Here is a 72,089-nt window from a genome sequence, read left to right as displayed (position 1 = left end):
ACATTCGCCCCTCACATTCAAAACATTTCTAAAACTTGTCGCTTTTTCCTCCGCAATATAACAAAGATACGCCCTTTCCTCTGTTGCTCGACTGCTAAAACTCTGACTCAGGCCCTCATTCTCTCCCATCTTGATTACTGTAACCTCCTGCCTCTCACCTGTCTCCTCTACAATCTATCCTAAATGCTGCTGCCAGAATCACTCTACTCTTTCCTAGATCTGTCTCAGCATCTCCCCTCATGAAATCCCTCTCCTGGCTTCCGATCAAATCCCGCATCTCACACTCCATTCTTCTCTTCACTTTTAAAGCTTTACACTCTTCTGCCCCTCCTTACATCTCAGCCCTAATTTCTCGCTATGCACCATCCCGACTCTTGCGTTCTGCTCAAGGATGTCTTCTTTCTACCCCCTTGGTATCTAAAGCCCTCTCCCGCCTTAAACCTTTTTCACCGACTGCCCCACACCTCTGGAATGCCCTTCCCCTCAGTACCCGACTAGCACCCACTCTATCCACCTTTAAGACCCACCTTAAGACACACTTGCTTAAAGAAGCATATGAATAGCACTGTGGATATTCTGAACACGATACATAAAGCTTGGCCCCCTGCAGACGCACTTACCAGAACTCCCTCCTACTGTCTCTGTACGTTCTCCCTACCTACCAATTAGACTGTAAGCTCCTCGGGGCAGGGACTCCTCTTCCTTAATGTTATGTTTATGTCTAAAGCACTTATTCCCATGATCTGTTAGTTATATTATCTGTTATTTATTTGATTACCACGTGTATTACTACTGTGAAGCGCTATGTACATTAATGGCGCTATATAAATAAAGACATACAATACAAATACCCCTCTATGCTGATGACACACAAATTTACTTTTCTACCCAACCTTACACCAGCTGTACAGACCAAAGTCTCTGAATGTCTCTCTGCTATATCATCCTGGATGGCCCTCCACCGACTTAAACACAGCAAAAGCAGAGCTCCTCATATTTCCTCCCAAATCTGGCCCTACTACATTACTGTTGTAAGTACTATCCTACACCCAGTAGCACAAGCACGCTGCCTAGGGGGTCACACTACTCCTCTCTCACATTTTCCCCACATTCAAAGATACGCCCTTTCCTCTGTTGCTCTACTGCTAAAACTATGACACAGCCCCCAATTCTCTCCTGCCTCTTACCTGTCTCCCCTACAATCTATCCTTAACGCTGCTGCCAAAATCACTCTACTCTTTCCTAAATCTGTCTCCGCATCTCCCCTGCTGAAATCCCTCTCCTGGATTCCGATCAAATCCCAGATCACACACTCGATTCGCCTGCTCACTTTTAAAGCTTTACACTCTTCTGCACCTCCATACATCTCAGCCTTAATGTCTCGCTATACACCATCCCGACTCCTGCGTTCTGCTCAAGGATGTCTTCTCTCTACCCCTTTTGTGTCTAAAGCCCTTTCCCGCCTTAAGCCTCTCTCACAGACTGCCCCATACCTCTAAAATGCCCTTCCCCTCAATACCCGACTGGCACCCTCTATTCACTTTTAAGACCCACCTTAAAAACACACCTCTTGAACGAAGCATACTACTAGCTCTGTGGCTGATACTAGACACCTCATACGTCGACCGTGGCCCCTTGCAGGTGCATTTACCAGAACACCTTCCGTCTCTGTACGTTCTTCCTACTTATCAATAAGACTGTGAGCTTTTCAGGGCAGGGACTCCTTTTTCTAAAATGTGACTTCTATGTCTGAAGCACTTCTTCCCACTGTGTTATTTGTATTATTTATATGATTGTCACGTGTATTACTGCTGTGAAGGGCTATGTATATTAAATGGCACCACACACACAAAGCCAGGAAGACCAAGCATTTTTAAGTGGTCACCAAAAATAAGTTTACATTTTCCAGGATCGGCAACAACTTTTCTTAAGGCATACTTTTATGCTTCGCAGACTTCTATAAGAACATTATATGTATGTCCTGTGATAAAAGGTCCATATGGGACCTGAAACTTTGTCTTTCCATTGTTCTCGATCACATTAAATGGAGACCTGCATTATGAACTTGTGAGTAGAGCTTTACTTTTCATCTCTGTCTTAGATTGGACCTGCACTTTGAAGAAACCGTTTGTCCAGTGATGTGAAATTACATTTGTGAAAGTGGAAATGATCTATAGGTTCTTTGCTAGTGCTCAAAAATCTATTAACTAACTGCACATGCACACCTTTCTCACAGCATCGCCTGCTTGTCCATTACTTACCCTCAGACGCATGCTTTTCATATTCCAGTACTGAACTTCTCCCTCACCACTGTATTTTAATGATAAAATTGCACATTCCTATTCCCGGTCTTGCTACTCCAATACATATTTGCTCTACAGTATCTCTCCTGATACAATTAAAAGCTCAATATACACAGCAGCCGGTCAATGAACGTCTACTCCAGTGTTTTTAAATCATATCCTCTGAGAAAACCAACTAATCATTCATTCACACAAGTTACAAGATATGCATTTGGCAATTGATTATTCCTAAAATCTTATCTGGCTGGGATTCCCAGAGGTGAAAAAAATGCTCTATTCTGATAACACCCAACACTGCCCCATAGCCTACAAACTCAGCATGTGTTCTGGGGCTGGTTGGGTTTGTGGGCGCTCTTTATCACAACTTGTTACTAGACATTATAAATATCAGCTTCTTTTGCAGCTTCACTCCGAGGCATGTAGAGCATAGATGCAGCCAAGTGAAACGTGTCACCATTCAGCTTTGTGTTCACTTGAAAGATTAATTCCATGATTGAAACCCACTTTACGTAAAGTCAGCAATTTTTGAAAATCTCCATAAACATGTCAATGTAACCTCCAGGTGCCATGCATAATATTTCCGGCCCTGTAAAATGCCAAGAGGGAAACCTTTGGGGAAGAAAAGGGAACAGAGGAGATGTATGTCAGGTATGGTGACACGGTATAGAACATGTTGCAGAGACGTGTTTAGATACTCAGGATTAATACACTATCTACCAGACTGCACAGGCGCATAAATATGCAGAGATGAGGAGGAACCCCTGTGATCTTTAAGGGCTGCCCTTTTGTTTACTGGATGGAGGGACAAAACAAAAAGTAAACATTGTCTAGCTCTCACTTGGTGTCCACCAAACTTCACAATGCGGCTGCACTTACTTTATTATGCCATTCTGACCCAGACTTCCAACCAACTGTACCTTGTGAAACATTACCTCCATTATCCACTCCAATACTACCATTCTGCTGCTGGCTCGTGACAGGGTCTATCTCACGCATGCTTCTCTCACTCCTAAGTAGCCCCTTGGGAGAGATAAGAGCCAGACCCCAGGGTTCTTATATTACTTTTGTTTTTTTTATTCCCCAGGAGCAACCGGCAGATCTCATGGCAGAAAAGTTAAGAGAGGGATCCACCCTCAACAAACAACCAGAGAGACAGGAGATTCTTTACATGGCGAACAGGATGAGGAAAGCAACCATAAGGCAGAAAAGTCCCATGGCCTCAGAGAGGGCAAATCCCAGGATGGCATAGGAGAAGAGCTGCTGTTTCAGAGATGGGTTCCTGCAGGGAAAAAGAATCATAACACCACATTAAAGTGCGACCGAGCAGGTACAAAGCGCAGGGCAGTTGTTGGGAAAACACTGAATGAAGCGTCTTACTTCCTCAGATCATTGTTCTTGTGGAATTCTGTCCTATGTTCATGTGATGGATCAACTGTCTGTTTTTGTGGACTAAACAAAATAATTATACCTTTCACAACAGATGTCATCTACACTGCTCTGATGGGATTTTTTTTTATCATTGATACTTGTGGATATTATTCGTCAATTACATTTGTAAATGTAATAAATTAAAAAAATTTTTTTTTTTAAATTTAAGTACACATTTGATGAAAAAAATAAATAAATACTAGAATTGTTATATTCATTTATAGAATAGTAGGGCCTTATTCTTTACATTAGAACATAGCAGTGGCCCTTGGACAGACTGTTCCTTCTAATGTCATTGCAGTTGCTCAAGCAAAATTGCAGGCACTCAATGTTCATGAGATAAAGATATATAATCAGAAGTATACGTTAAGGCTTTAAATATATCCACCATTAAATGCTCCTGTAAATTTCTTTTGACCGGGCCCATTTGGAAAACCAGTTGAAAAGCGCTGCTGTAATCAGGTGTATATTTTTTTTTACAGAGCTTTCTCTGAAACGCAGCAGCAGAATGCACACAGAATAAACGGTGACACGACATGTTAAGACACCGATCACTCCAGTGAACAAGGCTCTCACTGGTTTCTCTGCCGAGTGCTGCCTAAAAGCATACGCATTGGATGCATCAGAGCGCAGTTCAATGGCTAGAAGGAAGGAGGCGCCAATGCAGCAAAAGAGCACCAGTGTGTAGAGAAGCTATCGGGGTAGGGCAAGCGAGATGGCTGCAGGGGTGGGAACAGGCGATCGTGCTGCCGAGGTCTGAGTGTCACCTGGCATATCCAATGATGAGGCTGCCAAAAACCGTCCCAATACCAGCACCAGATCCGGCCACTCCTACTGTGGCAGCACCAGCTCCGATGAACTTGGCAGCAGTGTCAATGTCCCTGCAGACAGCGCTGCTCTGAAACCCTCGCGCTGAAACAGGCATCAGCTGGGGAGATGCACATGGATCATTACTACAGTTACAATTCATGCGGTCTTGATTAAAAACACACACACACACACACTTTTTTTGCTTTTGATTATCTTTCTCTTGAAAGCTTTAACAGATTAAAAAAAAAACAATTTCCCTCAGCTTCATTCTCAAGAACCAATGCTGTTTCTCATGGTCAACATTGTTTCACAAAGTAGGAATACTGAGCAAGCAGCTGATAGAAATGAGGATGTGATTAGAACAGCTACATGGATGGGATGATCCTTACGCATGCCTGGAGTTGGTAAGTAAATATATCTATTTGGTTTAGTCTGACTTGCATAGCACTGACATTTTAAAGTTTATCTTACTAATCAACTTTATTTTATGAAGGTCACAAACACACTCTTGTTTTGCAACGTGTTGAAGGCCCCTCGTAAGCAAAGCAGAGAGATTTTTTTTGCAGATTCAATTACAAACAAGAGTTAATGATATTATTTCATTACATTATAATAAAGTATTTACAATGAATAATAGGCACAAAAGGAAGGGGGAGCGCTGGTTTTACAAAAACTAGTGAACACCAGAAATAAAATCAACAGAAAGTCCTATCTGAATCACTCAATGTTGGGAAGCAGTGTAAGATACAGCTTAAATCAATACTCACACGGCCATGTGTGAGCACACAAAGTATTTGGTTTCTTTCTTGGGGTCGTCCTTGACCCAATCTTCTCCTCCGTCAGCCAATTGACACACTCTAAACGTTAGTCTTTGTGCACAGACTCCCTCGCGGTCGCACCCTCCCGACAGGAACAGCAGACAGCGATGGAATATATGTTAAAAAGCACAGAAAGTATGTTGTATAGGCCGCACTACCTAATGTATAAAATATATTAGTGATATAAGTACGTGGTGGGTGCTGGGGAACAATGAAGAGACCCCTAATCTCTCCTAAAGACATATAGAACACAAAAAGTGTTCCCCGCACTCCGAATGAATACAAAATAATCAATGATACTTGAAATGCTGATATGTATTAATGAGCAAAAGTGAAGAACATGAATTGACAGTGTGCAAAAAAACTCTAGTCAATTCATGTTCTTAATACATATCAGAATTTCAAGTATCATTGATTCTTTAGTATTCATTCAGAATGCGGAGAACACTGTGTTCTATATGTTAAAAGCATGTATTAAACAGAATAATAAGCGAACTCGCATATAGGTCCTCACGCCACGGCTGCAGGACTCTTCCGACGCAACGCAGTGACTCTTTGCTCCTGCGTCCGGAACAATCGCTGGAACGCAGATGGCACTCAACGCTTGCGGAAGGAGAGATTAGGGGTTTCTTCATTGTTCCCCAGCACCCACCACGTACTTATATCACTAATATATTTAAAACATTAGGTAGTGCGGCCTACACAACATACTTTGTGCGCTTTTAACATACAGTATATTCCATCGCTGTCTGCTGTTCCTGTCGGGAGGGTGCAACCGCGAGGGAGTCTGTGCACAAAGACTAACGTTTAGAGTGTGTCAATTGGCTGGAGGAGAACATTGGGTCAAGGACGACACCAAGAAAGAAACCAATACTTTAGGTGTGCTCACACATGGCCGTGTGAGTGCTGATTTTAGCTGTATCTTACACTGCAGCCCAACATTGAGTGATTCAGATAGGACTTTGTTGATTATTTCTGGTGTTCACTAGCTTTTGTAAAACCAGCGCTCCCCTTCTTTTTGTGTAGATTGTCTCTAAGGTTCAAGGTTAGATCCCATTGGGTGAGCAGCAGGACTTTGACACCCCACGAGTTGTCTCAAGTGTGAAGCAACCTGAGGGGTCATCGGGAAGGTAGTATTGTGCATTTCTCACGTTTCAACCTCTTTATAGTGGTATCTCTCGTGAGTTAGCGCCCTAGTTTTTTTTCTTCCAATCAATAATAGAAACTGGTGTAGCCTAGTTGTTCTTGTGTCAGACTATTACATAAGGCTGTGGATTTAAATCCTGCCTCAGATACAAACACTGTGCTTTGGCAGATCACAATTTCCCTGTTCTTCAGTTTACTCAATGTTCCAAGGGCTGCTACACAAAAAGGTCTTGGGAACTGAAGAGATATAGATAGGAGATAATGAATGGTATCTTTGTTTGGGGTTCAGTCAATTTTTCCCTATAAAAGTACTATATATATATATATATAGAGTATATATATATTAATATACACACAACATATATACACATATATATACATATATAAAGCAACTGTAAATATTCCTGTATATTCATTTGCATGTCTTAGACAGGTCTGCAACCCTGTCTTTCACCATTATCACCCAGCAAACAGCACTTCCACTGCAGCAAGGGATTCTGGGAAATGACATGCAAATGAGCACACAGTGCCACCTTTTATCTCATGCTCACATTACATGAGCAACCCTTAGCCAATGCATGCTGCTTTAAACACAGCTTTTAAGCAAGGACTTGGGAGATGCAAAGTCAGTTAACCCACTCACAGACATGTTTCAACCTTGATGGGTATCATCAGTGTGAGGTTGGCTTGCTGACATTTGCTCAAATGAGATAAGAGTAGGTAATCACCACGACTATTAAGGTTATGGTGGGTAAAAAAAAGAGACTAAAACCCTCCACAGTAAAGCATAAAGCAACTGTAAATATTCCTGTATATTCATTTGCATGTCTTAGACAGGTCTGCAACTATATATACATACAATTATTAATAGGGTACTTTTGTAGGGAAAAATTGACTGAACCCCAAACAAAGAAACATTCATTTAAATCTAAACTATATTAAGTAACTCAGCTGTACATAAACCGATATGGTAGAACAATTCACTAGCATATCGTATCCTAGGTAGAACAGAAGAGCACAGCCAAAAGGAGCAAGGAGAGGATCCAGTAAATGCAAAAAATAGTTTAAATGGAGTGTACAAAGCATGGAGGGTACCTCCAATGCGTTTCGAACAACAAGTTCCATGACAAAGCACTTGTTGTTCTGCTTTGTACACTCCATTTAAACTATTTTTTTACATTTACTGGATCCCCTCCTTGCTCCTTTTGGCTGTGCTCTACTCTTCTACCTGTATTATTTATCAGCAGCAGTACATCTATCTAGACTAAGGAGGTAACCGTGAGTACCATATCTTTATGCTAAGTGGACATCCCCAATGAAACCGAGAGTGGGTGGTTATTCCACTTACCCCCGGTTTTCAGGGATTGTCAAATGAATTATTTTATGGATATACTCGTTCTCAATGCTGAATATTGATTCACCTTGCCTGTGGTTCTGGAGTCAATTATTACCAGCCATGTACGTGAGCACTCTTATCACATATCGTATCCTAGTCATAATCCTAATGTCAATCACATGGATATAATTGACAAGGCCTTAAACAAAAAAAAAAACAAACAAAAAAAAAAAAAAAAAAGAGAAGATACTCATATTCTGTGCTCCCCAACAAACATAGCCCTAGATATAACTCCCTGGTGGAAAGGGAATTGGACTAAGGGGGTTACCCATTACAAGCCCATACCGCACACAAAAATCAATGGGAATGTCTGATCGTGCCCCAAGCGGCAATATCAGTTTAATGAAAAACCCACAATGTATCTGGTTGTAGGAAATCATGTTACATGGCTCACAATACCTGCTCTGTCCTGAGTCCAGTGTAGCTCACTAGCGGGGCAGAGAGTGGCCGACAGAGAAGACAGGCCGCACTCCTCACCTGCGTAGACAAGAAAAGAAGTTTCCAAAAAAAAAAAAAAAGAGAGAACACTTTTGTTACCATAGGGACCAATGTCAAAATGCTTAGCAATATGGCTGGCCTCCTCAGACAGCAAAGGTTAAGTTGTCCACATCATGGATGTTGCCCCCTATTTACTTGTTCCTCTTAGGGAACATATCAACTAATAGAGTTACAGTAACTGAGCTACAGATGTAGCAAGACTTCCTGTCACTGGAGGCACAGCTGAAAAAGCCATGGCTCTGGAGATAGTGCTGCGGCAGGTCCATGGTTTCCAGATCATGGTCCCACAGTTTCCCCATCGGAAACACTAAACCTGGCTACAGCTGTATGTTGCTTTGTTATGCTAGTCCCCATAGAATGGCTGATTACAATACCCAATACAAATTGCTCAGCTTCTTCATAAAAAAACACTGACACTTTTTGATGGGATCTCTTCAAGCATCTGACCATTACATTTGCAGGTGAGCTGCAGTTAGCGTCATTAGATCAGATTGAGTGAGTACTTACCAGGGAGGGATTAGACATAACCTTGGCGCAGGTGTACATTTTGTGGAGTGAGTGGGCACAGCGGTATCACACAAAGCACCTGCAAAACAAGAATTGGGCATATAATACTCCCCTTAATTTCCCTTTACCTCTGTGGATGTTTTGGTGTCCAGTCATATAACACCTGCAATGGATTCATCCAACATGGGTCCACATCCCAGGTCTATGTTCTAGGAGGTTGATCTGAATAAATGGGTAAATCCCCTGCAGCACTAAATACATGGGCAAATCCCCTGCAGCACTGAATACATGGGTAAATCCCCTGCAGCACTGAATACATGGGCAAATCCCCTGCAGCACTGAATACATGGGTAAATCCCCTGCAGCACTGAATAAATGGGTAAATCCCCTGCAGCACTAAAAGGGTGACGGGCAAATCAATGTGATACTAAAAGGATGGATAGCAGATGAATGAACCATTGCAGGAAGGTGATACCCGAGGGCCACTGGACATTAAGATAGAGCTATCAGCTGGGGGAGGCCGGGACCTGCACAAGGTCACACGGCAGTGCAGAGGCAGAGCTTTCGGGCCGCGCGACCTGACCGCTGCAGACAGAATGGTGCAACGCAGGAGACCGAGGACTGCGCCCGGAGGCAGCGGGTCCGGGTTCCGTACGGGTCGCCTTCGGGGACAGCCCCTGCCAGAGCTGGGCCTCACCTTGGCGGGCAGAGACAGAGGGAACGAGGTGACACGGCGCATGCGCTTTAAAGGCACTGTGGATGGAGCCACGGCTTGACAGCATGCACTGCGCCATCGTGCGCCTGCGTGACAAGCCAGCGAGAGCGGCTCAAAGGCTGGAGTGACACAGCCCAGAGGAGGGAAGGACAGCGCCGCCTACTGAGAGGGAGGGGCAGTGCGTGAAGTTGCAGTGACTACTACCTGCTGCAGGAGGCAGCACAGCACTGACACTTTCACACCCATTACTACATAATGGAAGAATCCCAGACATGTCACCAGCACACACCAAAATCACAGCGATTCGCCCCCAAAATCACATTTTAATGGAAAAATGCTGACTGAGACCACTGATATTATAAATCAATGAGACTGCCCCAAATTAGTGAGATTCACTGAAAATCAGTGAGAGCTGACAGGCTCTGTCAGTGGAAACCACCCTCAGTGGCCATGGTTCAATTAAAACAATAGTCGCACTCTGACTGATGCCACTAAATCCTAAACCTGTGAAACTATAGGGGAAAGCTGTTTCTGTTTTATATACATGCTAAATTGAAAAGAAAACAATTCCGGGAAATTTAGCACGACACGCTGCAGGGAGGATGTACCACCTTGTGCAGAGCCGCACGCTGCAGGAAGGATGTACCACCTTGTGCAGAGCAGCACGCTGCAGGGAGGATGTACCACCTTGTGCAGAGCCGCACGCTGCAGGAAGGATGTACCACCTTGTGCAGAGCAGCACGCTGCAGGGAGGATGTACCACCTTGTGCAGAGCCGCACGCTGCAGGAAGGATGTACCACCTTGTGCAGAGCCGCACGCTGCAGGAAGGATGTACCACCTTGTGCAGAGCCGCACGCTGCAGGAAGGATGTACCACCTTGTGCAGAGCCGCCCGCTGCAGGAAGGATGTACCACCTTGTGCAGAGCAGCACGCTGCAGGAAGGAAGTACCACCTTGTGCAGAGCAGCACGCTGCAGAAGGAAGTACCACCTTGTGCAGAGCCGCACGCTGCAGGATGGATGTACCACCTTGTGCAGAGCAGCACGCTGCAGGGAGGATGTACCACCTTGTGCAGAGCCGCACGCTGCAGGAAGGATGTACCACCTTGTGCAGAGCAGCACGCTGCAGGGAGGATGTACCACCTTGTGCAGAGCCGCACGCTGCAGGGAGGATGTACCACCTTGCGCAGAGCAGCACGCTGCAGGAAGGAAGTACCACCTTGTGCAGAGCCGCACGCTGCAGGAAGGATGTACCACCTTATGCAGAGCAGCAAGCTGCAGGAAGGATGTACCACCTTGTGCAGAGCCACACGCTGCAGGAAGGAAGTACCCCCTTGTGCAGAGCAGCACGCTGCAGGGAGGATGTGCCACCTTGTGCAGAGCAGCACGCTGCAGGGAGGATGTACCACCTTGTGCAGAGCCGCACACTGCAGGAAGGATGTACCACCTTGTGCAGAGCCGCACGCTGCAGGAAGGATGTACCACCTTGTGCAGAGCCGCACGCTGCAGGGAGGATGTACTACCTTGTGCAGAGCAGCATGCTGCAGGAAGGATGTACCACCTCGTGCAGAGCCGCACGCTGCAGGAAGGATGTACCACCTTGTGCAGAGCCGCACGCTGCAGGGAGGATGTACTACCTTGTGCAGAGCAGCACGCTGCAGGAAGGATGTACCACCTTGTGCAGAGCCGCACGCTGCAGGAAGGATGTACCACCTTGTGCAGAGCAGCACGCTGCAGGGAGGATATACCATATTGTGCAGAGCCGCACGCTGCAGGAAGGATGTATTGTATTGTATGTCTTTATTTATATAGCGCCATTAATGTACATAGCGCTTCACAGTAGTAATACATGTGGTAATCCAATAAATAACAGATAATATAAATAACAGATCATGGGAATAAGTGCTTTAGACAAACATAACATTAAGGAAGAGGAGTCCCTGCCCCGAGGAGCTTACAGTCTAATTGGTAGGTAGGGAGAACGTACAGAGACAGGAGGAGGGAGTTCTGGTAAGTGCGTCTGCAGGGGGCCAAGCTTTATGTATCATGTGTTCAGAATGTTCACAGTGCTATTCATATGCTTCTTTAAGCAAGTGTGTCTTAAGGTGGGTCTTAAAGGTGGATAGAGAGGGTGCTAGTCGGGTACTGAGGGGAAGGGCATTCCAGAGGTGAGGGGCAGTCAATGAAAAAGGTTTAAGGCGGGAGAGGGCTTTAGATACAAAGGGGGTAGAAAGTAGACATCCTTGAGAAGAACGCAAGAGTCTGGATGGTGCATAACGAGAAATTAGGGCTGAGATGTAAGGAGGGGCAGAAGAGTGTAAAGCTTTAAACGTGAGGAGAAGAATGGAGTGTGAGATGCGGGATTTGATCAGAAGCCAGGAGAGGGATTTCATGAGAGGAGATGCTGAGATAGATCTAGGAAAGAGTAGAGTGATTCTGGCAGCAGCGTTAAGGATAGATTGTAGGGGAGACAGGTGAGAGGCAGGAAGGCCGGACAGCAGGAGGTTACAGTAATCAAGACGGGAGAGAATGAGGGCCTGAGTCAGAGTTTTAGCAGTCGAGCAACAGAGGAAAGGGCGAATCTTTGTTATACTGCGGAGGAAAAAGCTACAGGTTTTAGAAATGTTTTGAATGTGAGGGGCGAATGTGAGAGAGGAGTCGAGTGTGACACCTAGGCAGCGTGCTTGGGCTACTGGGTGAATGATCGTAGTTCCAACAGTAATGTGGAAGGAGGTAGTAGGGCCAGGTTTGGGAGGAAGTATGAGGAGCTCTGTTTTAGCCATGTTGAGTTTAAGGCGGCGGAGGGCCATCCAGGATGATATAGCAGAGAGACATTCAGAAACTTTGGTTTGTACAGCAGGTGTAAGGTCGGGTGTTGAGAAATATATTTGTGTGTCGTCAGCATAGAGGTGATATTTAAACCCAAAAGATGTTATTAGGTCATCTAGAGAGAGTGTATACAGAGAAGAGAGAAGAGGTCCCAGGACAGAGCCCTGGGGTACCCCCACAGAGAGATCAATAGAGGAGGAGGAGGTGTTAGCAGAAGAGACACTGAAAGTACGATGGGAGAGGTAGGATGAGATCCAGGATAGAGCTTTGTTCCGAATGCCAAGAGTATGGAGAATGTGAAGGAGAAGAGGGTGGTCCACGGTGTCAAATGCTGCAGAGAGGTCGAGTAATATGAGCAGAGTGTAATGACCTCTGTCTTTGGCAGCATGGAGGTCGTCAGTTATTTTAGCGAGGGCTGTTTCCGTGGAGTGAACAGTGCGGAAGCCAGATTGTAGAGGGTCTAGGAGAGAATAGGTGTTGAGAAAATGGAGCAAGCGAGCGAATACAAGACGTTCAAGGAGTTTAGAGGCAAAAGGCAGGAGGGAGACAGGCCGATAGTTAGAAAGACAGGTAGGGTCAAGCTTGCTGTTTTTGAGTAATGGTATGACTGTTGCATGTTTGAAGGAGGATGGAAAGGTTCCAGAGCAGAGGAGGAGTTAAAAATGTGCGTGAGCGTAGGGATTATAGTAGGAGCAAGAGGTTTTAGGAGATGGGAGGGAATGGGGTCATGAGGGCAAGTGGTAGAGGGAGAAGAGGCGATCAACAGCGACACATCCTCCTCTGAGACAGTGGAAAAAGAGTCAAGGAAGGCAGGAGGAGAGTTAGGAAGAGGTGTAGGATGGGAGGAAGAAACAGAGGGGATGTTCTGACGTATGGATTCCACCTTTTCCTTAAAATAGTCAGCAAAGTCCTGAGCGGAGATGGAGGAAGAAGAGGCAGCTGAGGGCGGTTTGAGTAGAGTATCAAAGACAGAGAACAGTTGGCGTGGGTTAGACTTGTGCATATTGATTGATTAGTGAAGAAAAGTAGGCTTGTTTAGCTTGCGAGAGGGCAGAATTGAAACAGGATAGCATAAATTTGTAGTGAAGGAAGTCTGCGAGAGTATGAGATTTCCTCCAGAGGCGTTCAGAGGAACGAGTGGAGGCACGCAGCATGCGCGTGTGGGAATTTAACCAGGGTCTAGGGTTAAAAGGGCGAGTGCGGCAGAGAGAAAGCGGGGCATGTAGATCAAGAGAGGAGGACAAGGCAGAGTTGTAGCTCCTGACCAGGTTGTCAGGGTCTGTAGCAGAGCTTAGAGAGGAGAGGGAGGAGTGTAACGTGGACTCAAAGTCAGGTAAGTGAATAGAGCGCAGGTTTCTGCAGAACCGGGGGGTAGATGGAGGTGGAGAAGGGGAGAAGCGAGATAGAGAGAATGAGATAAGGTGATGGTCAGAGAGAGGAAAAGGGGAAATGGAGAAATCGGAGAGAGAGAAGTTCTTAGTGAAAACCAGGTCTAAGTAGTGGCCATCCTTGTGGGTGCTGGCTGCAGTCCACTGTTGAAGGCCAAAAGAAGAGGTTAGAGAAAGAAAGCGGGAAGCACAAGGGAGAGAGGGGTCATCAATGTGGCAATTGAAGTCCCCAAGGAGAAGAACAGGGGAGTCTGAGGAGAGAATGAAAGAGAGCCAGGATTCAAAGTGAGAGAGAAAGTCAGAAGGGGAATGAGTAGAGGTAGGTGGGCGATAGATGACCGCCACATGGACAGGGAGAGGAGAGAAGATCTGGACAGTGTGAACCTCAAAGGAGGGAAAGGCAAGAGAGGGGGGAATAGGAAGAGTTCGGTAACGGCAGAGAGAGGAGAGCAGGAGCCCCACACCTCCACCCCTGCCATCAGGGCGCGGAGTGTGGGAGAAGGAAATGCCACCATAAGAGAGGGCAGCTTCCAGAGCAGAGTCAGACTGAGTGAGCCAGGTCTCAGTTATAGCAAAGAGAAGCAGGGAGTGAGAGAGAAAGAAGTCATGCACAGAGAGGAACTTGTTAGAGAGGGAGCGAGCATTCCAAAGGGCACAGGAGAAAGGGAGAGAGGAGGGAGGGTGGCAGGGGATGGGTATGAGGTTGGAGGGGTTAACACCAGAAGGAGTAGAAGTTGTATGTGGGAGGCGAGGACGAGAGCAAGTAGAAATAAGGCAGGGACCAGGATTGGGAGAGATATCCCCAGAAGCAAGGAGAAGCATGGATAGAAAGAGAATGTGTGCGGATGATTTATAGGGGTGTGTTTTAGTGCAGGGTGTATAGCTGTGTGGTGACAGAGGACGCAGGTAAGAAAGGAGTTCATGTGAACTGAGAAGTGGGGAAGAAAGGAGAGATGGAGATATATGAATAGAGTTAGAGACATAAGGAGACTGGTGGAAGGAAGTGCATAATTTGAAAATAAGTGAGGTTGCAGCAAATATAAAAAATAAAGGCGGCATCACAGCAGTAGTTAAGTGTTGAGATGTGCAGTCTTAGATAGATGATATCCTCTTTTCCAACGTAGATCAAAAGCAGGAATCAGAAGCAGTAGGTGATGTCCACTTTTCCACTTCTTTTTGAACTTCCTTTTTAAACTTCATATTCTACTTGAAACATTTCTACTTAAAAGCATATCTGCTTAGAAGCATGGCCTTGTGCAGAGCCGCACGCTGCAGGAAGGATGTACCACCTTGTGCAGAGCAGCACGCTGCAGGAAGGATGTACCACCTTGTGCAGAGCCACACGCTGCAGGAAGGAAGTGTCACCTTGTGCAGAGCCGCACGGTGCAGGAAGGATGTACCACCTTGTGCAGAGCAGCACACTGCAGGAAGGAAGTACCACCTTGTGCAGAGCAGCACGCTGCAGGAAGGAAGTACCACCTTGTGCAGAGCAGCACGCTGCAGGAAGGATGTACCACCTTGTGCAGAGCAGCACGCTGCAGGGAGGATGTACCACCTTGTGCAGAGCCGCACGCTGCAGGAAGGATGTACTACCTTGTGCAGAGCAGCACGCTGCAGGAAGGATGTACCACCTTGTGCAGAGCAGCAAGCTGCAGGAAGGATGTACCACCTTGTGCAGAGCAGCACGCTGCAGAAAGGATGTACCCCCTTGTGCAGAGCAGCACGCTGCAGGAAGGATGTACCACCTTGTGCAGAGCAGCACGCTGCAGGATGGAAGTACCACCTTGTGCAGAGCAGCACGCTGCAGGAAGGATGTACCACCTTGTGCAGAGCCACACGCTGCAGGAAGGAAGTGTCACCTTGTGCAGAGCCGCACGGTGCAGGAAGGATGTACCACCTTGTGCAGAGCAGCACACTGCAGGAAGGAAGTACCACCTTGTGCAGAGCAGCACGCTGCAGGAAGGAAGTACCACCTTGTGCAGAGCAGCACGCTGCAGGAAGGATGTACCACCTTGTGCAGAGCAGCACGCTGCAGGGAGGATGTACCACCTTGTGCAGAGCCGCACGCTGCAGGAAGGATGTACTACCTTGTGCAGAGCAGCACGCTGCAGGAAGGATGTACCACCTTGTGCAGAGCAGCAAGCTGCAGGAAGGATGTACCACCTTGTGCAGAGCAGCACGCTGCAGGAAGGATGTACCCCCTTGTGCAGAGCAGCACGCTGCAGGAAGGATGTACCACCTTGTGCAGAGCAGCACGCTGCAGGATGGAAGTACCACCTTGTGCAGAGCAGCACGCTGCAGGAAGGATGTACCACCTTGTGCAGAGCCGCACGCTGCAGGAAATATTTAATGCCTTGAATAGTACGGCGCAGGAAGGATTTAGCATCGTGGGTAGTACTGTGCACAGCATGGTGCACCGCACGTTGATTTAGCCCCTATAAAGTTGTATGACATGCTATTTATTTTATTACACTCCAAATGGAGTAGGGAGTAATGGGGCCCTGTCCCTATAACAGGAAGAGTGGGAGGTATGGACCTTGTTAACCTTGCTTACCTCTCAAATTCATGCATGGCACCACCGTTGTTGAGAACATAGTGGTACCGGCCATGTGTGACAGCGTTTTGGACTGGTGCAGGGCCTGGCTGGAAGCTCCTGGGTGTGCTCTTTGTCCTCTGGCTACTGCAGCAAAAAGAGCGGGAACCGCACACTGCACCAGTGAGAGAAAAGTGAGGGAAGACAACATGCCGCCTTGAAGAGAGGAGCGTGAGACAGAGGGTGAAGCCGAAAGGAGAAGAGAACAACTGCAGCACAAGCATCTGCGCACTCCCATCTGGCGTCTGTGACATGTCTGCCTCCTCCCCTGATCTGAGCCCCCCTTAACATATGGTACCCTTGGGGAAGACTTAGGTGGTGAGGCCCATAGTGGCCCCTGGGTCCCTCAAGGGAGGCAGTTTGCATTGTTAAGGAGGAGGGCGGGGGGAGAGCGTCCCCCTGAGGAAGCGAGGGGGAGAAAGTAAGCCGGGCTGGCATGATTTGCAAGCCACCTGGCATAACAGTGCTCAGGGTTTGGGACGATTTATTTTCCCTGATAAGAGAGGTGTTTTCAGCTTTGGAGGGCTGCTAAGAGGGGCTCATGGGGGCAGCCTGTTGACGGCACCCGCTCCTGCGGTGGGGGCTGGTGTGGTTCCTCCTGGCATAGCAGTAGCCTGGATGGGATCCTCTCGTTCGCTGGCGGGGGTTAGTTCTTGCCCGGGAGGGCTGAGTGTGGGCTTTGAAAGTGCGCCTGTGGTTGCAGGGAAATTCTAGCAGTAGCGCTGCAGGGGTCCTCAGCGGGCCTGGGAGAGGCTGGTACAGTTTCGGACGTATGCTTTCTGGACGCTCACACTTGTGTTACCAGCCCGTTGGGCTTGCACTTGCCGTCTGACATGAAGGGCAAGATCTGGGGAGCAAGGATTTAGCAGTGTGCGGCGCAGGAAGGATTTATCACCATAATGCGGCGGTTTCCATTTTAGCCAGCGTGATTGGCGAGGTCACCCTATCTTTGTTCAGGCGATAGTTCGCAAACAGGAACTACGACGGGATTGCTTGGTGACTCTATGACGAGCAGTTTCGGCAAAAGATGGCCGTACGTAAGCAATTGTTGTGGGATATGAAAGACATGGAATTGTGGCTGGAGCAGATGACAACACAAAAGTTAGTCCCCTTTGAAGACGTCTTTCCACTGGCGGTCGGCTGGTAGCAAGGAAAGTTTTTGCTGGGCCTTTAACAACGGCCAATGTAATTTTAGTGGACGCAGCTTCATGCATGAGTTCCCGTCATGTGGCAGCTCCATTCGGCGGCAAGATTCTTTCGTAAGGGCAAGTTAGGCAAGCCATTGCAGGCTTCGGAGTCTGGAAATATGTAGTCAGGGTGCATGGGGAGGTTACTATGGAGAGGAGCGATAAAGACATTTCTTGAGGCAGGATTTCAAGTCTATTTCCGTCCCCGCCTTTGCCTAATCTTAAGGTGTCGCATTGGGCAACATTGCGCCTTGTTCCAAAAAGAGAATGGGGCCTTGCAGCTTATTAAACACTAGTCCTGTCCGGAAACATCGTCCGGTAATGACAGTACCGGTAGGGAACTGGTTCAGTGAGCCATGCCGTCTCAGATCTGGCAGCCGCGTTGGTTAGGCTTTTCGGCCGGGAAACGGTACTGTGCTTTGTGATTTGGTGGGTCAAGAGGGCTTGGTTTATTTTTTTTCTAGTTACTGTCCTGGAGGAGGTGGAAAGGTTCTTTTGGTTAATTGTGTTGACAAACGGGGCCCTGTGAGTAGTGATACCTAGTTGTGACATTTATTGGCGAGTGCGTAGGGCTCACTGGGCGGACAGGTACCTGGGGCTCATCCTCTCAGCTGATGAGGAAGCAGCTGACCGGCCAGGGCTGCGCGGCACCTGGCTGGGTCGTTGCGGGACACGGTTGCACACCATTGGCCTTACTGGTGGAGCGCTCAGGCAGGAGTATACCTATATGTTGGTATTTTAATAAAAGCATTTGCTGTTATAACCTCCAGACCTTACTGTGTATGTGGTTTATTTTAGGATTGATTGTTCATGGGGAGTGGGAAAGGGGTGGGGGGCTTTGATGGCTCTATGGTGACCTCTTCTAAACGAATTTAAAATTTTCATTAAAGTTAGCAGAAGTGTTGGTGACTGCAACCAAATACCTCAGGGATGTCAACCTCCAAGGACCAGTATCAGTCAGATTTGGGGGTTCTGGACTGCAAAACTGAAATTTTTATGGAAAAATCACGATTTTTATCAGACACTACTGAAGTCTGTAAGACCAAACATGCACAAATCAGCAAGGCTGACTCAAAAACAGGAAATCAGTGCGAGCGGACAGGTCCGGCACCTTCACCTCTGCTACTCCCAAGTGGGGATCAGTAAGCTGTATATGAGGCTATAGGGGGGGGGGGGGGGGGGCTTTCTATGCCAGAGGGGCTTGCAAAGCAACCCTATTGATTATTGATGCAGGTAAACTGCCAGTCTATCTTTTACTCTTTGCCCTCCCTTTCTCTTCCACTTTCTGCATCTCCCACTGTGTGTATATACATTCTGTTCCTCTGAGCCCCCCAGGCAGGGCCGTCTTAACGTATGGGCACGCTGGGCAGTTGCCCGGGGGCCCCACAGCATAGGGGGGCCCCACGCGCCCGGCCCATGCGTGCCCACCAATGCTCTCGGGGCGGGGGGCCCGGCACCCTGGCTCGCTCTTTAGGTTGCCAGGTGTCCGGTATTTGGTTCCCCTGTGAGAGATAATACCGGACATGGAATAGAGCAGGGCTGCTGCTGCTAGGGGGCTGGGCAGCTTCTGATTGGTTGCTGCTGTGTAATTCAGCCAATCGGGAGGTGGCAGGAGCCTGGGGGTGGGGCCAAAGAGCGGAGGAAAAGCATGCAGCAGAGAGGTGAGGCTGTGTATGTGTCTCAGTGTCCTGCCTCTGTGTGTGTGTGTGTGTGTGTGTGTGTGTGTGTGTGTGTGTGTGTGTGTGTGTGTGTGTGTGTGTGTGTGTGTGTGTGTGTGTGTGTGTGTGTGTGTGTGTGTGTGTCTCAGTGTCCTGCCTGTGTGTGTGTGTCTGTCTATCTGTGTCCTGTCTGTATATGTGTGTGTGTGTGTGTCTCAGTGTGTCTGTCTTTGTGTGTGTGTGTGTGTGTGTGTGTGTGTGTGTGTGTCTGTTTGAGTGAGTGAATGTCTCAGTGTGTGTGTGTGTGTGTGTGTGTGTGTGTGTGTGTGTGTGTGCGCGCACGCGTGTGTGTGTGTGTGGTGACAGGCAGTACATAGAGTACTGCCAACTTTGTTTAATTGCTCACTCACCCTTACTTTTCTTTTACTATACTAACAGTCTTCCCATATTCAAGATCTATTAAAAATAACCACCATTGTAAATTCTCAGAAAGGCTCCATAACTCAGCTCTCATCACAGCAGCATTGCAATCTCTGCAGCACCCTTCTTACTTACTGATCATCCCCAAGACGCCAGACCAGGTTACTTATTCAGTGGCATGATGTAATATGCAATTTAAAGCTGGATTTTGAAGTCTAAATTTGAAAGCTACTGTACTGATAATGACAGGGAGGGGGCGGGGGGGGGTGAGAGGATGAAGGGAGGGGGGATGGGGTTTGAGAGAGGATGAAGGGAGGGGGTGAGAGGACAAAGGGGGATGGGAGGGTGAAAGGACAAGGGGGGAGAGAGGATGAGGAGGGGGTGCAACAATCTTGGAATCTGTGGGAGGAGCAGTAAGATCAGTATTGCTCGCCATGTACAGTATGACTGCAGGTCAGTTATTTATAAATTATCTGACTATTACGTCATTTGTTCTAAATTTCACTCCAAGCATGCACCGATTTGCACTATTTCATATTCTATTTCCTAAAACAATCTTTGGAAAAGGGTGCTCCCTCCCAAGACTCCTCCCCAGATTTTTTACGAAATAGAATATAAATTGGTGCAAATTGGGTAATACTTGGAGTGAAATTTAGAACAAATGACATAAACAGTCAGGTCATTTATAAATACCATTCTTCCCCAACAACGATTCTCGAGTGCGTCGCACCTTTCACCATTGTGCCCAGTATTTTTGGACAAGCCACCTAGCAACCCTACTCGCTCTCCCCCCGCCCGGCACCCCGGCTCCGCCCGCCCTCCGCCCGGCACCCTGGCTCGCGTCACAACCACTCGCAGCCTAGCAGTGCAGCACTTCCGGTGCCTGCTGCTGCTAGTGAATGCGTGGGAGGCTGGGAGCGACAGTGTAGGCCGGGCCCCATGCACTGCTCTGCCCGGGGGCCCCTAATGTTGTTAAGATGGCTCTGCCCCCAGGTAAGTTGTCTTGCCCCCCAGGTTGGGGAACGCTGTGACATGCAGGGACCTGATTAGTGTCATATACAGAAGGCACCTATGAATCAGTGTGTCTCTCCTTCTCACCACAGGGGGCATAGTTACACAGACAGAGGGAACTTGTACTCCACTGTCTGTTTCTGTCCTTGTAACCACAGGGGGGCATAGTGACACAGACAGAAGGGATCCCTGGACCAGACAGCAAGTCCCATATAAAGATATGGGTGAAGCAGGAGTTGGATACTATAAGCAGCACTAATAAACAGCAGCACATCTGAAGTCAGAGAGAAAAGTTACATATGTTCAGATCTTAGAGAGAGAGTAGAGAATTATAGATCCTTAGATCCATAGGGTATATACAAGGGGTTACTGCCCAAATAAGTTAACTGGCAGATCCAGAGGTTGTTATCCTAACAGGACTAAAATCAGCGTAGCCACAGCAAAGACTTAGCATTGTACCAAAACCTTTCCCATTGCTGACACACTGACAGTGACAGATACAGATATTATACTACATGTATTTAGGCACTGATCTTACAGTCTGATGCAGTGGTTTCCAACCTTTTTTTTTGGTTAAGGAACCCTATCATTATATTGTGAGATCATATAGTCTGAGATCAGATGCATTGTAAGGAACCCCAACTCTCTAATAGTGTCTGAGATCAGATGCATTATAAGGAACCCCAACCCTCTCTAATAGCGCGTCTGAGATCAGATGCATTGTAAGGAACCCCACCCCTCTCTAATAGCGCGTCTGATATCAGATGCATTGTAAGGAACCCCAACCCTCTCTAATAGCGCGTCTGAGATCAGATGCATTGTAAATTCTTCTGTATTTGGTACACTTTTCAGATGGCCTGAAGATTCCAGGGAGCCCTTTAGGGGTGCCCAGGGAACCCAATGGTTCCTAGGAACCCCTGTTGAAAAACACTGGTCTAATGTATAGATACGTATTTAGGTTCGGAGTTTACACTCTAATGTAAAAATCCAGAACACTAATCCACAAATTTTTCACTCAAATGCAGGGGTGAGCAAACTTTTCCGTCTGTGCCCCCTGCCTGCTCTCCCCCCTGTCCCCGCTGCGTCATTTGATGCTGCAGTACTATGGTGACGCGTCGCCAGAAGCTGCCGGAGACCTGTAAGGGAAGTAACAGAGGCCTGTACACCAGAATTTAATTTAAATGCCTTGGGGAAGAGCGCGGGGCCTCTGTAACCGCCGCAACCCCCCCCCTCTAGAAAATCTCCACCCCTACTCTAGAGCAGGGGGGCGCAAACTTTTTTCCCTGCGCCCCCCTGCCGGCTGTCCCCTCACTCCCGCGCCCCCCCAACCCCAACTTACCCTCGCACCGGCGTAATGACGTCACGTTGCCATAGCAACGTGACGTCACATGACCTCGCAGCGTCATTTTGACGCCGCGTTGCCATGGCGACACCGGGAGGAAGCCGCCGGAGCCACGGGTAAGTATGGTTTACAGAGGCCCTGCAGCTCCCCCGGCACTTAATTTAAGTGCCTTCGGGAAGCGCGCGGGGCCTCTGTAAACCCCGCGCCCCCCGTCGGCAGTCTCGCGCCCCCCCTGGGGGTCGCGCCCCACAGATTGCGCACCGCTGCTCTAGAGTATAGATACAGAACACTAATCCACAGAGCTCATACTCTAATGCAGTGGTGCACAAGATTTTTTTGGGGTGGGCACGGTGGTTACAGAGGCCTTGCTCTTCAGTGCGAAACCTCTAATCTGAATTCAACCGGAAACGCCGCGTGAAATGGCGCCGCTGAGTCAGGTGACGTCACATGACTGCGGCGTTATTTGATGCCCGTCACCATGGCAAGGCGGGGTCGCGTGGCGTGACATCACATGACCCCGTGGCCTCATTTGACGCCGTATTATAGGTAAAGGGCTGGGGGAGAGCAGGCAGGGGGGCGCAGCGCAGAAAGTTTGCGCACCCCTGCACTAATGTATAGATACAGCACAGTCATCCAAAGGGTTTACACTAATGTGTTTATACAAAGCACTAACCCATAGAATTGGCACTCTTATGTATAGATACAGAATAGTAATCCACAGAGTTTACACTCTAATTAATATATAGTGACATACTGTGCACATAAAAAAAGAAACGTTCCCTATGTGGTGCTGTCTATGGTGAGAGGGCAGCTGAAACGGGGACACAGTCAATGGAGGAAACGAATGCTGGATGGGGCAGCAGGGGGTAAATGGGGGCAGCACATGGTGAATGAGTGGGCAGATGGACGGAGGCATCAGAGGGTAGATGGAGGGGGGCACTGGAAGGTGGATGGATGGGGCAGCAGATGATGGTCTCACCTCAGCCTCCACAATGATAACCATGCCTTTCCAACCCCCTGGTGGCTGCTCTTTTGCCACACGTATTGCTGCCCGCGTTGGGCCTCGGCTATAGTCGGCGCGAGCGATGGAGCGCACGGCGTTGCGCGCGCCTGCTGCAGAGGCGATCCATGGCCCGTGGGATCTGGAGGAGGAGACGCGGTGGGGAGGAGTGCCGGAGGTGTGCTCGGCACCTGAGCGGTTCACCTTCATTGGCTGAACCGCTCACGTGACCCGGCCGTTGCGCGGCCAAATCAAATTATTTTGTTGCCATGAAAAATCGGCCGCTCTCGTGCACGTGCGCTACCTGTCTGCCCTCATTGAGGTACGGCCTTTTGTTTGTGGCGGGGGCGACGTCGCGTGGACTATGGACGCGACCTTAGGAATTTTATGGCCACACAATCTCGGAGCATTGCGGCAACTGGCAAGCACTGAGAAATTGCGCCCCAGTATTCAAAGTGGTAGGGCACCAGCGACGGTGGAGTGTGCTGCTGCTTTGAATTAAATGGGCTGTAAAATCTCACGGATTCCATGAGATTTACACCTCGCTCCCGTGAGGCTGGGAGACAGGCTGTAAATCCAGGAGACTCCTGGAAAATCTGTGAGAGCTGACAGCTCTGCCGATCAGGGTGCAAATACAGGAAAGAACCTTGAAGTAAATGAGAGTTTCCGTGCTCTGATCGGCGCTATTGCAATTTAATGAATAACCCCCCACTGTGAGTGCTGGGGTGTGTGTGCCTTGCTATAAACCTTGTCTATTTCTGTCATGTATTCTGCACTGTATAATTTTATTTACACAGCTCCCACACATTCAGTCGCAGAGAGGACTAGAATCAGTGAGATGTGGGGGATCCACACTACAAAATAACATTTTAAATTAAAAATACTGATTTTTACCCTTTATGTCTATGGGACAGCGGATGCTAAAATTAGGCGGACTGACTCCATATCACTAAGATTCCCATGAAATCAGTGAGCTTTGCAGTAGTCCAAATGCAAGTCCCACTTGGCTGCATTTAACCCCAGTTAGTGACACTAGGGCCTGTTTCTGGTAACCACGGCCCTCTCTAACCCTTTTGCAGCTAGAGGGGGCTGCCATGTATTGTGGCTAAAGATGGAATCCCACAAGGGACCCCTGTAATGAACTACAGCAGGGGTGGCCAACTCCGGTCCTCAGATCAGCTTTTCAGAGTATCCCTGCTTCAGCAGGCTCAATCAGTGGCTCAGCCGTTGATAGATATCCACCTATGCTGAAGCAGGGATATCCTGAAAACCTGATCTGTTGGTGGCCCTTGAGGACGGGAGTTGCCCAACCCTGATCTACAGTAATAGGTAAAAAATAGGTATTACACCCAGCCGGTTTCCGTCACTGGCGCAGTGGAAAGCCGGGCTCTAGGGACCCGCAGCATTTGGTCTGGGGACACTGCTTCATTGCATAAGCTGGGACTGGGTTTGGATCTTGAGGGCATGGCAAAGAGGGACTGGTCACACTGTCAGTCTGCAGGGTCACACCTCATTGCCCCGTCGCTGCCAGAGAGGGGGGCGGGGGTTTCAAGCAAGAAAATGCTGCGGTTAATATGTATGATCAAACAAAAAGTAGTGTTTCAACAGTGGTAGAATGACTTGACGTACAGAGTGACACTACTTTTTTTTTAAATTAAAATACGCAGGGGACCGATACTTTTTATTTTATTTAGAAAGCTACAGTTCCACTTCCCTTTTCAAGAAAAAGGATATTTATTTCAAAATAAATAAAAAGGGCTCTCTCGCGTTCTGATTTTAAGCACGGCTAGAGAATAAACCTAAAGGGAGGTTCGAAGACCTTTGCCCCAACAGGTGTATCATTTCTCAAAATCAGCCATAGTACCAGTACTTTTTTAAGGCACTTTGAACACTAGGGTAGAAAAGTGGGGACAAAGGGCGGGAGTAATGGAGACAGGATAAAAATAATGATCAGTGAGAGACATCGTAGACAAAAGGGTTATTTGCAAAAGATCTAGTTTAAACCCATAGGGTTTAGGCTACTGTGTACAGTAAGTGCTATAGGACAGTGTTTAGTAACAGTGGTTCCCCGGGCATCCATAAAGGATTCCCTGGAATTTTCAGGTAATTTGAAAATTGTACCAAACACAGAAGAATTTACAATGCATCTGATCTCAGACGCGCTATTAGAGAGGGTTGGGGTTCCTTACAATGCGCCTGATCTCAGACGCGCTATTAGAGAGGGTTGGGGTACCTTACAATGCATCTAATCTCAGACGCGCTATTAGAGAGGGTTGGGGTTCCTTACAATGCGCCTGATCTCAGACGCGCTATTAAAGAGGGTTGGGGTTCCTTACAATGCATCTGATCTCAGACATGCTAATAGAGAGTGTTGGGGTTCCTTACCATGCATCTGATCTCAGAGGTGCTAATAGAGAGGGTTGGGGTTCCTTACAACGCATCTGATCTCAGACACGCTATTAGAGAGGGTTGGGGTTCCTTACAATGCATCTGATCTCAGATGCGCTATTAGAGAGGGTTGGGGTTCCTTACCATGCATCTGATCTCAGAGGCGCTATTAGAGAGGGTTGGGGTTCCTCAGAATTTCTGAATATAATTATAGGACTCCTTTACCAAATAAATGTTTAAAAAATTGCTATAGAAGAATGAGAGAAATGAGAGAAACGCAGACAGAAAGTGGAAGCCAGTTCAACAGAGGGGAAAAAATAGCTTTCCTTTCTGAGCGGAGAAGTTAACACAAGAGGCTCCCTGCGGAAACCACATCATCCTTTTCCCAATAAATCAGAATGGAAGTCAGCTTTATAACGTGACAGAGAGGAGGAAACCTCTGTATATTGTAACCTCTTTAAGGTGTTCACAGTTTCTCTGTATATAGCCTGCCAGGGAGATAGCAGCGTGCTCCCGGGGGTCTAAGCATGGAGCGTGCAAAGGGTTAAATGAGGCACTGCAGAGGAATTTTTCAATTCTGGCCAGATCCGTCTTCCCGAGGCGGGATTTATATGGGATGTTATTTCATCCCGAGTCCGTAATCTGCATTTTTATGGGGCTTCTGCAGAACATGTACACTGGTCTTTTTCTTGGGGTGGAATAGGAGGGGGAGCACTGGGGAGGCGGAGGGAACGGGGGGTGGGGGGGAAGGAGGCAAAGCTATTACTCCAGTGTGCTGAGTAAGTAAAGCATTCCTCTAAATGTCTCTGGGAGAAAAAATGGCATTAAAATTGTGTTACCCGCAGGGCAGAGAGAAGAGTGCACAGAAAATACATTCTCTCTCTCACCATCTGCTCCTCTCCCTTTCAATCTCACTATCCCTTTTTTTATTTCTCTCTCCTTTATTTGTTGTTGTTACTGTAGCACACGTCCATTTTTATATTGTCCGTCGTCCCTTTCTTCCCATGTTCTTCTTTCCTTTAATCTTTGCCTCTCGATTTCTATATTGATATTACTCTCCATTTTCAGTCCCCCCCCCCCCCCCTTTTTTTTAACCCTTTCCTAATTCATTCAGTGGGGTTTATTCAAAAAAGCCTCCCCGGCTGCAAAACAAGAACAAAACGCGTCTGTAATCAGATGCATTGTAAGGAATCCCAACCCTCTCTAATAGCGCGTCTGAGATCAGATGCATTGTAAGGAACCCCAAACCCTCTCTAATAGAGCATCTGAGATCAGATGCATTGTAAGGAACCCCAACCCTCTCTAATAACACGTCTGAGATCAGATGCATTGTAAATTCTTCTTTATTTGGTACAATTTTCAAATGACCTGAAAATTGCAAGGAACCTTTTAGGGATATCTGGGGAACCCAAGGGTTCCTAGAAACTGCTGTTGAAAAACACTGCAGTAGATACTGTATCCCAGTGTTTCCAAACTTGGGGAGGGGTCCCCCGAGACAGGCTAAGGCCCCAGTCACTGCGTGCACGCGCGTTGGAGCGCCTGGCCGCACATGCACCAGTTTAAGCCGCAATCTGCGTGCGGTCTAGGGGTAGCGATGGGACGCGCTTCTTGAGTATAGCAGGGGGAGGCGTGGCGGGGGCGCAGCCTTGACATCACACGGCTGGTTCGCCCTTATTGGCTGAACCACTGCCGTGACGTGGCCAATGCTCGGCCGCCGCGCCAAAAGACAATAATCTTGTGTCTTGGCAAAGGCGGTTGCGCATCGCACACACGCCCACTTGGGCCTACCCCATAGAGGGCTGCACTTTGTGTGCGGCGCGCTCGCCATCGCGCGCGCAGCCTGACCAACAGTGACCAAGCCTTAAAAGGTGAGTAATAGGAGGGATAAACACACACTGGAAAGTAAAGAGAATCACAAAGAAAACATAGGTCATAGTGACAAAAATAGGAGGAGATTGAAAGTGACAAAGACGGCAAAAAAGTTATTTCCTTATATCAATAATCCAATTACTATGCTATATACAGGGAGTCTGGTTTAACTGCAAAAAACCCGGATAAAACACCGACCAATCATTGTTTTTTTCCGGTTAAAACCAATAAAGGCCGGAAAATTAATAATTGAATTTAGCCGCCAGTGATTTTTATTGGGAGAGTGTCCTGACATGGTGAGGCAGCAGAGCACCGTGCACACAACGGGAGCAGGAGGGGAAGGATTGATGCAACCAGGCACTGCAAATCCTGCCCCAGCACTCAGCTCCCCCCGCCCCCGGCATGCAGATCCAGTACCCCCCCCCCCCCCCCACTGCAGCAAGGGATTCTGGGAAATGACATGCAAATGTCAGGTTTGTCAAATGTGGAGGGTTTTTGTCATTTTTCTTACCCACCATAACTTTACTAAGTGTATATATACACTCAGGGGGTAGAAGTCCCTCTATAGGACGAAACGCGTAGGGTTAAGAATACTATGACTACAGTTATCTAGTCTATATCCCTCCTAACTCCTTGCCCAGATAGTAAGAAATTAGCACCTTTTGGTGCAATAACATTCACTATCGCCGCCCTCCACTAAGCCACGGAACTCAGACCGGCGTCTGACGTCACTCTCCCGTGTATCGCGAGATTTGGAGAGGTGGGGAGCAAGAGAGCAGAGGCAGCAGCATAGGTGTTTGGAAGCAACCCGGCATCTGGGAGTTCCACGTGGATTCCAGAGGAAGCAGAGACACAACACTGCAGCTTGGAGAGGACTTGATGCCTACTTGCCTTTTAAAATCTGCTACTTTGTAAGTAGCTGTCTTTGTTTTGCGTGATAGACTATTACAAACGTACTTCACCATATCTGCCTTTCTATTTTATTTCACAGATTCCAACATTGAATTTTCATTGATATTCATATATTAACTTTATATAGTTAATTTACCTGTCTCTGCGCCCGTGTGTTTTTTCTCCTTTTATATATATATATATATAGATATATATATATATTATCTAATACTAAACCTGATAAAGAACCCTGAGAGGTTCAAAAGCTTGTAACATATCAACTATTTGTTGGTGCAATAAAAGGTACCGCACTACCGACCCGTCCTCCCTCCTTTGTTATTTTACCACATGGAAGAAGGATCCACGCGGCTGCCCATCCTCAGCACTCCACTAGGTGAAATCCTTTTGTTTTAAGTAAGAATTTGTGACGCAATAACTAAATGTTGGTTATCATTTTACACCTAAGGTCTCGTCCATACTCCCCGCGGACGTGCAACAAAACGCCGTACCTCTATGAGGCGGGCCATAGAGTGTGCAATGAAGCGCGACAGCGCTCGCGATTTTGGAGGGGACAAAATTTGGGGATTGTGTCGCGCGACTGTCGGGTCACGTGAGCAGTTCAGCCAATGAGGGCGAACCACTCACGTGGTGTCACGGCCACGCCTCCCCGTCGCGTCTCCCCCTCTCCATCCCAAAGGCCACGGATTGCGCGAGCACCTACTATATCCGCAGCCTAATACAGAATGAGGGTCCCAATGCCAAAACGGTTGTTAATGGGGTCCAGTTTAAAAAACATTGGGAACCATTGCCCCAACCTCGCCTTGTCTACAGCTGCAAGCCTCCCTCTCTTGTTGACACCCTCTCTCATGAGGCACTTCATACACTTGGTTACCATTAGCTTTTAGTTTGTTCTCATTATTGTTGAGGGGTTAAACCCCCCGGCGAAACTAGTTTGAAGGACCCTGGCAGGAGCTGTATGTATCACACAGACAGTCCTCCCCCCTCCTCCACTTCCAACTTCCCCCCCTCGGATCAGGACAGACGCTGCCATTGACAGAATGCCAGAGTCAATATGGTGCTGTATTTACTTAACCCACAGTCCTCCTTCTTGTTGCAGATAATTTACACCCTGTCTCCCTGGGCCAGGCCTGGCCAGTAACTCATCTTTATGGCTGCGGGAGAGAGAGGAACACACAGGAGCCACTGGCCAAATTAACCCCTTGCCTGCTTCTACCTTTGTACGAAACCTTTCCCTATCCGCATGTCCAGATTAACCCCATCCCTTCAGACAGGATAGCCCTCTTAACCCCTCCCTTTGCAATCTGTACACCTTAAACGATTTCCCCAGCTATCGTTCCTGTTAGCCTCCTCCTCAATAGTCTGATCAATTCTAATTGTCAATCACAGTTATGTAACCCCTTCTTTGCCAATGGGTCACGTGAACCGTTTTTTTGTGCCACATATCCAAATTAAGCTCCTCTTGTATCCTCTCCCTGTTCTGCTCACACATTTACTGCAAAAAACGACGCAATGTGTAATAAAAGTCTTCAGATACGCTGTTACCCTAAAGCATGAGAGTGGGGTTTTATTTCTTCCACACCAGCAAATACACTGTCAACACCTTCTTCTCATTACGCTCAGGCTGCGGCCCCGCTGCCGCTAAGCGCGCTCATGCTTGAGAGCCGTGACGTCACCAACTCTCCAAGCATGAGTGCGCGGCTGTCCTGCATATGTTTTTTTTCAAGCGCGAGCGGGGTGGCGTGGCTGAGGCCGTGGCCAAGCAGTGACTGGCGCTGATTGATTGCTGAAGGTTATGTGACCCTTCAGTGCGCCCGGAAATCTATTTCATCTGTCTCGTCAAGCATCTAGCGCCCGCGAGCGTACGGGCACGAGCGCGTGCACACCGCGTGAGCGTGGCTGGGCACATTGAGATTTATTGAACTCAATGCGCCAAGCGCCAAGCACGCTCAGCGGCAGCTTGGACGCAGCCTTAGCCCTTTGCTGCAAGGAAGTTCTGTTTATGTGTGTGTTTATAACGTACAATGTGTCCAGGTCTGTGTGTGTGTGTATGTAATAGGGCTCGCAGCACATGAATTGTGTCCATGTATGCAGATGTATTTTTTCTATTATCTTTTATTTGTATGGCGTTAGCATATTCCGCTACGCACTACAATGTGGGAGGGAGGACAATAACATTGTCTAAGAAAAAAGTGTGTGTATATATATATAACTTAACTCAGTATTATGGTTTAGCCTATCCCATAGCCTCTCTTGCATTCCCAGTAAAATCAACCCCACACTGATGAGACCCATCAAGGTCGAAACAGCTGTCTGTGGGTGGTTTTCTGGGTATGCACCTTAACCCTGGCTGTGCTCAAAGCTGTGACCATGCAGCAAGCTTAAGCCTATAGGGAACCATGTTAAAAATGGTTATTGAGGCAAAATAAAACAAAACTGTGTGCTCATTTGCATGTCATTTCCCAGAATCCCTTGCTGCAGTGGAAGTGCTGTATGCTGGGTGATAATGGGGAAAGGCGGGGTTGCAGACCTGCCTAAGAACATGCAGATGAGCATACAGTTATATTTGCATATATATATATATATATATATATATATATATATATATATATATATATATATACAGTGGTTGACAAATCACCAAAAAATCTACTCGCCACACAAAAAAATCTACTCGCCACCTAGTACCAAATGTGTACTGCTTGGGCCAATATTTACTCGCCCGGGGGTTAAATCCACTCGCCCGGGGCGAGCAAATGTATAGGTTTGTCGAACACTGTGTGTGTGTATATATATATATATATATATATATATATATATATATATATATATATATATATATATATATATATATATATATATATATAATAATAATAATACTGAGTTAAGTTATGGTGAGTAAAAAAAGTGACAAAAACCCTCCACAGGAAAGCAAATATGCAAATACAACTGTATGCTCATCTGCATGTCTTAGGCAGGTCTGCAACCCAGCCTTTCCCCATTATCACCCAGCATACAGCACTTCTACTGCAGCAAGGGATTCTGGGAAATGACATGCAAATGAGCACACAGTGTCACTTTTTGCCTCAAAAACCATTTTTAACATGGTTCCCTATAGGCTTAAGCTTGCTGCATGGTCTCAGCTTTGAGCACAGCCAGGGTTAAGGTGCATACCCAGAAAACCACCCACAGACAGCTGTTTCGACCTTGATGGGTCTCATCAGTGTGGGGTTGATTTTAACTGGGTATGCATAAGAGCCATGTTTTTGAGGCAAAAAGTGACACTGTGTGCTCATTTGCATGTCATTTCCCAGAATCCCTTGCTGCAGTGGAAGTGCTGTGTAAGTTGGGTGATAATGGGGAAAGGCGGGGTTGCAGACCTGCCTAAGACATGCAGATGAGCATACAGTTGTATTTGCATATTTGCTTTCCTGTGGAGGGTTTTTGTCACTTTTTTTACTCACCATAACTTAACTCAGTATTATGGTATAGCCTATCCCATAGCCTCTTATGCATACCCAGTTAAAATCAACCCCACACTGATGAGACCCAGCAAGGTCGAAACAGCTGTCTGTGGGTGGTTTTCTGGGTATGCACCTTAACCCTGGCTGTGCTCAAAGCTGTGACCATGCAGCAAGCTTAAGCCTATAGGGAACCATGTTAAAAATGGTTTTTGAGGCAAAAAGTGACACTGTGTGCTCATTTGCATGTCATTTCCCAGAATCCCTTGCTGCAGTGGAAGTGCTGTATGCTGGGTGATAATGGGGAAAGGCGGGGTTGCAGACCTGCCTAAGACATGCAGATGAGCATAGTGTTGTATTTGCATATATATATATTATATATATATATATATATATATATATACCTTAAACGATTAAACAATATATATACCTTAAACAAGTGTGCAGTGCATTGGATGGATAAATATCAGAAAGCATTGATTCGCGGCTTTCTACCTTTCTGTCTTTATATATATAAATATATATATATATATATATATAAAGACAGAAAGGTAGAAAGCCGTGAATCAATGCTTTCTGATATTTATCCATCCAATGCACTGCACACTTGTTTACGTAACTCAGTTTTATCTAGGCATATTCCCTTTCATGTTTTTTATTACTCCCAATGCATCCTGGGACTTGTAGTCCTTGTTTCAGCTATAACAAGGCTCCTGCTTCACATAAGTAACAGATAAAGAATACACACGGTGTCATAGACTATTTTAATGGGCAAAATTGTTTGTACAGGGTGGTTAACAAAATATAAAAAACTGCAGGTGTGCAGTCAGGCTGTGATTTACACACAGTCGTTTCTTGCATTTTATCGAGTAAAGAAAAAGCATTTTCCTTGCCCAATTTATATATATATATATATATATATATATATATATATATATATATATATATATATATATATAAACACACACACACACACGTGTGTTTATATATGTGAGTGCTGAGAGATAGCTATAATAAATCCACCAGCAGTTCTAATCGCCGCTATAAATAACAACCTGAAACAGCCATTAGTCCAGCACAGGTCTTGTTGACATAGCAACCAACTGCCAGAGGAGAGAAAACTACTAGTAGGAGATTGGATGCTTCGGCCTAACCTGTCCCTAACCAGTACTGTTACTTATGTCCTCCCATAACATAAAGCATTGGCTTATTATGGAAATGTCTATAAAGCAGTAGCTCGGTGGTAATGTCCCAGACTTTGAAGTGGGTGAACTTGGTTCAAGTGGCAGTGTCAGCACTTATGCCTTGTGACCTTCAGCACATAGCTCAATCTCCCTGTGCCTCAGCCACCAAAACTAGATTGTAAACTATGCTTTTTTTTTTGTTTCAAATAGTTTTTATTGTTTTTTCAGTTCCATGAAACAATAATAACAGTTACAATAATAGCATAAAAGAACAGGACCTGTAAGAACATAAAAAGCATAAAGACATAAAACTCTCCTATCAGATGATAACAAAAAATGATATAGAATCATACAGTTCAGGGCAATACTCTACAGTACACTCCAATACACAGCATTTCCCATAAATAGGCACAAAAAAGGAAGGAAACTAGGTGTGGGGGGGGGGGGGGCGGGGGGTTCCAACTTCGCTCCAAGGCATATACTTATACTTTTTCAGAACCAGGTTTTGATTTCTACCTTTTACCTCTTTTTATACATCGTTAATATTGGTAATATTGGTGATGTAATATGATGCAAGGTGATACACTACAACGGGTTAAAATGGTAAGAAACCGCAAGCGAAACATCATAGCTCCAGCCTCATTCATCCTTACTCCTTACTCTAGTCGCTAATCCAGGGTTCCCATGTCTTGTAGAGCCTATCAGTGCAATGTATAAGGAATGCCGACAACCTCTCCATTAACATTATTTCATCAACCCTTCTTTCTACTGCTAGTCTGGGAGCTCTGTTTGTTTTTTAAGAAAATCCTGCTTGGGTTCTAGTCACTCTGAGGGGGTTTTATCCTTCACAGAAATAACCCCTAATATGTAACAAAATAATTGACATTTACAGCCCACCACAGCAGTATAGAAAAAAGTGTATACATGCATTGAAGGGGCGTCTGGATGCCTGAAAATGTTTTGGTTTTTTTCACTTCCCTTTGTCCGAGGATCTCTAGATACTTATTTAAAGCAGCAAAACATGTGAAATCTTTTTTTTTATTTAAATAAATACGTTCTGTAGTATTAGATTCTAGCAATTTTTTTTTTTTTTTTAATTCATCTCTTAATGCCATTTGTCATGAGTTTTAAAGCATCCTTTGATATCTATAGCAGGCTTTAGCCCACCTCCCAAGCAGTGCAAGATCTTTGCAACAGTTTCCTGGTTGTGATAATTTGTTGCCAATATTCCCAGCAGTTTGAGATATAAACTGTAACAATAGATAATGTTTCCTTAGTAATATCAGGATACATTGTAATTGCTGAGTTACACTGACTGAAGGATTGATGGAAACTAGTGTGTAACCGAGTCCTCTAAATTGAAGGAAACCGGCCACCTGGGTTAAAATAGACATTTTGCCGGGCCGGGTACCCGGTCGGGTAGCATTGCGTTACCGGCAGCGAAGGGTGAGGAAGACCACAGCGCAGGGTGAGGAGGACCACGGCGTGGGAGCAGCGGCAGACATTCTGGTGGTGCCGGTGGCAGCAAAGGACATCCTTGATGAGCCGGTGGGAGCAGCGGAACACATCCCTGCTGATGTCGATGGGAGCCGGGTAACGTGACTGAAGCAGGAGCGTTACTATTGGACCGCCAGCTCCTCCCCGGCTGTCCTATAGTAACGCTCCTGCTCCGGTCACATGTTCCCCGGCTCCCACCGGCATCAGCTGTGATGTGTTCCGCTGCTCCCACCGGCTCAACTAGGACGTCCTCTGTTGCCACCACCACCAGGATGTCTACCACTGCTCCCACAATGTCGCTGTTGTCCTCCTCACCCTCTGCCGCCGGACTACCTCACCTCTCAGAGGAGGACCGAGGGAGCAGAGCAGAACGGAAAATACCCGGCACCGGTTCCAGCGCCCTGGTGCCGGATCCGGGTAATTTCCTGTTATCGGAGAAAGTGCTGGGTAAGCCGGGTACTGGGAAATTACCGGCTTCTCGGTACATCACTAATTGAAACTGAAAGGTGGACATTATGTTAGTCACAAAATCAGAATTTTTACAGATTTATAACAGGAGCAACAAACGATTACCAGCTTAAGCAAGAATGTAGAATTATACATTGTCACATGCTTTACATATACAAATGAGAAAAAAAGAGAAAAAAGGGGAAACGTATTATTGCTACTTTAAGATAAGTGTAAAAATCTGATTGCCTTATTATTTGGGTATAAAAAAAGAGACACAGTAAGTAAGCCCCTTGTTTCTGAGAACCATTGTTACTGAAACGAGGGAAAATGTCAAACAATTGTATTTATTTATTTAAATACTTATACTTGTCTGATTTGTTTTTTTTTTCTTTTTAAGAATATTAATGACTTGATCATAATCTATTACAAATATCACTGTAATTAGTTCTATTTGGGCCAGCATGGAACTGCATATACTGGGTTTTGCCTTAGGATGGGAGATGCAATAAACTTATCACCTCCGGCAGTGAAGGGGTTAAGTGACTGTGGGTTGATCAGAAGCTGCAAAGCCAGATTCGGCCACTTTCAATCTCCGATGTGAAAACCAGCACAGTGTAAAAACTGTCTCATCAATATGGGGACAAGTGGCACATTTTGCACATTTGAGCAGTTTGAGCTTTGGGGGACTTCCATAGGACTTCCTGGGAAGAATCTCCATCCAGCATCAGTAGAAGAACTACAGTGCTTCTTATTTATAAAATGTTTTACCAGGGAGTAATACATTGAGTTACCTTTCGTTTTCAAGTATGTCTTACTTCTATGTGCAAAATGTTGGAGGGTCTGCCAATGACATTGCGTTTTCTATTTGCCGCTTGAGTGCGCTCCGACCCGGTAGCCATTTTGTGCCAGGAGGGCAGATATTCTGCTCGGTTCCACAGCCAATGGTTCAGGTACAAAAAAAAAAAAATTTGAGCAGCGTGTATTGCAGCTTTAATGAGCTTCAGTCAGTTCCTGGGGACCCCAAAAGATGGGCGTCAACATGCATTGAATTGAGGTAAAGCAGGGGGCCAACGTGTACTAATGGCAGTGATATGTTTAAGGGGCAAAATCTGTGTGATTGAAGTATTTTCTTTACCAACATCAAACACCTATAAGTATTTTCAAATAATGTCTTATGGCTAATTAGTAAACATGATGAGCAGAGACTTTGGGAGGGGTGTGATTTCCCCCTGGCTGCTCCCTTTTGTGTGATGTCACTGTGTTCAGCAAGTGTTTGTACAGTCCCCTCTCCCCCTGTCTTCATGGGCTCTCTGATAAGGACAAATATTCTTCATTTAAAGGCGATTTGTCGTTATTTCCCAGAGAAACAAAAGACGCCCATTCGGGTGTTCAACTGTTTGCAAAATCTTGTTTTTTGACTGGCAAGGTGGGATTGCACCTTTAACCTCCTGAGTGCACCGTTCAAGAACATGACTGCATGCACATGTCCCTTGTGTGCAGGGAGGGAAACTTTGCGCCTCTTGAAGTTTTGGGACTGATCAGGTTAAGCAGTAATAGCCTCCCAAAAGGATTTATTTTTAAATCTGACCCGGCGGGACCTTCACGCTGGTCCTGTCCCTGAGATATTTGGTATTTTTTTGCCCCGGTTTTGACACACACACAAAAAAACCTACAAAAATAGCAGTGGGGTCACGAATAGAAAACTGCAACATCATCTTCCGATGACCTTGCCATTTCTTTATTTGTTGTCGCAGTGAGCCTGACCCCGCCATTTTGTTTCCACCTGACAAGTATTCTTGCCTGCAGGACAAAGCTGCTCGGGAATACCAAGCACACAGCACTGCTGCTTTAAGAAAGTTTATAGTTTGATCACAATTACATTTTGTTTTTGGGGGGCGTCAGAAAGCTGAGATAAAGGAATTGAGCTGCCCATGTGGGGTAATTATACCCTATTGTTCTTAATAGTAAACACCCATGGGACCAAGAGAACCTTTAAACCGCTCTATGCAGGCCCAGAGGTTAGCACTGGATCGTCACTCCCTCGAACCTTGAAATATAACTGCATCATAGGGGAAGGATCAAAACTCTTCTGCAATAACCAGTGCCGGGTAACTAAGCTACTGCTTAGGGCATGGGTAGGAAACTCCAGTCCTCAAGGGTCACCAACAGGCCAGGTTTTAAGGATATCCCTGCTTCAGCACAGGTGGTGCAGTCTTCGACTGAGCCACTGATTGAGCCACCTGTGCTGAAGCTGAGATATCCTTAAAACCTGACCCGTTGGTGGCCCTTGGGGACTGGAGTTGCCCCCCCACCCCTCGCTTAGGGATTCAATAAGAGGGGCCTCAAAAATAAAAAAAAATTCATGTATTTCAAGTTTTAAAATCGGATGATAAATAAAGAAGATTCTCTATAAATATGGTATCATGTGCATAGAAAGTGACAGACTTTGCAGCTTAGCATCAAAGACATCAATGCTGTCCAACAATCACGAAAGAAAATGTTTTAGTAATAAAATGAGTGTGATGTGCAAACACACTATACATTTTAGCTTTACCCCGTCATCTTTGTACAGACATACCCCGGTTTAAGGACACTCACTTTAAGTACACTCGCGAGTAAGGACATATCCCCCAATAGGCAAACGGCAGCTCACGCATGCGCCTGTCAGCACGCCCTGAACAGCAATACCAGCTCCCTACCTGTACCGAAGCTGTGCACAAGCGGGGAGACTATAGAGCATGTTACACATGTGTTATTTACACCAGTTATGCACGTATATGATGATTGCAGTACAGTACATGCATCGATAAGTGGAAAAAAGGTAGTGCTTCACTTTAATTTTCGCTTTACATACATGCTCCGGTCCCATTGCGTACGTTAATGTGGGGTATGCCTGTATATAACAATGCTAGTATTATGCATTCATTTCGGTTTCATGTTTATATTTCCTATGGTCCCTTCAGCCAGAATAATAAATCTATTTCTACCTTTTGAGGCCTCATAAACTTGACCTAGTTTAGGGCCTCAGAAGGTCAAAGTGCGGCCCTGGAAATAACCATGGCCTGCATGTCCTGCACAGCATACCCCAGCAGTATTCGCCATTTCCCGGTGTAAGTAAAGGGCACGGAACAGAGATATCACCAGGGAGTCAGGGTTATCGTGGTACCTGCTAGCATTCCTATTGTGAACACTCTGGACAGGCTCAGTGTTGCGTGTTTGTGAAAAGTTCAAGGGATTATGTGCCGAGACGCCTAAAAGGTTTTATAAACCCTGGTCTTAGTTAATCCCCACCATTTCTAGACTGGAATGTGTCTGTTTTACTCTCCCACCTGCTCCTCCTAAGCACTTTTCCCACCAAACCACCTGCTTGGGATCTGTGTTGTATGCGGCGTTGCTGCACGTGACCTGACTGGGGTGAAAGATCTTCAGATACGACAGCATCACACCCCCATGTGCACCGGATGGTGCATGTATATGTGTACAGTTCCATGTGTGCATGTATATGTGTACAGTTCCATGTGTGCATGTATATGTGTACAGTTCCATGTGTGCATGTATATGTGTACAGTTCCATGTGTGCATGTATATGTGTACAGTTCCATGTGTGCATGTGTATGCCATAAGATTGAATAATGTCAGTTTTGTGGTTTTCTGGATTCTTTTTTTTCCCAATGTTTAAGGACATTTTGTGGAGTATTTTTAAGATCTATCTTATTTTGTGGTGATTTTTAACCCCCCCTTACTCTTTCGCACCCAAATGATCATGATTCTCCTATGCAAGAGCCACGAAATCTGGTTCCCCTAAAAAGCCACTTTGTGGCACCTTCAATTTGTTTAAGATTACTAATCCCTTTACTGACAGATGGACCTGCATCACATTGCGAAGTGAAAGGGTTAATACGGTTTCTTTTTTTAGCACAATGCTCAATTTTGTATCATCTGCCTATGATGTACAATGTAATTCATGAACTTACAAAATACCAGTCTTCCCCCCCCCCCAAAATACCAGTCTTTCCCCCCAAAAAAATACCAGTCTTTCCCCCCAAAAAAATACCAGTCTTCCCCCCCCCCAAAAAAAAATACCAGTGTTTTTTTATAGTAAAATTGTAAACAAAGAAGCCGCCATGCACATAGAACATGAGCCATTATTTTGTTCATTACTATGTGTTTTATATGTTTTTTTTCTTCTTCTCATAAGTACGGGTCAATCTTTTGGTCAAAACATATCGAGCCTGCAGCCACGTCAAGGTAAACCCTATCAGCAGGTACCTACACGACCAATTTCTACTGAGTTCCATCCATGGTCCTAGATATTCTGTATACCTTTTTAGCCTCCCCTTTTCCCTCAAATAAAATACAATTTACACTACATCCAGCCCAGATCCCCTACCATGTTCTCCATGGTATATAAACCACTTTAATAACCAACAGGAGAGTGGGGACAGGTAATACTTTAAATAGGCAGCTGCGCTGATCTGATGCGACCTGTAAGTTATTTTAGCAGGAGAGTTACCTGGGGATTGGACGTGTCCACAGTTCTGCTTCTTGGGAGTTTGTCAAAACACTTCTTTATAAAATGCTAAATATATTTTTTTTTGCTAGATTTTCTGGTGTGATGGAGGATGATTGATTAAAGCTATGTGCGTTCGTAGATCTATTGAACCCCTTGACTGCCAGAGGGTCTGGACATGAGTTGCTGGACTGCCACCCAGGATGTCATCGGGTTGATATATTTCAGGTGAACATTTAATCTTTGCGTAAAGCAAATGTTTTTCGCTGCATAGAAGTGTCCATATCAAACTTCCTTGTCCTTCTTCCAACAAGCAGCCATGTGGGGTTCCATATTTTCCAGTGATTGTAACTGACTTGCACTCTGTCTCTATTCTGATGACGTGAAACAGTTGGAAAATAAAACCCCTTCTTGTGTAGAATGGAAAGAAACAGACGTATGTTTGCAATGCTGTCTACATTGGGGTGAAACAGGCTACATTATGTATAACAGAGTAAAACAGACTCTGAGTTTCTCATATTGCACAGTTCAAAGTTCTAGCAACAGTTATTGTTCTTGAGAGTTCTTCGTAGATACAATTATAGGGTACGCAGCTTTCAACACCTTACAGGTCTCTTCCTCATGTGTTCTTCCGTGAAGGAGAAATCTGTGACATTTTGAAAGCCGTGTCATTGTGTATCGTGGAATAAAGTAGAACCTGCATTTGTTATTTTTTTTTTATCTTCGGGTGGCTTGCCAGCTAGCAACAGCTGATGGGAGAAGACAGGCCTCGCAGAGAACTACAGCATTGAAAAACACATACCGCAGAAGTGATTTGGGCACTCACGCCCACGGGTTGGGGTGCGCGTGCAACAATAAGGGTTGTATGTATGTATCTTTATTTATGTAGCACCATTATGTAAGATGTGTGTATCTTTATTTATATAGCGCCATTAGTGTACATAGCGCTTCACAGCAGTAATACACGTGACAATCATATAAATAACACATAATACAAATAACACACAAAGGGAAGAAGTGCTTCAGACATAAACGTAACATTTAGCAAAAGGAGTCCCTGCTCTGAAGATCTTACAATCTAATTGAGTTGGATTTATTTCGGCATGGCAGCATTAAAGGATGATGTTTCTGTCACTGCAACAGATTCCCTCGGTTTTTTCTCAAAGGTGCTATTCCCACCACCTCTGTAATAAGGGTTTCTTTTTATATACAGAGAGCCAGCAAAAGGAGAAAGTTTCTTCCAAATCACTCGGCCACTTATGAAGAAAAATTCTCTCTCCCTTGGGGGCTAGGAGGCTTTTTAGTTCTCTCCAACCTTAAGAAACAAATTAATTGCTGGACCCGGTCCTGACAGTCACCCTATAAAAAAAAAGAATAGAATTGGCAGATTTGTTTACAAGGGGTTAGGTAGATCAGCTATTTGTTTCCTGTAAAAAAAAAAAAGTCAGATGTTTCGAACCATTCAGTCTTCAATGTGAAACCACTCAAACCAAAATGTTTCCTGATAGAGGCTTACACTATTTGTCCACACTCCTGAACCAGGGATGTTTTTTCCACAAAAATAGATTTGAAGGATGTTCCCAAGTCACAACAGGCTTCTCGAGTTTCCCTGGAACAGCCAAGTATTTCAATGGATATGTATGGTATTTGACCTTTCAAATGCTCCCTATGTATTCACAGAAATCATGAAATCTGTGGTTGATCATCTGAGGCGCAGTGGCATAGCTTGTCTCATTTACCTGGACCATTTCCCACTGTTCTTTAACGGAGACAAGTCGGCTCTAATAAAAGAAAAAGACTACACTCTGTTCTTGTGAGACAATCTTGGTTCCAACGTAAATTGGAAAAACTTAGTTCTAAAACGCACTCAGTCCTTAATATTGCTAGGTTTTACCTTGGACACTTTTTCAATCACTTTGGGAATTCCCCCAGAGAAGTGAAAGGCAGTCCAAAGACTCATGCCACAGGCCCTCCTAGATCAAGAGATCATGCTCAGACTATTGGCAACAATCCAAGGAAAACTGGTAGCCTTATCCCCAGTATGTACACTTGTCTTCTATTCATTGCAGGACAACACAACTTCTTCTCAATACTCGCCTGTCTCCGGGAACACAGTGAAAACAGCTCAATGGTTTTGTCTGATCAGAACTTCTCAGTTGGGTGCATATGCATCCCTGTCAGGTTGGGGGTTGGAGGGTATCTCAGTACCTGGAGGAGCAGTGAGAGGAATATGGTCAAAAGGCAATTCTTCCCTTAACAAACATGTTAGTGGTGACAGCGGCATACAATGCTCTCTGAGCCCTACTCCCCCCCCCCCCCCCCAGATTACAGGGATATCTGTACTATTTTAAGTATATAACAGGGAGGCAGTGTCTTCTATACATCTTAGCAGAGAAGCTCTGCAATTGTGGAACTGGGAAATTTAGAGGGAGATCCGCATAGCAGTGATGTATATCCCAGGTGTTCAGAACGAGATTGTGGATGCCCGCTCCCACCATAGGATTACTTTGATCCTAAAATAGATAATTATTCAAACAGATAGACGAGAAATTCAGCAAAAGATCTCTCCACCTCTTAGCATTACTTTTGACTTCCCAAACGTTGAGATTTATATGTTGAGTTTGGACTCAAGGGGCATGGAGAATGGATGCGTTTTCCTTTCCTTGGACACACCTACATTGTCCATATTTATTCCCTCCTCCCTTCCATCTATCGAACGGTATTGTGGAAGATATTTTCAGACAGAGTTTCATCCTTATTCCTATTTACACGTTTTGGCCAGGTTGAGCCGGGCCTACCTCCTCCCACCAACTGTTGCTTGGGTGACAATCCTCTGCCTAGAACAAATGAGGTTTCCACATCACAGATGCCTGCAAACTCTGTTATTCTATGTAATGAAACAAAGCAGATACTGTACTTGTTTAGTATATTGTGTATAGTTGAATAAAAACAGACTGTGTTTGCAAATACTGTACATATTTCTGGATAATATATGTAACCCCCTTCTGGGAGTTATGATGTTCAACTAAGGGATTAAATAGGATTTAAAGAGTTAACTCTGAGTAATGTTGCATTTGACAGTTTGCTGCGAAGTAACGAGGCAGGGCCCTGTTTACTCCGTTTCTAGAACATGCTGGGTCATATGGTTCAAGATGACACAGCAGAGACAAAGCTCCGCCCCTTTTCTGCCTAGAGATAGGGAGGTAGAAGATAATACATTATAAATAGGAGGGGATTAGAACTTCACCCGAAGATTCCAGGAGGAGAGCCAGTGGAGGGGTCTCACCTGTAAATATGTAAGTATACAGTTATGTTATTAGGTAGTTTAGGGCAGCGGTGCGCAAATGGGGGGGCGCGCCCCCCCAATGGAGGCGTGAAATTGTCTGCGGGGGGGGGGTGCGCGCTTCCCGAAGCCACTTAAATGAAGTGCCAGGGAAGCAGCGAAGGTCTCTGTAAACTGCACTTACCTTGCTCCTGGAGACGCGTTGCCATGACGCCGCAAGGTCATGTGACGTTGCGTTGCCACGGCACTCTGACGTCATGACGCTGACGCCTGAGCCAAGTTAAGAGGGGGGGGGGGCACAAGAGGGGGAAGAGCCAGCAGGGGGGCGCAGGGAAAAAAGATTGCGCTCCTCTGGTCTAGGGTGGTAGCCCCTTTGTTGTTTTGAAGATAGGCTCCCTAGAAATGTAGGAGTCATAGAAGCACAGGCTCCCCATTGTTCCCTGTTCCTAGGCCTGTTCCCCCTAGGGGCTACCCAACTGGTAGCCCTGGGACTCAAAGGAGCATCCCGTTGTCATGGCAACACAGCGCCAGGTGACGCCGCAAGGCCATATTGACGGGTTGCAGGGGGAGATGCCGTGAGGATGTCGGAAGGATGCCAGAGGATGCCGGGAGATGAAGGCAAGAGCTAAATTTTAAAATGTTCTCTCCATGTTAGCCTTCAGTAGAAGGTGGCAACCCTGATTGGGGGAGGGGGGTGGTGGTAATTGTATTGGGGTGGTGCTAATTGTATATGAGGGGGGGGAAACTGTATTTGGGGTATTTGGGGGTGGTGGTAATTGTATTTGGGGATGATATCTGTATTTGGGGGGTGGTAATTGTATTTGGAGGGGTAATAATTGTATTTTGGGGGTGGTAATTGTATTTGAAGGGGTAATAATTGTATTTGGGGGTTGGCAATTGTATTTGGGGGTGCTGGTAATTGTATTTGGGGGTGGAGTTTGTATTTGGGTGGTGGTGTTTGTATCTGGGGGGTGTTTGTATTTGGGGTGTGTATAGTGATGTCTGTAAATGGGAGGTATAGTGATGTCTGTATTGGGTAATTGGGGAGGGGTGTAGTGGTGTTTGTATTTTGGGGGGTTGTGTTGTTTTGTATTGGGATGGGATATTGTCTTTGTATTTGGGGGTGTAATTATTGTGCGTGTGGAGTGGGGTTGTATGTGTATTGGGAGGAATTGTGTGTGACCGGGGGTAAATGAGTATGAGGAGGAGGGGGGGATTGAGGGAGCGGGATTGAGTGAGAGGTGCTAATTGAGTGATAGTAGAGGGGGGCAGGAGAGGGTGTGTGAGAGAGGCAGGAGAGAGTGAGGAAGAGGGGGGGGGCAGAGTGAGAGACAGAGGGGGGAGAGAAATACAGGTGTGGAAGGGGAGGGCTTGCAAGGCTGCCACCGACACGAAGGGGATGCGGGGGAATGCCGACAGGGAGGGGGGTGTGGGGCACCGGGGGAGAAACTCTAGTCGCCCCCCCCCCCCCGGGAAATCTGTCGGTGGCCCTGATGACAAGGTAATACACTAAACAAGCCAAATCTAGAGATTATCTGATGCAAACTTCCTAGGAGAGGGGCAGGGAGGGTTACATATATTAAAATAGACATTTGCGACTGCATATTACTTTATTAGGGAAACAAAAAAAAGATCCCTGTTTGCTCCACTGTGTATAATTGAATGAAACAGACCCAAATTTACTGTACTGTCTATATAGTGGATGGAAACAATTTAACTCATTTCAATTTAATGGAATAAAACAAGATCTATTTAACATATAATAATTACTTAAGCAAATTCACTACACTTCAGAAATGTAAGCACATTTCCCATCTCCCCAAATTTGTTAAAAAATGATCAGTTATGGCTTATTGACTTCCACTAGTACATCACCCACTACCTCAACTCACTGCTCCCTCCCCCCCCCCCCCATTCTTCACCATGAGTGGAGAGTTCATAATATTATTTGTGGCGGAATAAAAAATAAAGTGGCTGACTTATGGCGTACAGCGACAGAGAAGTGTAAGTCACTGAACCATAATTAACTACTCCGGCAAACCATAACTCAGCCCCTTCTGCTTTATTAATACATCTCAATAGCATACTGTATAATTGTGGGTGAGAAAATGAGTTAAGGATCCCATTTGTGATGCAAACAAGAAGAAAGAGGGGGGGGGGGGGGGGCTGAGTGATTGCTCAGTTCTTTGTACCAAACCGTAATATGCCTTTAATGTGATTAATGTAATAGAGACTATCTTTTTCTCTATCATTCCATTACACACAGTATTCCTATTCATGCTTATATCCTGAGACATTATTCGGAGATGTGATGGATACTGATGGCGCACAGTTACAGGGGCTGTTCATTTCAGCTTAGTAGTTCGGGACATTTTTTTTTTAATGATTTTTAAATAAATAACTCCAAGAATTACTATCACTTCACAATAACTAGATTGTGAAGTACAAAAGGGATGAGCAATGAATATCCGGATCAAATTTAGGATGAGGAACACAGCCACACTAAACACATCAGCAACACGCACTGCTGTGTGTAATTGAAGGGGCAGGCTGACTTCGCTCACAAATTGTGCATTACAACAATGTAATTGTCTTCCTTACCCTGTCAGTGCAAAAATGTGTATTTGCATTAAGGGCCACAGACATGTTAGCTCAAGGGTCAGTGCTACTATACAGGTCCGTGGTTAGGCTTGCCAGGTGTCCAGTATTGAACCGGACTGTCCAGTAAAGAATGAGAGGTAATCCTGGACATGTATGTGTAGCGGTCATTCCCCCACCCTATGGGATATCTTCCTGCTACCAGGTGTGTAGTGGTGCTAGTTACCTGCTGACTCACAGGAGGTCTGAGGTTCCGCCGATGTTGTTGGGGAAACAGGACAGGCCTTTGAGGTAAATACATAGTTCCTTCTCTGGATGTCAGCGCCCCCATCCTCCGCAGACCCAAGGAGTGCTGGAGGCAGTCCCTGCGGAATAACTATCTCATGCTCCCCCTGATAGACTGCAGACTCAGGCCAGGAGTATAGTTGAACAGGAACATTATTTATTCAGCAACACCGCATACAGTGTATATATATTGATAACGGATACAGAGTTCTCTCGGATCCCAGACCTCTGGATGGTCCCTGGGTCAGCTCTGAGGCTTGAGGCCTTTCCATCAGCCCTTTGCTTTTCCACAACCTCCTGATGGGACTCAGGATAAAGTCCCACCCCACAGGGCGAGACAACTAAATCAATTTAGGGTTGCAGCTTCCCTTACACAGAGGGGGAAGGTGCAAGGTCTGAGCCCAGGATTGGGCAGAACACAAACCCTGTCCCACCTCCACACTTGTCACTCAAGGAAGCTGCTTGCGTGGGGAAAACCCAAGATTGGGCCAGACACTGCCTGCACTTACCAGGACTTGCATGTCAGGGAGGGTAGACTGGTAGCCAGAACCAGGCATGGCTACATATGTGTACACCGGTATTACCTCTCTGGACTTAGTGACCTGACTTGGGGCTGGCTGGATTGCCCAGAGCAGGGCTGTTGCTGAGGGGCTGGGCAGCTTCCTCCATTCTGTTTGACTGCATTACCCAGCAGCAGCCAATCAGGAGCCTGAGGGTGGGGCCAAGGAGAGGAGGAAAGAGCGGAGAGTTGTGCGCATGCGTGTGTACACGCGTGTGGAGCGCGTCGAACCTTTCACCATTGTGTCCAGTATTTTTGGAGAAGCCAGAAGGCAACCCTAACCGTGGTCCTCATCTTCAGTTCACATTTTTGGGATTGCGACCGGTGATAAAGTTGGGGAACTGAAAATATGTAAATCCAGGAACAGAACAGGGCTCATGTACAGGTCGGCTTATGAGAACTGAATGGGTTAAAAAAAAACAAACAAAAAAAAAAAAACAAACAAAAAAAAAAAAACTTTCATAGGTTATTCAACCTTTTGTTTTTATTTGGCCTATGGAAAGCAGAATGCAAATCAATCAAGTGTCAAGTCAGCTATAAAATCCCCTTGTAGTGTATCCCTGACAGGATAACAGCCCAGTAATCTGTGTATTGAATCATGTAATATGCAGAAGCTTGCACTGCATTGTAGCAAATTCATCTTTTGGAAAGTATTCTCAAGAAAGTCATGAAAATACATTTCACATGTTTCCATTCAGTGCCAATGTGTCTAAATTCCAGAGTACTTTTTTTTTAGCAGCTGTTTAACCTACCCACATATTGAACAGCCCAAATTAGGCACTAATCATAACATATTACTACTACAATTATTCAAAATAATTAATCAAAATGACAAAATACAAAACTACCATGTCATATGGTAAGATTTGATTAAGAAATTCTAGACATTGGGACCTGTATGCTCTAAAAACAGAAGTGGAAAGTGCCTTTCAGAAATAAATCATTTTTTTTTTTGTTAAAAAGTTAATGGGAACCGCTGGTTTGTAAATATAGAATCAGTAGTAATCTGTACCGGAATAATACTTTCATATTTCAACCAATGCTTATGCTCAGTGCCTTTTATTAGGTCATATCTATGTGCTATAAAGTGACCTCTAATAAGTATTTTTTGTGTGACTAAACTTGCATTTAGTTGCACAATGAGAAGTCAAGGTTATTAACAGGCTAAAACCAGCACGGGACACCACACCAGAAAAAGTACGAAGATCATTAAGGGGGCGGTTCATTAAGGTCCGTTGCGGGTTAATGGATCTGATCGCCCGTTAACTCCCATTCATGTCATTGGCAGTTAATGCCTGTTTGGGTGCGTTAAATCACAAAGGCACCTTTGTGGATCTGCCCGGCAGTCATTACAAAAAAACCATGCATGGAGTTGTGTATAATGCAAAATAACCAATGCACAATTGCCGTAACATTGATCTGCTTTATTTTCTTAATAGATAATAATGTCCTTATTTAGCGTATGAGAAGGTTACGACTGTTATTCTCCGTTACCGAGGCCTGCAACCCATTGCAGGGGAATACATTGCAGGCGTCTCTGACATCAAGGTGAGTGGGATTGTGTCTCTGGCATGAAAGGGAAGCGGCACGTGATTTGATATATCAGATTAGAAACTACAAATATTTGGAATACTGACAGGAATAAGGTATAGATAAAAATAACAGTACAGCAAAGTAGCACGGGGCAATGGGAGACTACAGTGAACAAAGAGGACTCTTCCATATATTGCTTGATTAAAAGAAAGTGGTTAGAACACAGCAGCACAATACTCCTACCGTACTTCCATGCAGTCAGGGACATGGGGTCAGTACAAGCAGGCAGGACCATGGGGTCAGTACAAGCAGTCAGGGACATCGGGGTCAGTACAAGCAGGCAGGACCATGGGGTCAGTACAAGCAGTCAGGGACATGGGGTCAGTACAAGCAGGCAGTACCATGGGGTCAGTACAAGCAGGCAGGACCATGGGGTCAGTACAAGCAGTCAGGACCATGGGGTCAGTACAAGCAGGCAGGACCATGGGGTCAGTACAAGCAGGCAGGGTCATGGGGTCAGTACAAGCAGGCAGGGACATGGGATCAGTACAAGCAGGCAGGACCATGGGATCAGTACAAGCAGGCACGACCATGGGGTCAGTACAAGCAGGCAGGACCATGGGATCAGTACAAGCAGGCACGACCATGGGGTCAGTACAAGCAGGCAGGACCATGGGGTCAGTACAAGCAGTCAGGACCATGGGGTCAGTACAAGCAGGCAGGACCATGGGGTCAGTACAAGCAGGCAGGACCATGGGGTCAGTACAAGCAGGCAGGACCATGGGGTCAGTACAAGCAGGCAGGACCATGGGGTCAGTACAAGCAGTCAGGGACATCGGGGTCAGTACAAGCAGGCAGAGCCATGGGATCAGTACAAGCAGGCAGGACCATGGGGTCAGTACAAGCAGGCAGGACCATGGGGTCAGTACAAGCAGGCAGGACCATGGGGTCAGTACAAGCAGGCAGGACCAAGGGATCAGTACAAGCAGGCAGAGCCATGGGATCAGTACAAGCAGTCAGGGACATCGGGGTCAGTACAAGCAGGCAGGACCATGGGGTCAGTACAAGCAGGCAGGACCATGGGGTCATTACAAGCAGGCAGGGACATGGGGTCAGTACAAGCAGGCAGGGCCATGGGATCAGTACAAGCAGGCAGGACCATGGGGTCAGTACAAGCAGGCAGGGACATCGGGGTCAGTACAAGCAGGCAGGACCATGGGGTCAGTACAAGCAGGCAGGACCAAGGGGTCAGTACAAGCAGGCAGAGCCATGGGATCAGTACAAGCAGGCAGAGCCATGGGATCAGTACAAGCAGGCAGGACCATGGGGTCAGTAGAAGCAGGCAGGACCATGGGGTCAGTACAAGCAGGCAGGACCCTGGGGTCAGTAGAAGCAGGCAGGACCATGGGGTCAGTACAAGCAGGCAGGACCAAGGGGTCAGTACAAGCAGGCAGAGCCATGGGATCAGTACAAGCAGGCAGAGCCATGGGATCAGTACAAGCAGGCAGGACCATGGGGTCAGTACAAGCAGGCAGGACCATGGGGTCAGTACAAGCAGGCAGGACCATGGGGTCATTACAAGCAGGCAGGGACATGGGGTCTGTACAAGCAGGCAGGGCCATGGGGTCAGTACAAGCAGTCAGGGCCATGGGATCAGTACAAGCAGGCAGGACCATGGGGTCAGTACAAGCAGGCAGGGACATGGGGTCAGTACAAGCAGTCAGGGACATGGGGTCAGTACAAGCAGTCAGGGCCATGGGATCAGTACAAGCAGGCAGGGACATGGGGTCAGTACAAGCAGTCAGGGACATGGGGTCAGTACAAGCAGGCAGGGCCATGGGGTCAGTACAAGCAGGCAGGGCCATGGGATCAGTACAAGCAGGCAGGACCATGGGGTCAGTACAAGCAGGCAGGGACATGGGGTCAGTACAAGCAGTCAGGGACATGGGGTCAGTACAAGCAGGCAGGACCATGGGGTCAGTACAAGCAGGCAGGGACATGGGGTCAGTACAAGCAGTCAGGGACATGGGGTCAGTACAAGCAGGCAGGACCATGGGATCAGTACAAGCAGGCAGGGCCATGGGGTCAGTACAAGCAGTCAGGGACATGGGGTCAGTACAAGCAGGCAGGGCCATGGGATCAGTACAAGCAGGCAGGACCATGGGGTCAGTACAAGCAGGCAGGGACATGGGGTCAGTACAAGCAGTCAGGGACATGGGGTCAGTACAAGCAGGCAGGACCATGGGGTCAGTACAAGCAGTCAGGGTCATGGGGTCAGTACAAGCAGGCAGAACCATGGGAACAGTATAAGCAGGCAGGACTGTGGGGTCAGTACAAGCAGGCAGAACCGTGGGGTCAGTACAAACAGGCAGGACCATGGGGTCAGTACAAGCAGGCAGGACTATGGGGTCAGTACAAGCAGGCAGAACCATGGGGTCAGTACAAGCAACAGAACCATGGGATTAGTACAAGCAGGCAAAACCATGGGGTCAGTACAAGCAGGCATGGTCATGGGGTCAGTACAAGCAGGCAGGACCATGGGATCAGTACAAGCAGGCAGGACCATGGGATCAGTACAAGCAGGCAGAACCATGGGGTCAGTACAAGCAGGCAGGGCCATGGGATCAGTACAAGCAGGCAGGACCATGGGATCAGTACAAGCAGTCAGGGCCATGGGATCAGTACAAGCAGGCAGAACCATTGGGTCAGTACAAACAGGCAGGACCATGGGATCAGTACAAGCAGGCAGAACCATGGGGTCAGTACAAGCAGGCAGAACCATGGGGTCAGTACAAGCAGGCAGGGCCATTGGGTCAGTACAAGCAGGCAGAACCATGGGATCAGTACAAGCAGGCAGTGCCATTGGGTCAGTACAAGCAGGCAGGACCTGTGGGGTCAGTACAAGCAGGCAGAACCATGGGATCAGTACAAGCAGGCATGGCCATTGGGTCAGTACAAGCAGGCAGAACCATGGGGTCAGTACAAGCAGGAAGAACCATGGGGTCAGTACAAGCAGGCAGGACCCTGGGGTCAGTAGAAGCAGGCAGGACCATTGGGTCAGTACAAGCAGGCAGGACCATGGGGTCAGTACAAGCAGGCAGAACCATGGGATCAGTACAAGCAGGCATGGCCATTGGGTCAGTACAAGCAGGCAGAACCATGGGGTCAGTACAAGCAGGAAGAACCATGGGGTCAGTACAAGCAGACAGAGCCCTGGGGTCAGTAGAAGCAGGCAGGACCATGGGGTCAGTAGAAGCAGACAGGTTGTGCAGCTCAACATCTAGCCTATGATTTTTATGTCAAAGCCCAGCGCTCTTTCCCACAACAATGAAACGGTTTGCCGGTGGAGAGCGCAGGGCCTATGCAATTGTCTCTTACCTTGTCTGGCAGCATCTTCTCCTGCAGCATCTCATTGTCATGGCAACGTTACGCCACCTGGCACTGCGACATCACATGATGGCACAACGTCATGACGCTGCGTCGTTGGAAGAGGAGATGCTGCACCGAACAAGGTATGAGGCTCCGTAAATGCCCAGGCACCGAGCCCCACAAAACTCCCAGCCGGCCCGGCTTGTAGTTACAGAGAACACATCAGCCTGGTTCCACAAACAAGTGAAGAAAGAAAGAAATGATGGTGCATAAGGAATATGAGTCCCACCTACTGTACCCATATTCCCTATGTGTCCTAAAATCTTACACCCTACTTGATATTTTACTGTTCTCCTTAAATGCAAACTTCTGCTTAACCAAACTCCATGGCAATTCCCATGGGAGAATACAGAACATTTGTCTGTCAATGAGGATGTGCATACTTACACCAGGCAAGCTTTTCAGAGACCACCCCCCTCTGTCCATGACTGTACCGGCTACAAGTCTTTGAGAGTGTATGTATATAAATTCCACTCAAGGTACAAGGTCTGATGTATGTTTGCATGTAAAAGTATAAAGTACCACACACTTAGAGCCACTTTTAGCCTTCCTCCCCAATATTGAGCTCTATTTATATGTGGATGTGTTGCACTAGCCCAACCTAGAAATGGAATTTGGGTATACAATATTACTATTTATCACCCTCTGTACACAGCACTGTGCATAGAATTTTGCAGGCACAATGAGTCCCTGTTCCAAAGAGCTTACCATCTAATTTTGTTGCCTGCATACACAGATGCGACAGGTTTCTTAAGTTCAATCATATCCCATGGTGTATTTTCACTCCACATACTTGCCAAAGCTTCAGTGCTGGGAGGGCCAGCGATACAATGTAAAGACGTGTGATATTGGCGTCTCAATGGCTGAAGGAGTCAGAGTCGGGTAGGGTAAGGGTGATGGGAGGATAGAAGGTTTGTTCTGGCTGTCTGGGCATCTTGAGGTCCTAATATGCCACTGGTCCTGCAATGATTTTCTGCCCATCTGACAATCAACGGTTAAAATGTGCAGATTACGCAGAAATCAATGTATTTTTAACATTTATTTTATATTGTGTACTCATTTATTTTCTATATTTGTTTCCTTTAGTCTGTTTTAGAATTTGCATTCACTCGTGCACATATTTGTACATAGTTCTGGTTTATTTCCATTTTAAAATAAAGATCTTTGGGCACATTTTTGTGTCTCTGCTCTTGTGATTGGGGAGGGTTACCTCATGAAAACGTATCAGTCACGCACAGCGACTTAAACTTAACATGGCAAAAACAGAGCTCCTCATACTTCCTCCCAAACCTGGCACTATTACCTCCTTCCACGTGTAGCCCTGTGTAAAATTGGGTTACATGCCTTTCTCATTCTGTGTAGTAATTCCTGTTAAGAGGGCAGGTTTGCCAGAAGTCATCATGGAGGTTTGCCCTCAACCCCTGTGATGTGTAGAGTGAAGCAAAGGAAGTGACAGCATGCTCTGTGTCCACTGACAGTGACACAGAGGTGGGTCTTTCTGAAGCTATATAATACGCATCACTTCCTAAAGTTAGTGTGTCAGATCAGATCCGGACAGTGCAAGTGTCTGGTGCAAGAGCTGTGAGTCTGTGCAGCTCAAGTGTCAGTAGTTGCAGAGTGACAAGCTGACTCCACACTGTGTCAGGGCTCTGGCACAGTTGGTAGCCCTTCCTTAGGGGAGAGGTGGCAGAGATATTCCTGTCTATTACAGAGTCAGGAGGGAACTTCCTTGAGGTGTGCAACTATGAGGATGTGCGGCTGAGTACAGGCCGCTATGATGGGCAGTCTGCCATGTATGATGACAATAAAGATGCATTTGATTCAAAGACCCTTCTTGCCTGAGACTGGAGTTAATCAGGAAGAAGATGCATCCAGAAGTTCTCTTCCAGAGACTCCTCCCTGCTATCGTGGGGATCTGGAAGGGATGGAGGCGCTGTACCAACTGTAAGTAGAACTCAGCACTACCTCACACGCCTGTCATGGTGAAATCCCCACTACCAACAAGCGGGAGACTCAGGAGTCCTGTGAGCCAGCAGGTGCACCACACGACACTGACATGTAACGGGGGGCAGTTTCCAGACCTAGGGGCCCATATGAGATTGGGTAGGGGTCGAACCGTTACATTTTTGGAGGCGCTGCTGAGAGTCATCAGGACAGGCTTTTGCTAGGCTGACTAGGAAACAGGGAATGTATGCTGCCAGGAAGTGCTGTGGAATGGAAGGGAGCCTAGGGGTAGTCAGGGGTGGGATGTCTGCTCGCAAAGCACACCCTAGGGCCCTATATAGAATAAGGTAGATCTGGAGACAGGGCTATAGCTGTTCTAGTCACCTTGAGGCAGCTAGTCGTAGGATGCCTTAAGGGGTAGCCTGGTTAACGCGGGTCAGGAACTCCTGGGAGGGTCTGCGCTAGGTGTAGCCAACAGTAGGTGACGCCCTAGTACTGCATGGAAGAAGCCAGAGTACTCTAGCCAGTAACCACAGAGCACATACTGGAGAATATAGTGTACAGCATACAGAGAGTTAGCCTAACCTGAGGTAGTGCATACATGAGAGAGACACACATGAGATACATGTAGAGGTGCACTGGCATACTTTATTGCATCGAAATGGCGGCTGCCCAGCAGAGAGGAGCACCTTGTGCGATTACAGCAGAAGTGAAAAGATATCGATCGCAAGTAAAGGTGTTCAAGATGGCGGCTTGCGCCTGATGGAGAAAGCGCACGGGGTGTGTGTATCACAGAGGAACAAACTACAGAAGTGACTTTTGCTAGTTTGCTGTGGAGTGGCGCTAAAGCAGTGGCTGCGCCGTTCTTGTCGTGCCTAGGTTCCCGGGGTGCCACCCTGGAGGAAAGTTGCGAGGACATCGTAATTATGTGCGGAAATAATGGAGTATCTGATTGCCAGACGGTGATCACTAAGCAAGTAACCCCTGCTGCTAATGTGGATTGCAGCATGATCCAAAATGGCGGCTCCCGCTTCCCTGGGAGACCGCGTGGGCTGGGTGCAGAAAAGACTTTTGCAAGAAGTTGGCCGGGAGAGGCGCGAAAGAAAGAACCCCACCCAGATGGGGGAAGTGGCGCGAAAGCTGTGGCCGCGCCCTCCTGGACTGTGACCGGCTCAGAGCCGATTCTGGGTCATGATGTGCAGCTGTGGGACCCTCCTCTAATCTCCACCAGAGGGAGGAGTCCTTGCATCTGCCAATGGCGAACGGAGCTGACTGAGGGAGGAGCTGGATGTGCGCTTCCTGTCCCTCAGTTGCAAGGAGCTGGTGAACAAGAGAGACTGCTTTGCTGTGTGTCTCCCTTGCTAAACACCACTACCAATTGTGCCATGGACAATACCGACGTACACCCCTACCAACTGCCAGGAGGCTTCCTGGTGGTGAAGGCGGGTGGAAGAGAGGTACTGCGGTGCCTGTGCATGCAGTGCCGGCTGCCGGGCAGAGAAGCCAGCACCACGGCAAGATGCCCGCAATGCGGCATACACTACTTGTGGGCCGTGGAGTCGTTCGTGCCTGGGCACGCCGCGGAGGCGGGAGGAGAGACAGCCACGCTGACGGCTGGAGCCTCGCCCAGAGTGAAGCAGGAGAAGATCGATCCCAGAGAGGTGGGATCGCTCCTCATGATGGTACCCGAGAGGAGTGGAACTGGGGCCTGCAACCGCAGCGAGAACCTGGAACCTCGCTGTCGGTCCCCTGCGGAGGTACCCTTACCGGCATCGGAGTCTGCCTCATTGGACGATGAGCAAGGAAGTCCTACGTCGGTCGTGATGCGCCTACCGGCGGGCCACTACAGCGGCGCTGAAAGCAAAGACAAGCGACTTACCGGTGATCCTGAGGAGCTGAGCCTCGACATCCCCCGACAACCTGCGCTGGTGCGGCCGGAGCAGCGGACGAGTCCCACGGCCGTGGCGATTCCCAGCGTGTCGGGAGAAGAGGACCCCATCGCAAGCCAGCGGAGTGGTGAGATACCCTCTTACCTCCCACAGGCTCCGATGGAGGCGGCTGAGGAGAAAGGCCCGACCAAGGCCCAAGCGGAGCTGAGGAGTGACCTTCTGTATCCGGCACTGGACGTCGAAATGGAGGTAGAGGTTCCGGTGGGGGACCCCACCCAAGATGGCGCCTCATCCCGCGAGACCGATGACATCACTTCCGGTGGCCGCAACGGAGCCGACCGGAAGCAGCCGTCGCCACCGATGATCAGCACCAGCCTGTCCAGAGAAGATATGGACAGATACTGGCAAGCCGTGAAGAGTCGGGAAGCCAGAAGACGGATGAGCCTGATCTGCCCAGCATTGCTACCGGCCGGGGCATCGCCAAATTGCAGATCATAATCCCCTAGCGTAAGAACACTTCCCCCTTTCCTCTGCCCAAGGCCACTGCCCAAATCCCTGCCCCTGTCACGTCTTCCTCTGGGTCCCAATCTAGCCAAGGGTGGTCTGGGGAGTCACGGGACATGTCTGAAGAAAGGACTGGGTCAGCTATGGACTGGGGTGAATGCTTTACTTCTGATGAGGGGTCGGGGAGGGAGATGATTCCTGCTAGGATATCCCAGAGAATGAATCCTACCGGTTCTGATACTACTGTGAGGGGTAGGTCTAAGCGTTATGGGTCAGCCTCTAGGTCAACTAATACATCAGGTGTCTCTTCTGGGGGAGAGACTGAGGAGAGTGAGACAACCATGGCAGTAAAGGAGCAGGCTGTGGAGCAGAGCACCAAGTGGTGGGCTCCCATGTTTGAAGGATATGAAGCCTGGCTAGACCACACTCGATTCATATTAATGAGAGGAGATGTGGTTGATCACTGGTGGGATGTGGGCAAATACTCTGAGGAGGAACGCCAGGAAGAGTTAGTCAGACGGTGGTACGAAATACAGAAGGGACTAGTCAACCCCACGGGATCCTCTATACTGTATGAGGTAATTGCCCCTGAAGAGCCACTATCTTGGGTCCTGCCAGGCAAAGCAGGCAATAAGAAACTGATTAGAATCAGCAGGGCTGAAAGAGCCATAGTTGCGCGCTATAAGCGGTCCCATGGATTAGAATACCCCTACGTCCCAGAACCTCTTATGCAGGAAATAGAGGACAATAGGGATGCTTGGTTAAGGGAGGCCGTGGAGGACTATATCAAGTCTAAGTCTAGTCATGTGGAGCATAGAACAGAGGCTAGAATTTGTTACCTCATGAGAATCTGGAGTGTTGGGCGCAACATTTATATGCACAAGATGGAGTACAGGCCAGAGAATGGGCCGCCTAGATGCTATAGCATATCAGTGCTTGATGCTAATGGGAGGGAGATAAAGAAGCCTGATCCCAGACATTATTACTGAGGTTTAGATTCTCCTAAGGAGTAGTCAATAAAGTGTAATGCTGGATGCCATAATGCCTTATGTTGATTATGTATAGTGTGGGAAAATGTATTCCTGTATTGATATTCTTGTTTTGTGTTTTGCAGTTGCCATTTAAAGGAAGGTTCCGCAAATTTAGGTCCAAGCGGGGTCGTTGGATTCCACCAGGGGGAGATTGTAGCCCCGTCTAAAATTGGGTTACATGCCTTTCTCATTCTGTGCAGTAATTCCTGTTAAGAGGGCAGGTTTGCCAGAAGTCATCATGTAGGTTTGCCAGAAGTCATCATGGAGGTTTGCCCTCAACCCCTGTGATGTGTAGAGTGAAGCAAAGGAAGTGACAGCATGCTCTGTGTCCACTGACAGTGACACAGAGGTGGGTCTTTCTGAAGCTATATAATACGCATCACTTCCTAAAGTTAGTGTGTCAGATCAGATCCAGACAGTGCAAGTGTCTGGTGCAAGAGCTGTGAGTCTGTGCAGCTCAAGTGTCAGTAGTTGCAGAGTGACAAGCTGACTCCACACTGTGTCAGGGCTCTGGCACAGTTGGTAGCCCTCCCTTAGGGGAGAGGTGGCAGAGATATTCCTGTCTCTATTACAGAGTCAGGAGGGAACTTCCTTGAGGTGTGCAACTATGAGGATGTACCGGCCGCTATGATGGGCAGTCTGCCATGTATGATGACAATAAAGATGCCTTTGATTCAAAGACCCTTCTTGCCTGAGACTGGAGTTAATCAGGAAGAAGATGCACCCAGGAGTTCTCTTCCAGAGACTCCTCCCTGCTATCGTGGGGATCTGGAAGGGATGGAGGCGCTGTACCAACTGTGAGTAGAACTCAGCACTACCTCACATGCCTGTCATGGTGAAATCCCCACTACCAACAAGCGGGAGACTCAGGAGTCCTGTGAGCCAGCAGGTGCACCACACGACACTGACATGTAACGGGGGGCAGTTTCCAGACCTGGGGGCCCATATGAGATTGGGTAGGGGTCGAACCGTTACACACGTTACTGTTGGAAGTACTATCATCCACCCAGTAGCCCAAGCTCGCTGCCTAGTGGTCACAATCGACTCCTCCCTCACATTCAAAACATATCTAAAACCTGTTGCTTTTTCCTCCACAATATTACAAAGATACGCCCGTTCCTCTGCTGCTCGGCTGCTAAAACTCTGACTCAGGCCCTCATTCTCTCCCGTATCGATTACTGTAACCTCCTGCTGTCCGGCCTTCCTGCCTCATCCCTACAATCTATCCTAAATGCTGCTGTCAGAATCACTCTACACTTTCCTATATCTGTCTCAGCGTCTCCCTTGCTCAAATCACTCTCCTGGCTTCCAATCAAATCCCACATCTCGCACTCAATTCTCCTCCTCGCTTTTAAAGCTTTACACTCTTCTGCTCCTCCCTACATCTCAGCCTTAAGCCTCGTCAAGGGTGGCGCTGAGCTTGGCGCTCAGAGCAAGCAAATTTGAATTTGCTGCTCGCAAGCCCGTCACGTGAGCGGTTCGCCCAATGAGGGCGAACCAGCTCTGTGACGTCCTGGCCGCGCCCCAAGGCGAGCACGTGCCTAGCCGGCCGCGAATCGCCAGCGTGCCCGTTCCCTGCCTGGTCGAGGCCTTAATTTCTCGCTATGCACCATCCCGACTCTTGCGTTCTGCTCAAGGATGTCTTCTTTCTACCCCCTTTTGTATCTAAAGCCCTCTCCCGCCTTAAACCTTTCTCACTTACTGACCCACACCTCTGGAATGCCCTTCCCCTCAGTACCAGACTAGCACCCTCTCTATCCACCTTTAAGATCCACCTTAAGACACACTTGCTTAAAGAAGCATATGAGTAGCATCGTGGCTAATACTATACACATGATACATAAAGCTTGGCCCCCTGCAGACGCACTTACCAGAGTGCCCTCCTACTCTCTCTGTGTTCATCCTATCTGCCAATTAGATTGTAAGCTCTTCGGAGCAGGGACTCCTCTTCCGAAATGTTACTTTTATGTCTGAAGCACTTATTCCCATGTTCTGTTATTTGTATTATTTGTTATTTATATGATTGTCACGTGTATTACTGCTGTGAAGCGCTATGTACATTAATGGCTCTATATAAATAAAGATATACAATACAATACACTTTGAGACAATTCCTTCTCAATATTCAGCAGGACAAACATGCTTCCTGCCATCTCATGTTTACCTTGAAACCTGACAGGCCTCTTTAAGACTGGAGCAGGGAATGAGGAGAATCTGGACTACGTGGACCAGAAGACATTGCAACAATGAACCAAGAGCAGAGAACGCAAAAGCTGCGCTCCCTCCCACCCCTTCCCCATGGCGTAGCTCGCCCGCAGCCAATCAGAAGCCGGAGTGTGGCGTCCGCAGACGGGCTGTTCATTTGCAGTGCTGGGCGTGATTTATCTGTGGGATATAGGCAGAGGAGAGAGGATGATGAGGGCCATTAAAATGTAGGGCGATGCTTTTTATGATTGAAGTCTGTATTACAGCGGCCATAAAGCAAGGCAGCGAGCGGCCATTAACATTTCCATCATCAGATCTCGCAGCCTGTCACAGGCGCATAACTCATCTTTACTGCGCGGCTCTATACGGCGGGCCTGATACAATGTCTGAAGAGATACGCAGCGTTCGTAGGGAGGTGGGGGGGGGGGGGAGAGAGCTTGCTTGGGATGTAATGTCCTTCACGGAATTATTACCCCATCCTCACCAAACCCTCTTCCCTCCCTTCCCTCACCCACCCCCCCTTTCCTTCCCTCCCCCCCCCCTTCCCTCACCCACACACTCCTTCACTCAGACGCATGGGGATGTTCTCTCCCAGTGTTATTCACACAGCGGGCAGTGACAGTGCACTTCACCACCCAGCACTCCTCTGCCCACACGTGCTGCCCTGACACAGCCTCGATTTATACACATAACAGGTCTTGCAAGGTGCGAGCACACACGCTGATGCACACAGCCCTGCCATATGAGACACACACACACACACCTAGACAATAGGAAATCCCTCCCTGCAGCTTCTTTCAATCTCTGTGTGAAGTGCTGCAGGACCTGAATGTTTCCAGTAATAAATGTTTACATGTATCCAGTTTGTTGTGGTCTCCTATAGGATCATAGTTCATTCCAGTGTCCGAATAGTAAGTGGTGAGAGCAACTGCACTCTTGTTAATAATGGATTGCTAAGAAGTTCCTTGCTCGCCTCTGTCTGCCCCTGTTACTATGTCTAGAGGCTCCATCCTCAGCCAACTGCCTGCCTTTTATGGCTGCAAACAGCAGGTGGAGGGAGGGGGGGGGGGGTTATGGGGAATTTATTAACCACTTCAGTGCTGGAGAAGCATGCTATATATTAATCTAATCAGAGAGTAGAGATTATGGCTGTTTTCCCCCAATTCCTGAGTCTCAACGCACTAAAGCACTCAGGAGCTGGCTGTTATAAAACAGTATACAGTATATCATGCACCTCTTTCACTATAGCTGAACATATTAACCGGCCTCTCAGCAGCCTTTCTGCTTTTGTGCTCTTGCAGTGTTAAACAATATGTACATACATTTAATCCTACTGTATCTGTTTGTCTGAACTATTGTAAGCTCTCTGGAGCAGGAACTCTCCCCCCCCCCCCTTTTTTTTTTTAATTAAGTGTATTTCTGTTCATATTTACATTTATCATTGCTCTGGTTTTGTATGCCCCTGTGTAACCAGTATCTCATTCCGTGACGGGCTGAGTTCAGTTTCAGCCCTGGTTCAGAATTAAGAATTACAGTCCCAATGCCCTGTAAGGTCTCAAGGGTGATATTAGCTGGTGGAAATGGTATTCCAAGTCCAATTCCTCATTACCTTTTCCGTAATATGGTGATATATTTCTTACCGTGCACCCCAAAACTGGAACAACCTACCAGAGACTCTCACAGCCACCACCAGTTTAAGTTCTTTCAAAACTAAGGCTGTCTCACATTTTAATCTGGTCTGTAACTGTTACATACTGTACGCCTATAATATACATCTTCTCTAACTGTGCATGCAATGTATTGTATATAATGTATACCCTGTTCATTTATGTAACTGTATTTGTAACCATTAATAGGTGAAAAAATAGGTGTACAATCAGCGCTTATGCAAAAAACCAAAATAAAGATGACCTTTGATACAATTGTCCAAGTGGTAGTCCTGGAGCTGCCTGAGGAGATTGTTCTGGTATCTTTCACCCAGAATTGGATTCGTGGAACAAGGCAACCTCTTCTGGCGCTGAGGCAAGGATGTAGAGGGATATGCTTGAAACTTCTTCTATTGGACTAGGACCTCAGGAAAAAAAGAGAAAAAGAAAAAACATGCAGGAAGCCTGCAATGGTGTATTACCCAAGGGATAACAATAGAGTTAATATAAGGAGAAATTTATTATAAAGTTAAAAATAACCATGGATATGCAAGGTTAAACAAACATGATTAAAAAGCATTGAATTAAATGAATTAAATGAATCAGTGCATTAGCACTGGATGGTGGTAAGGATAAGTGCCTAAGCACTACCCAAACTTTGAACTTGAAGCTTGGTCCAAGATATCTTCGTTTGCTCCGCCTGGTTAAAATTGAAAACCTACTCACCAGATGTGAATAGGTAATAAGCACTGGTTTTAGTGGTCTTTGCCGCCGGAGCAAACGAAGATATCTTGGACCAAGCTTCAAGTTCAAAGTTTGGGTAGTGCTTAGGCACTTATCCTTACCACCATCCAGTGCTAATGCACTGATTCATTTAATTCAATGCTTTTTAATCATGTTTGTTTAACCTTGCATATCCATGGTTATTTTTAACTTTATAATAAATTGCTCCTTCTATTAACTCTATTGTTATCCCTTGGGTAATACACCATTGCAGGCTTCCTGCATGTTTTTTCTTTTTCTCTTTTTTTCCTGAGGTCCTAGTCCAATAGAAGAAGTTTCAAGCATATCCCTCTACATGTTTGCCTCAGCGCCAGAAGAGGTTGCCTTGTTCCATGTATTTGTAACCATGTATTATTTGTAATATTAACTATGTCCAGGACATACTTGAAAACGAGAGGTAACTCTCAATGTATTACTTCCTGGTAAAACATTTTATAAATAAAAATAAATAAAATATTTATTAAAGAAGACCAACGGTATCAAGAGACTTCACCACTTTGAAATATTGGCCTGGATGCTTTTGAATTCCATCACAAACAAACACCATGTAACGTCACCCATAAAACACACACAAGCATGCACATACACCCAATATGACCACCTCACTGTGAAGCTCACACATGCACACACACAATGTCTTTGACCCAAGTTCACACGAACACCAAACCCCACCCATTCCATCACACACACAGATGTGACTTAATGTCTTGGGTCCCACACTCCTATTGCATGTGAAGCGAGTAGGGGGGTGTTTATTTGGGTATAATTGGATCTGTTAAAGAGTGGGGGGGAGAAGCCCTACCCTCTGATTCACAGCTCACGAGACTAGAGCAGCTGCACGATAGTCACACACATTCAAACACAAGCTAAAGTGACCACCTGCCACCGCATTATAAAGTGGCAGGAAAATCGCTTCTGGTTTTATATCCTCACCCCCCTAAAATACATTTTTCCCTAGGGAAAAATGCAGTACCAGAAATGAGGTGTATGGGAAATGGATCTGCGAAGCCAGAACTGCCCTTCATAATCTGGACTCATTTGCTGCAAGTGATGACACAGATGAAAAGATGTATCCGTAATGAGAGAAATGAGGATATTCCCATGCGCAGGTGTAACATCACAACAATCTGAAACACACAGGCATACACAAATACAATATGTACATGTGACAAGTGCTTGCATGCAAACACAGGAGTACAATCAGGCATACACTGATAAACATATAGATTCAGACGCACACATATAGACCTATTCACATCATTAAATAGTGTTCTCTGATCCATTCACCTTTAACATGTTCCCTGCGCTGGAGTCATTCAGAACATGGCTTCAGTATACCCTGCTATGGGGACACATAGAGCATCACTTCATTAGCCTTATCTTTGTTTTGGAAACTGACAGTGCATTGCTCCATTAGTCCCTTCTCTGCTATGGAGACCTGCAGTGCTTTGCTGAATGAGATACTTCTGAGCTGTGGATACCCACAGAGAATTGCTCCACACGGCCCCTTGCTTGCTAGTGAGACCTGCAGAGCATTACTCCATTACTTATTTCCCTGCTAAAGAGGCCTGCATGGAACTTGCTAAGTGGATTCCCTCTCTGTTACGGCCTCCTGCAGCACATCAATTCCTTCCCAGATAGTGTGCCTTGAAGAGTATTACTCCATCAACCCAATTCCTTGCAGAGCTTTGCTCCATTTACCCCATAGCTTCCCTGGTGTTTGCCCATGAGAGAGGCAATGTCCTGTGGCTTGTGTGACTCGAACTGATATCGCCAGACCTATGTAGAAAAATGTATCCTAAAAATCTTTTAACCTTTTCACGCCCTGAAACTCACTAGCATCTATGCAGAGAATCTGAACGCTACCGTACATCTGGGTTTGAGTGTTCAAGTGAAACTGTCTAGCACACTACAGCTTCGTGTTCCCTGCTGTTACAAGTGTGAGCTGATCACCACCGGTGACTCCTTCACATAAATATTAACCTCTTTAGAGCCAATTCTTCAGTGTGATCTTAAGAGGTGATAAGGTCATAAGGCGTTAGGTTCACATTCAATGCCATGCTGCCTAATGAGGTGGAAGGTTTAGATAAAAGCGGAGTGACGCATAGCTCCAGTTACTTGATGCTAACTGCTCCCCTTGAGTTCCTTATTGCTGTACTACTACGTTAATGGCCTAAAGAAATGGAGATGTCTGCTGAAGGGAATTAGCTCCTGCTGTAGACCATTGCTGTGCCATCTCAGCTTCTGTCGTGCTCTGGATCTGAGAAGAAGCTCATTTAAGGACCACCTGTATTGGCAAAGTGGGGAAAACCATATTTCTTTGTAGATTTGCCTGTCAGAAAAACAATGTTTTTTATTGCACTTGTCCCAAAAGAGGTCAAATGCTCTCACAACATCATATTTACTAAGTGGTGCCAAGTCGTAAAGCACCTTTCAGGCGCATATATATGAGCGGTTACTGGTACAGGACCACCGTGCAGATTCATTAAACTGTGCCAGTTACCATCTCTACCACATCACCTCAATGTCAGTGCGGCAAACAAAACTGCTAATGCGGTCAAGTGAATCTGGTCGCTCGTCTGTGATATAGGACCAGGTACAGTTCCTACAAGTTACACAATGTCTACAATTCTATTTCATTCACAATTTCTACACAATGTTTCCTTCAACTCTTTACACGGTCACACAGTCTGCTAGAGTGAATCTTCTCTGCCTTAGGCCCAGGACATAGTGCACTCAGCGTCGCTGAGCCGGGCTGAGCCGCGCTGAACAGATGTACAAAGCCCCTGCATCTGTAATCAGCGCGGCTATAGTTTCTCCCTCCGCATGCTTGCTGATGCGTGCGGAGGCTGAGAAACTTCCCAGAGACCGGCAAGATTGAAATTTGCCGATCGGGGAAGCGGAGGAGCGGTCACGTGACCGCTCCCATCCAATGGGTCTGCAGCCGGCCCGACAGAGGCTGCACAGAGGTGTGTATGTATGTGTGTGTATGTGTGTGTGTGTATGTGTGTGTGTATGTCTGTGTTGTGTGTGATGTGTGTGTATGTGTGCATGTGTGTGTGTGTGTGTGTGTGTATGTGTGTGTGTGTGCATGTATGTGTATGTGTGTGTGCATGTGTGTGCGTGTGCATGTGTGTGTATGTCTGTGTGTGTGTGTGTATGTATGTCTGTGTATGTATGTGTGTGTGTGTGTGTGTATGTCTGTGTGGTGTGTGATGTGTGTGTGTGCATCTGTGTATGTATATGTGTGTGTATGTGTGCGTGTGCATGTGTGTGTATGTCTGTGTGGTGTGTGATGTGTGTGTGCATGTGTGTGTGTGTGTGTGTGTGTGTATGTATGTCTGTGTATGTATGTGTGTGTGTGTATGTCTGTGTGGTGTGTGGTGTGTGTGTGTGTGTGTGTGTGTGTGTGTGTGCATGCATGTGTGTGTGTGTGCATGTGCATATGTATATGTGTGTGTCTGTGTGGTGTGTGATGTGTGTGTGTGTGTGTGTGTGTGCATGTGTGTGTGTGGTGTGTGCATGTGTGCGTGAATATATTTATCAAAGTTGCACAATGTTAATAAATAATTTATTCTCACAACATGTCTTTTTTTTTAAATTTTAAAATATTATATAATATACACACATATACACACACACACACACAGTTTTCCCAGTGACACACAAACACACAGATCACTTCAAACTGACACACACACACACTGACAGCTACCAAGTGACACACACACAGTGATACCCGCCTCCCAAGCGCGCGTGCTGTCTCCTCTGCCAGGACAGCAAAAAGCTCCTGGTAGAGCGAGCGGCAGCAAGCAAGAGCGAGCAGCAGCACCTAAGCGCTTACTATGTCCTAGGCCTTAGTTCTGCTGTGTTATGAGCTTGATGCACCAGTGCAGTTCCATACGTGGTAATGTGCTCTAGAAGCTTGGGCAAGCCTACGCCTAATGCAATCCCTGCGCAGGTATTTACCCTTTACTGCCTTTCCAGAAATGGCTCAATAGATGGCACACACATTTGTGGAACTGCATGTGAAAGTCTGTTGTTCTGGCAGCTGCTGTGGACCTTAGAGGGCAATCTCACTGGAACAGAAGGGCTTTCTCTTTTGTTCAGCGAAGGGGAATCTTATGATCATATGGCCACAGAGCCAAATTGTCTATAGTAGTGTTTCCCAACATTAGAGGCTAGTCTCTCCCTGGGGTGATCAGGAGACATACAAGTGGTCTCAGATTGACATAAGAATATACACACTGGGAGATACAGAAAGCGACAAAAGAAAAGGGAGTATATTGAGTGACAAATAGACAGAGAGAGGGGGTCAGTAATATTGGCATAGAAAAAATGGCTGTTTGCCTGCATGGATAACCCAAATAATATAGTCTGCTATCTGGAATTCCTTTTTTTTTAAAGCAGATTTTTGGGGAGTTTCGACTCCTCAACCCTTTGACATCTTTATTTGTGAACAGAATAAATAAAAGGGGGTCCACAGGCAAAATAAATACTTTTTGGTGCCCACTTTAAAAAGATTGTTAACCACTGATCTATGGCATCGAATGCCACTGTACATTTCCCTTGTGCTTTGCTCCAGCAGCTTTAAGGAGCCCAAGCTCAGTCCCAAATCAGACCATCCTTCTCCATGTTCCCAGGCAGATTGTACAGATGTAACAGGGGTTATTAACCTTGTTAGCGCGTTAGAAGCACAGAGATAACACAAAAACAAAGTGTGCGTTCAGGAGATAATGCACGCATTACCATTGTTTTCATTTTGTGTTAATAACATGGTAGTGTTAACGCAACACATCACATTAACAGAAGTAATAATTCATGCTACATCTGTAAGACATAAGAATGCTCCTGCAGTATTGCCAACCTACCTCAAAGCCCCCATGATAGAGTCCAGTCCAGTCCTAGCTCTACAATTGCCAGTTTGACATAGAAATGACGGACTACTGAGAACCAGAATGCTCTGCGGTTAAAATGAGAAAACAGCTTTGAAATCTGGATTGCAATCTCAGGATGACATGGGATTAAGATTGCAATAATGCATAGCGTTTCAATGTAAAACTGTTCCACAGCCCTGAGAACAGCAGGAACCCCCCCCCCCCTCTTTCTTTCTTTTACAAATTATTTGTAGTTCACCTGAAGCAGTGGGGCCCAGAGCAGAACTGTCATGGTCTTTATAGCCCCGTTTCCTGCAATGAAGAAGGGACATGTTGTTCTGGGAGAAGAAAGCATGAAAACGTAGGGTGCACCAAATGTAGTAAGATACTTACTGACTCAGATCTGTGAAGGACACTAACTAGCTTGTTGACATTTGTTTGAAGAATAGCAGAATACAGAACAATATTTCACATCCCTTCTGGACACAAAAGCAACAAGCATGTTAAAGTGTATTTGACTGATGGCAGAATCAGTTAGTATCTCACTTTATGCAGCGTCCCACTGCTTTTTTTTATGTAATTTCCTAGTATTGAGCCACACTGCTGTGGTATAACACCTCTGTCAGTGAAGGGTGAACTTCAGTTTTTTTATGCGCTTTACAGATATTCTTGATTGTTGTCATGATGCAATGAAGTTGGCAGCAGAATATGTGTTAAACCTGAGATATCCCAGTTCTGCTACAGAGGCTGCCCTGCTCTGGAGAATGCAATGTGCTCAATCAATGAATAAATCAGGGGTCTCCATTGCAGAGACAAGACTAATCACATCCAGAATAGTGTCACTTACACTTCTATGTGTCTACGCTAAAGTGAAGATCTGGGTCTCTCCGTAATTGCTTCAGTGGCAGAGTGATCTTGCAGATATTTCATACGGCTTCAACCTTATGTTGCCATATGTTCTCTTAACCATTTTAGAGCTTCCACAATCATTATAGAGCCCTGCGGAATACATGCACAAGGCAAACTAGACTTGTAAAATCACATTACTACTCTGACAATTTTTATCAAAACACATCAAATCCTGCAAATTTCTGGAAGGTCATCAATAATATTTTCTGAGTCCTGTAGCCATCAAGAACCTTGCATGATCAAAAATGATGATGTGATTTTGTCTGATCATTCAGCCACTGCCAACACATTGAATGAATACTTTGTGCGGTGTGCTTCTTCCTTATTATCATGACACAACGTGACGTTAATCTGGAAACCCAGACTAAGCGCTCTCGTGTATCAGTGACCCCTCCTCGCTGTGCTCATTAATTCATATTTAGTCCACAGTGTTATCCCTGTCTTCAAATGTGGTGACATTGTCTCAAATTACAGATCTACCTCTATTATCCAAAGTCATGGACAAAGCAGTAATTCCCAACTAAGCAACTTTTATAAAACGTCAACATTTCTTAGTGAATTCCAATCTGGTTTCCGACCAAATCATTCCACGGTAACAACCCTCGTAAACATTTACAGTGAGATCCAGTGTAGAATGGAACATGGCCAGTTGACTGGTGCAATATTCCTAGATTTTACAAAGGCTTCATGGAAATGACGTGTGCGGTCCCCTAATACTCTGTTCTGGGACACTTACTTGTTTCTGTCTTTGTAAATGACCTGCCAACAGTTTGTAAGACACCTTCTCTGCATATGTAAGCGGTTGTTATTGTCTTACATGCATGCGGTCCCAGCCTCTCTGACCGTGAAAATATGCTGCAATCTGATTGTTCAAAGGTTGAATCACCCGAAACCAAATGTTTTTACACACTGACAAAACAGTAACTATGGTGTTTGGGACTTGGCAACCTTTTGTAAGCTTCCCATGACAAAGCTACTGATTAGAACCAGCTTTAACACTAATCTTGCCACAGTTACAAGCTTTAAATATTTGGATATGTGGCTTGACTCCAATGTAACATTTGGTTTGCATATTGACAGAACAAACATCCAAAATCTATTCTGAGCTGGGTATACTTTATAGAAATAAATCCTGCCTAAGCCCATTGGTCAGAAAGCGCATTGCACAGCAGATGCTAATGCCAATAATTGACTATGTGGATATAACGTATGGTACAGTAATCCAAACTCACCTCAGCAACCTTAACTTACATTCTTCACAACTCAATATGCCGTTTTGTCTTACTATGTAACTTCAACACCCATCATTGTGACATGTTAACTGAACTAGGTTGGCTATCCATTGAGTCCAGACATAATGTACATCTTCCCTTTCTTACCTTTAAGTACTTTCTGAACAAGTTACCCAATTATCTGAGCAGGCTTCTCACCTCCACTGTTCACAGCACTTATCTCCTTACATCCGTCTCCAGAAACCTGCTTATAGTCCCAAGTTCAATAAAGAATCCGGTTGCTCTTCCGTCTTCCACCGATCACCACACTGCTGGAGCAATTTACCGGAGTCCCTCAAATCAGCTTCCTGTCTAAAAGTTCCTTCAACACCTCGGCTGTTTCCTACATTAAACAAGTTTGTAATTGTAACTTGTAATGATGTCAACATTACTGTGCGACTAGGTCATACTAAAAAATGAGAGGGGACTCTCAATGTATTTGTTCCCGGTAAAATATTTTATAATTAATCAATCTGAAACCAGTGTTCATAGCCACATAACTATAATTATGATAACCTGGGACTTTCAGAAGTATCTCACTAGCGACGTGTGGAAGCAGTGTTGTTTAATAATTGCAGGAGTTGTGTTGCCAGCGGATTAACCCTCCTTCCATATTGCCTCCTCATCCCCTTCAGGGGTAGTTATTAGGCGATTCCCTGCTTCAGAAGGGTACATAAAAACGCAGTCCTCCTTAACCTTTATGAAGAAGAAGAAGAAGAAGCCAGGGGGAATTTATTACTCTTTCTTGGTGGACAAACGGGATGAGGGAGCGGGATACACGGTATGCAAAAAAAAAAAGAAACGATGAAGCAGAATATAGTGTAATACTATCACAAGAACCACTGATTTTCAGAAAACTTCAATGGTTATACTCACATGGTTATTAGTAAACCAAGCATGTCACACAAAATATTAAAGTGTGCAGGGAGCGGGTCTGGCGTACACCAGATTACCCCTTACTTGAGGTGCTGTATGGGTGTGCTAAGGTAGAAGAGAAACACCATAGCGCAGACGGCATGTAACAAATGTAATAAAGAAAAATATATCTCACATATGCGCACTTACAAGATGTGCAATTAAAATGGGCAATCAATGTAAATATTGGAGCGGGGACGTTCTCACCACCCCTCTCTCTCGATCGAGTCCACGCTGACCGGACACACGTGGTGAGCGGTGCTGCTTCCTATTGCGGCCGCTGGAAACAGCCTTAGGCCTTTACCCCGCTGCCTATTACAGCATCCGCTGTGGCGGACGCTGCACGGAACGAGAGCCCTCCCCTCAATGGCGCTGGGCCCGCTGCGAGGGGGGGCCGCAGCGCTGGGGCGAGAGCTGCTCCTGCTCTCAATAGAATTGAGAGCAGGACTGGCGTCGAGCGATACGGCACGCCCCCCGGCGGTTCAGCCAATAAGGGCGAACCTGCCGGGTGACGTCATGGCCGCGCCCCCGTCACTCCCCCACCACGCCCCTCCCCCCCGGTCTCTCTTCCTGTAGTGAGCTGCAGACTAGGTAATCTCGCGGGCGCGCTTTGCAGCGGAGATACCGGGGCCTTAGCCTTACTCCACAGGGTCCTCTCTCGGTGCAACGCTGTCTGTCCTGGATTCTACACGTTTCGCTACACCAAATAGCTTTGTGAGGAATCCTATGTTTAAAAACCTGACAATTAACTAATTTACTAAGAATTTTATTTTACAATATCTTTTATTGTTTTTATTGTTAGTGGCTACGCAGTGACCCATAACTGCATAATCAAATAGAGCAGGGGTTCTCAACTCCAGTCCTTACCCCCCCCCCCCCCAACAGGTCAGGTTTTCAGGATATCCCAGCTTCAGCACAGGTGGCTCAATCTGTGTCTCAGTCTCTGACTGAGCCACTGATAGAGCCAGCTGTGCTGAAGCAGGCTCTTGGACTGAGCCACTGATTGAGCCACCTGTGTTGAAGCAGGGATATCCTTAAGATATGACCTGTAGGGGAGTCATGAGCACTGAAATAGAGAATCGTGCAATGATTCCAAAGTTGCAATGATCAAAACTGAATTGTAAGACAATTCCCCAAAACGTGTCCACTCAAAAAAATAAAAATCACATTCAGCCTTTAGTTTTTATGTCATGCAGAGGTGTCGCCCAGCTCCGCAGTCTCCTGTACGTACATCTGTACGTTACTGTGCATTTGTACAGTTAATCACAGCTCTGTGGCAAAACTGATATGAAAATGTGCTGAGTATTTTGGGCCTGTTTTGCAGACAAAAGCTAGGAATAGTCCCTGGGGTTGATGACCCCGTTTGGAGGCTCATCAGAAACATTTACGCCCCTTGTCCTTTATTAGTCTCCCCCAAGCCCTTTTATACAGACATGCTAATTGCAGTTAGATGGTGAGATAGTGCAGCATGTTACTCCAGCAGGGGTCCCTAGCACCTCAGGAATCTCACACACTGCAGCGGCTGAGATTCCCTCCCTCCCCCTTCTCTCTCTCTTTGCTTTAATGTCTGTGTTTCTCTCATTTTCCCCTCGCTTTGTCCCTTTCTATTTGCTTTGGACTTGCTGTTTCTTTCTATGCTTCTCACTGTTTTTAGCTACTTGTCTCTCTTCTTCCCTTCTGTTCCCCTTGCTGCCTCTGCTTCTCCCCATGCTTCTCTTTCTGTGACCTATCCTTGTTCTCTTACATTCGGCTTCTCCAGCTGGTTCATTTTCCAGGTTCTTTCTTTTGCCTTCCGGATCCCTTTTTCTTGCTATCTTTTCCTCTTCCCTTCCGTACCTCTCTACATGGGAGTCTCTTCAGTTTCTCTTACTGCCTTTGTCTTTGCACCATCTCAGGGACGCTTGTTGAGAGAAGAGCGAGCAAAGGAGGGGGGTGCACGCATTGCTATCGCGCTTACAGATGCCCCGCACTCCTCCCCACAGCAATGAAACTGATTGTCGGGGAAGAGAGCGGGGCATCTGTAAGAGAGCAGCCCTTCTCCAATCGCATCGCGGAGTCGGGTGATGCTGCGTCATGATGTAGCGACACGTTTCCATGACAACGTGTTTCTGCGTGATGGCGCGTTGTCATGGCAATGCGTCGCCACGTGACATTGCTACGTCATGACGCCCCTCAATCAGATTTTCTGATTGCGCCCCTGAGCGAGCATGTATATACAGTGGCGAGAAAAAGGTTTGTGAACCACTTAGGATTTTCACATAATTCAAACCTAAAATGTTATTAGATTTTAATCTAAGTCGTAATAATAGATAAAGATATCCTGATCAAACAAGTGACACAAAAACATGATACTTCAACATTTATTTATCCCCAAATGATTAAATATCCATGTGTGAAAAAGTATGTGAACCTTTAGATTCAGTACCTGGTGGCACCCCCTTGAGCAGCAACGACTTCAAATAAGTGTTTCCTGTAACTGCTGCTCAGTCTCTCACATCGGTTTTGAGGAATTTTGGCCCTTTCCTCCTTACAGAACTGCTTCAACTCATGACCCACTTTCGGTTCAGCTTCAGCTCACAGACAGATGGCCTGATATTCTCCTCTAGAATCTTCTGATACAATGTAGAATTCATGGTTGTGTCAATGATGTACTGTATACAACAAAAAACAAAGATGCCCAAAGCTACTTCCAATGTGACAAAAATACACAGTGCATCTCTGTTTGTTTTTTGTTGTATACATTTAGCCACGCCCACTAGCACTCCTTTTGACACTTATATACATATATATATATTACGTGGTAATTTTTGGGGTTTCTCAGAGCTTGTTGGGTATCTGTGTGTTTATTAACTATGTGCAGCTGGTCTCAGCTGTTTTTGGGAGGTTAGTGGCCCCTCCCCACAAGGTTTAAGCTCGCCCCACCCCACTTTCCAAGTTGGCAGGTCAGTTTAATTTTGCTGGGTTACAACAGATTCAATGCTGATCATTTTTCCTGTAATTATACAGGTAAATAAGAATTTTAACTCATGGAGTGTTAGGACCTGCTAACGGTCATGCCTTGAAAGTGGCAGCAGGCTTAAGATGCTTTGGCCAAACGGTTAAACTAAATTAC

At 46.5% G+C, this 72,089-nt stretch overlaps 1 protein-coding gene and 1 long non-coding RNA gene across 2 annotated transcripts; both read right to left on the bottom strand.

Annotated features, from left to right (window-relative positions):
• Nucleotides 1-3,353: 3,353 nt before the first annotated feature.
• ATP5MC2 (ATP synthase membrane subunit c locus 2) lies at nt 3,354-9,741 on the bottom strand. The gene is made up of 5 exons (XM_075591785.1): nt 9,604-9,741; nt 8,907-8,985; nt 8,301-8,378; nt 4,499-4,659; nt 3,354-3,582 (listed from the first exon to the last, which is right to left on the bottom strand). The coding sequence occupies exons 2-5, from the start codon at nt 8,943-8,945 to the stop codon at nt 3,468-3,470; spliced, it is 393 nt and encodes a 130-aa protein (XP_075447900.1). The 5' UTR covers nt 8,946-8,985; nt 9,604-9,741; the 3' UTR covers nt 3,354-3,467.
• A 29,156-nt stretch (nt 9,742-38,897) lies between these two features.
• LOC142491127 (uncharacterized) lies at nt 38,898-67,674 on the bottom strand. The gene is made up of 3 exons (XR_012800293.1): nt 67,528-67,674; nt 66,142-66,194; nt 38,898-41,524 (listed from the first exon to the last, which is right to left on the bottom strand). It is a non-coding gene; the product is annotated as an uncharacterized LOC142491127 (long non-coding RNA).
• Between the last annotated feature and the right edge of the window lie 4,415 nt (nt 67,675-72,089).

This window comes from Ascaphus truei, chromosome 3 (assembly GCF_040206685.1).
Source record: "Ascaphus truei isolate aAscTru1 chromosome 3, aAscTru1.hap1, whole genome shotgun sequence".
NCBI classification, from domain to species: domain Eukaryota; kingdom Metazoa; phylum Chordata; class Amphibia; order Anura; family Ascaphidae; genus Ascaphus; species Ascaphus truei.
Note: the sequence above shows the minus strand (reverse complement) of the source record. Positions and strands in the feature narration are given on the sequence as shown.

Excerpts from the sequence above, each read along its gene's own strand:
- ATP5MC2 (XM_075591785.1), bottom strand. The coding sequence starts at position 8,945 with ATGTACACCTGCGCCAAGGTTATGTCTAATCCCTCCCTG. Across the intron at positions 4,660-8,300 it reads CTGGACTCAGGACAGAGCAG|CTGATGCCTGTTTCAGCGCG; the intron begins GTATTGTGAGCC and ends GCATCTCCCCAG. Across the intron at positions 3,583-4,498 it reads CTCATCATTGGATATGCCAG|GAACCCATCTCTGAAACAGC; the intron begins GTGACACTCAGA and ends TTTTCCCTGCAG.